The 69,983-nt window shown below is 45.8% G+C and overlaps 5 protein-coding genes across 8 annotated transcripts in view; 2 read left to right on the top strand and 3 right to left on the bottom strand.

Moving 5' to 3' along the window:
• The first annotated feature begins 218 nt into the window (after positions 1-218).
• lingo3a (leucine rich repeat and Ig domain containing 3a) lies at positions 219-30,259 on the top strand. The gene is made up of 2 exons (XM_076039506.1): positions 219-720; positions 28,156-30,259. Exon 2 carries the CDS (start codon positions 28,219-28,221, stop codon positions 30,049-30,051), a length of 1,833 nt encoding a protein of 610 aa, XP_075895621.1. The 5' UTR covers positions 219-720; positions 28,156-28,218; the 3' UTR covers positions 30,052-30,259.
• Positions 30,260-34,017: 3,758 nt separating this feature from the next.
• On the top strand, positions 34,018-61,777 carry atp8b3 (ATPase phospholipid transporting 8B3). Of its 4 annotated transcripts, none has more exons than XM_076039374.1 (31): positions 34,018-34,462; positions 47,468-47,658; positions 48,707-48,842; positions 48,909-48,978; positions 49,494-49,556; positions 49,803-49,894; positions 49,996-50,109; positions 50,343-50,441; positions 51,144-51,208; positions 51,857-51,929; positions 52,187-52,257; positions 52,937-53,028; positions 53,148-53,306; positions 54,531-54,619; positions 54,717-54,910; positions 55,011-55,219; positions 56,038-56,069; positions 56,487-56,643; positions 56,947-57,135; positions 57,280-57,392; positions 57,795-57,962; positions 58,347-58,458; positions 58,561-58,636; positions 58,707-58,833; positions 58,913-59,099; positions 59,204-59,427; positions 59,518-59,601; positions 59,960-60,184; positions 60,598-60,736; positions 60,990-61,120; positions 61,319-61,777. In XM_076039374.1, exons 5-31 carry the CDS (start codon positions 49,532-49,534, stop codon positions 61,517-61,519), a joined length of 3,447 nt encoding a protein of 1,148 aa, XP_075895489.1. In that variant the 5' UTR covers positions 34,018-34,462; positions 47,468-47,658; positions 48,707-48,842; positions 48,909-48,978; positions 49,494-49,531; the 3' UTR covers positions 61,520-61,777. The 4 variants fall into 4 exon arrangements, with proteins under 4 accessions (XP_075895489.1, XP_075895490.1, XP_075895488.1 ...); XM_076039375.1 differs by having other exon boundaries at positions 48,906-48,978; XM_076039373.1 differs by lacking the exon at positions 48,909-48,978.
• LOC142897226 (uncharacterized) lies at positions 34,354-39,991 on the bottom strand. Its single transcript, XM_076039377.1, has 3 exons — positions 39,418-39,991; positions 38,854-39,007; positions 34,354-35,667 (listed from the first exon to the last, which is right to left on the bottom strand). Exon 3 carries the CDS (start codon positions 35,631-35,633, stop codon positions 34,902-34,904), a length of 732 nt encoding a protein of 243 aa, XP_075895492.1. The 5' UTR covers positions 35,634-35,667; positions 38,854-39,007; positions 39,418-39,991; the 3' UTR covers positions 34,354-34,901.
• On the bottom strand, positions 40,224-43,141 carry LOC142897187 (uncharacterized). Its single transcript, XM_076039313.1, has 2 exons — positions 42,940-43,141; positions 40,224-42,747 (listed from the first exon to the last, which is right to left on the bottom strand). The coding sequence occupies exon 2, from the start codon at positions 42,741-42,743 to the stop codon at positions 41,760-41,762; it is 984 nt and encodes a 327-aa protein (XP_075895428.1). The 5' UTR covers positions 42,744-42,747; positions 42,940-43,141; the 3' UTR covers positions 40,224-41,759.
• A 5,669-nt stretch (positions 61,778-67,446) lies between the features above and the next one.
• Positions 67,447-69,983, bottom strand: part of onecut3a (one cut homeobox 3a) — a 17,186-nt gene continuing 14,649 nt past the window's right edge. The window contains exon 2 of the mRNA XM_076039385.1: positions 67,447-69,704. Within this exon, the coding sequence (XP_075895500.1) occupies positions 69,412-69,704 (293 nt within the window). The 3' untranslated portion in view covers positions 67,447-69,411. The remainder of the gene's footprint in view (positions 69,705-69,983) is intronic.

Raw genomic sequence — 69,983 nt, 5'->3', positions numbered from 1 at the left:
AACCTGTACAGAGATGAATTTTTAAGCAGACTACTCCTATTCCAGTTTTCCCCGCAGGACTTGAATGCAGCACAACCCAAGCATAGATAGAGAGAGAGAGAGAGAGAGAGAGAGAGAGAGAGAGAGAGAGAGAGAGCAGCGCAGATGAGCCCCAATGAGCAGCAGCCGAGTCCTCTTACACACACACACACACACACACACACACACACACACACACAAATGCCAGGGCACTCGTGCAGTCCAGAAAGCAGCGCACCGTCAGTCCCGCAAACATCAGCGCCTCTCCGAGACGCGGAGCTTGGAGCCCTCAGGAGGACGCTGCCGCTGCCGCTGCTACTGCCCGCACAGCACCGCACAGAGCGGGAGGGGGAGGAGGAGGAGCAGGAGGAGCAGGAGCAGGAGCAGGCGAAGAGGAGCGGCGAGACTCCCTGTAGGAGGCGATAACACAACGCAACCCAGCAGAGAGGAGAGAAGAGGAGAGGAGGAGGTGAATGAATGCGTTGTAGTCCACCTGCTGTTGCTGCTTCTGGAGGAAGAACAGGGGAAGGAGAAGAAGGAGGAAGAAGAGGAGGAGGAGGAGGAGGAGGAGGTGGGAGCTCCGCGTGTGAGGACGTCTGAGGAGCAACATCATCCTGCACAGACCGAGCTGGAGCAGCAGTGATTAGAGCGGCGGCGAGGCTGGCAAATGTGGAAGGGACGCTGTGCAAGTTCCAGTCCTGGGTGAGCCAACTTCCAGCCACACACACACACACACACACACACACACACACACACACACACACACACACACACACACACACACACTCCAGCAGAAGAGGGATCGTGCACATTATCTTTTTAATACACTGCCCCCTACCAACCTCCCCCCCTGGCTCGCGATGGCAGATGATGTGATGGGATTCACCCGGTGATCCACGACGATGCTCCGGTGAATCGATCGCACTCACTCAGCATCACCCACGCTGGCCGCATCTCCTGTTTGGCTCCTCCACATAGTGTGCACGGACAGTGTGTGGGTGTGTGTGTGTCCACAGGAGCGTGGCCGATCCCTCTGTGTTGTTGTTGTTGCTGTTGTGTGTGTGGGCGCGCGGCGTTCGATTGTGTTTCTTTTGGTTGCGGCTCTCCCTCTTGCGTGGCGGCTGCTGCTGGACAGCCGGGACGGCAGCCTTTTGATCGATCCCTGCAGTCGTCCCAGTGTGAAGGGGGCTCAGCGCCTGTCGCCGGGGCTGACACTCGCGCGACCCTCCCACTCCCCCTCAGCCTCAGCACGCTTCCAGGATCCCCCGTCACAGCGGAATCCATTTCTGCTCATTGCCTCTTTTTTTCTTTTTCTTTTTTGCAAATTCAAAGCTGCAAATTCTAAATGGGATTGCACGACAGCGCCTTTGTCTTCCAAGAGCAGCGTTGAATCATATTCTTGTCTGTTCTTCGGCGCGTCGCTGTGTGCGAGTGAGTGTGCACGGCAGCCCACGGGGGAGGAGGAGAGGGAGGAAGGGACCGGGGGAGGATGAGAGCGATGGGGAGAGACGTGCAACAAATGTCCCTGGCAGCACTTAAAACAACAGGGATTCATCCCCGCCCCCCTACGGTTCTGAATTAGTGTGATTCTGCCACTGGTCCACTTGCAAGTGGACTGGAGTCATTTTGTTCTTCTTCTTCTTTTGTTCAACTAGCAGCACAGACGCTCGAGGTGCACAACCCGGTGAATGTTGGGTCTTTCATTTTTTTTAAAAGTCTGCACGTCTGTCTGCGACTCTGTGAAATGTTTAGCAGCAATCAGCCTAGTTGAGTGTGTTTCCGTTGAGTTGCCCTCCAGCCACTGAATCCCACACTGTTGACGTTGGCCAGAGACGTCCGACATCGGCGTCCAACTGCGGGGTCGGTCGCGCAAATCAGAGCAGTGAAGCGGAAGGGATGAAGGACACAAGTGCATGCAAACAAGGTTTAAAGGGAGGATGGAACGCCTGCGATAAGGCCAAAATTTTCTGGCATGGTTGGGGAAGTGTTAGAAAAAAAATCAAAAAATGAAGCAATGGCCACGTCTGGTTGATTGCAGCAGATTCATGAGGCGAAAAGTGATGGAAGCGGCAGCGAACACGTTGACTTCCAGGTCGCCTTATTGCAACACTCTGGAGCCTGGAGCTCTTGATCTACGTGAATTCTGAGTGACCGCGTCCGTCTCTTTGGTGGACGTATGAAGTCCTGCGATGCTGCTGAGAGAACAAAGCAAAAACTCTGGACGCCGACCCGGCGCTGGAGCGAGCGCAATTATGCAACAGGACTAAATGGTACCCAAGGTGCCACTTCAGCCTCCCGCTTCGCAGGATTGATGTGTCAGTAATGAAATGGCCCAACGCTGACAAGTGGACGTGGCCCTCGGAGGGCGCCGTTCAGCCGCCGGGCCCTGTCCATTACTACTAACACTTACCCCCTCGTTCCGATCCGCTCCGCCGCGCGTAAAGCTGTCAGCCGCGCTCGACGCTGACGTTAGCCGAGCTAGCTTTTTTTTTTTTTCACGCAAATTTATGAAGCTGAGTGGGAGAGAGAGGCGACGCGTCAGCTGTCAGCCAGACGAGACGGTCGAGGGAGGATTTAGACGTCGGGAGAATGAAAAAAGTAGCAGAGTGCACCTGTGAGCGGCCGTCAGATACCTGCCGGCACGCCGAGGGGGTCGGCTGTCACGCTGAAGGGATCACGCGGCTCCGCGTGGGCCGTCCATCCGTCCGTCCATCCGTCCGTCCGTCCACTAGCTCAGCGCTCGTAACGCTGTTTGAGATCCTCATGAGTGGCGGCGGCGGCGAGCCAAAAGAGCATCGAGGCTGATGGGTTTGTTCACAAACATCATCGCTTCCCTCAGGAGACGTCGCCGCTTGTGTCCTCGCGCGGATATATCGGATTCCGATCCAGTCATAATTCACTCATGGGATGGTGTGGAGGGAGGTGGTCGGGGGGTAACAGATGTCACCGATCGTCACGCTTCCAGATTCCTCAGTCTGATGTTTTTATAGCCCAGGCAGGAACTCCGGCGGGGCCGCTAGCAGAGCGCGGTGCCAGAGATACGCATACTTTAACAAGCGCAGGGCTGGGAAGTTATGAAGACACCCGATCCTGCAGAGGTTTAAAAAAGCAAGTTTGAATAAATTAATAGAAGTTTAAGTGGAGCAAAGGAGGAGTGCCTCATTACTGAGGAACAGAAGAAGAAGAAGAAGAAGAAGAAGAAGAAGAAGAAGAAGAAGAAGAAGAAGAAGAAGAAGAAGAAGAACTGGGGCCATTTGTTGCACAGTGAATAAAGATTATTGGAGAGTAAAAGAACGAATTGGCAACAAGGCTCAGCGGATGGATGGAACCAACACCTAGCTGTGCTGTGCTGTGCTGTCCATAGAGAGTTACCTCTTTCCAGATTTCCAGAGCTTTGTGTTTTGGCAGACGCCTCGTGTGTGCTGTTGAGTTGAGTTGAGTTGGGCCTTTCCGGTATCTGGAGGAGAAAAACATTGTCAAAGTGAATTTCGCTCAAAGTGAAACCATTTTATATATTATTCAGTCTGTGGATTTTTTTTTTTTCCTTTTTGTAGGATGTGAAGCAAAATTCAGACGTCTGTGTCCTCAGGCTCAAAGAAGAGGCCGAATTTAATTATACTGGAGGCAGAGCTGGTTTCTAATAAATTTCAAAGGCAGCATAGTGTCACACCATAGTTTGTCATCACAAAGTCATTTATTTAGACCGTAATGAAACCAATTGTGACTATAGAGTTTAAATGATTGCATTATTTTTGTTTTGTTTTATTAGGCGAGGCCAAAGACTGGCATCACTGTTGAGTAATTCATGTTGCTCCGCTGTGGGAGTCGTCACTACATCTTCACCGTCTTTGATGATGTAATGATGCACTCAGAGTCCCACGGTCTATTTCGGTCTGTAATTTAGAACTACATTAGCTTCCTCGGATTTGAAGTTTGCCGCTGATGGTGAGGCGGAGAACTTACCTCCGCTTGTCTTCTGAATGTGTCACTGATGTTCCTCGCTGCCCCCACCCAACCCTGTGTAGAACCCCAGCACCAGCACCGGAGCGGCCCTTTTAACCTGCTGATTGGCCCTCCTTGGCGTTTGTGGGGCGAGTTGGGTCCAGACCGGAGCTGCGGCTGAGTGGCTGAGACACACTCGGGCACTAAGTAGATGGAAAGACGAGCGGGGGGGAGATTTTTTTTCCTTTGCCTCGTCCTTTGAATGCTGCATATTTCATGTTTTTCGCCGGATGAAAGAATGTGTGATGAGACGACGGCGGTGGCAGCAGCGGCTGCGTTACATAAGCACTGAGAGGGAAGCCAAGGAACCTATTGAGTGGAGGTGGGCAGCGCTTCCACGCTCAGAGGGGAAATTCGGGGGCTTTGAATTGACCAGTGCACTTTGGGGAAAAGTCACATTTTGACATTTCGATGTTTTTTGTTTTTTTTTTGGTCTTGGCCAGTAAATCAGCAATTAGAGCCTCTGCTGTTATTTCCGAAGCTGAATGTCTTCGGCAAACAAAGCACCCGGCAGCTGAATCATGCGCTGAAGTGGGAGCTATTTGCGGATTTGATGCACTTGTCGGTCTCTCCGGCTCATTTCACTTAATGCATTTCTGTTGCCTCTGCCAGGCGTCCTGCCAGCCATATAACAATATGCCCACCCCAGTATGGATCGACCATTGGCGCCGCACCGGTTGCTGCGAGAAAATGGAGTTTTAAGATCCCTGCGTGCGCTCCAGAGAGGCAAGCCGCCCCTGCGGATCGCATTAAACTCAGGAAGCTAAAGCATAATGCACCGCCGCTGAGTAATGTCTGAAAAAGTGATTTTGACTGTTTCTGTTCAATTCCTCCCTTCAACCTGCAGACAGTGAATCAGTCGTCCGCACTCTGGGCTTGTTTGTGTCAGACGAGCGAGTTGAAACTGCTGCACGGTGCAGAGAAAATGTTTTGTTCATAAGTGTCACGTGCAAAAACAATGAAGCATCCAAGAGATCATGAATAATAGATTTTAGAGACTCCAACTGTTTACTTTTTTTGGTTGACATCTACTTTAGAATGCGTTGGTCTGATATGTTTAGCTTCGCTGCCAGAGGCAACCCCTTCAAATGTAAATCACATTTGAGGCTCTGTGGAGATTTGGAGTGGAGTTGATTTCTTTTTTTTTTTGGTTTGGGCTTCAAACTTAAAGGTGCCATCCATTAAATTAAAGTGTTCTGTTCTTACATAAAACTGCACAGCGGACACACTCATATATTTTACTTATATAAATTTACTCATAATAAATAACTGCTGAGCTTTTATTTTCTAAGAATAAAGTTTTGTAGTCCCATAAAGAGAAGGGACACTTTTAAGGAGGCGGCCATATTGTTCCACCATCTCTCTGTCGACGGTTCATCTGTTGAGGGTCAATGTTTTTAATTTAGATGATGACATCACAGCTGGTTAGGGGAAGAGGAGGGATCAAGTGGGACATTGGAGGAGCAGGAACAACAGTTTGTTCTTGGCCTTTCTTCAGATGAATAGATTCAAATGATTGCGAAGTCTTGCTGTAATCACCTGATCGCTGCAGGATTGGTCATTTAGCCTGCAAGTCTCTAGCAAATTAGCATTTGATAGCCGTATGCTACAAGACTTAGCAGCTTATAAGGTTATGGGCATAATGCTATACATAGGTATTAGAGTTTCTGCAGTATGCTTTTTCACCACTAGATGCCAGTGACCTGTACTCACTGGACCTTCAAATGCATGTTGCGTCTGACTCTTAAAGGGTTCAACAGGATAAACAACATGAGCCATGACGTCACTATACTAAATATTAAATCAAAATGACTGTAAGCAAAACATCTGTCCTCCTGGGTTTTGCCTGAACTGTTGGAAAATATTTATTGTGCAACCAAAAATTTCCATTCTTTCATTAGTTCCCCCTGAATAGTTCCCTCTGTCCTCTGTAAGCTGGACCACAAACATTATTATGTGCCAGGGAACTTTTTTAATTACTGCAAGCAGTGTTTCTGCTTACTCAAAAAAAAAAAAAAAAAAATCATTAATGAAAACACTCATACATCAATACTGCACTCAGAAAAGTATTTACCTGCGCAGCTGTCCCTGCTCTACGTCGCTTTAATTGGAAAGGGTAATTTAGAGCGCTGTCCGTGTTGGAAAAAAAGAAGAAGAAGCAAACGACGAGGAACAAATTGCTTGAAGTGCGTGCGTGAATGCAGAGAATTGCTCATGTTGCTTTGAGGCTTACACCCAGTGGGCATGTTTGTAGGCAAATTAAACACCAGTGTGGAGCTGCGTCTCCTGCTCATGTTCCTCTTTTTTTTTTCATTTGTGTTTCGGCTGTGAACGCTTCTGTGATACAGCTTTTTAAGAGGTGCAGCTTCACTTTGTGCATGCAGAGAAAAACGTTTGTGTCTTTATTGGAATTCAGTGTGCAAGGAGGGATAAGGGTGTTTAGCCGTAACACAAAATACTGTGTATTTAGTATTTAGCCCTCTGTTTACTGCTCGGTTTTAGCTTCCTGCTAAAACTGATGCTATGTTGGAGGTTCCACATTTTTGGGGAGAGATTACAACAAGGCAACTCCAAGATCTCTGTGGGGTGCAACATCACTAAGGCCGAAATGGTTTCAGTGCTCTTTGTGACATCACTAAGGGTTGACTTCCAGTTTTAGCAAACTGAAAGACAAATTTCTTTCTTATTTCACTGACAGGAAAGAGACACATTGTTTTTAGAATCATATCGGATTCTCTAGTGTTTTCCTTTACGTTTACACTGCAGAATTTAATACTTAAGTACATTTCAGTAATTCTCTGTGTAATCAGAACTTTTCAAAATGAAGCCATTGAAAACCCTCATCGTCTAAAACTGCATTTTTTTTCAAAATGGTACTTTTTTCCAGAAGTTAAGTCCTTTGGTTGGGTCTCAGACCCAAGAGGATCCTGATGACAGGCCTTTGCAGCATTACGTGGCATCAGTATCTGATTATGCGGTGAACTGCAATGTACAGGAGACTCATATCTGGAGTAAAGGGCAGCCGTACTGCAGTACATCTGCATGCAGTCTATCGGCGCAGGTCACCCCTGCAGCATCCAGCATCGTCTTCACCGGTGCAGCGTTGGAAACCAAACCGCGTGGCGTTCTCTGATAATAAAAGCACCGTATCTGGAAGATATGACCTACACGTCACCTCCAACCAGCATCTGCACGTTTGTCCCTAAACCCGCATTTCACATTTTTGCCCGACTTGTTTCAACGCTGCCAGCGTGCGTCCCTAAATTGCTGTTGTGATCCAGGTATTTATGTAAAACTCAAACGGCGGAGAGGTGAGTTTTCAAGTTTTTGTGCCCGTTGTCAGTCCTCTCTGCTCGACAGTTAATCACATTTGTCGCAGCAGCTGTGCCGGCTCCACGCGGCTTGCTGCGCCTCAAACGGCTCTGCGGAAACCAGCTGTGTCCCGCGTGTCGGGTGGAGCTGCTGCACACATCTCCCCCCCGCCGTCGCTCCTCGGGGCGGACGCTGGAAATTTCTCCGCAATCAGGTCTCTTCAATTTTATTAAATTGTAATATTAAGGTTGACACATGATAGGCTGCGTCACTGCCATGAAATATTCTGTGACTGAACCACGGCAGCTAATTATGCTTTCTTGCCTGTAGCGGCGCACATCTGCGAACATTCATCATGTACACGCTGTCGTCTAATTGATTTTTAAATGCTTAACGATCAGAGTAAGACCCCCCCCAACCCCACCCCCCAACCCATCCACTTAGTCTCCTCAGTCCTGATCCCGACCCCGGTGAGAACTTCCTGCCTATTTTGTGGGTCAGATGCACTTAACTCAACGTGAAGAGCAAGCGGATTAATCACTGGATTAATTAATCATTCTTTGGAGGGCTCCTGTTATCCACAGTGAGTGAACGGTGTGTTCGAAACAGCTGAGCTCTGGAGCTCACGCAATGATGATGATGATGATGATGATGATGCATTTATTTGTGTATTAAAGACGTGTGCACATCTGTTCGACGTTTGTGTTTTGTCTTGTGGAAATGGTCAGCGCACTGTAAGGATTCACTCTAAATGTCCCTGAAATATTTGTTTTTCCTATTAAACCACAAGCCTGAAACACAAACAGACACCCACTTGGTCAAAATGCTTCCTCAGTCAGAGGTTAATCAAAGATGCTGGTGGTGCTTTTGCTTTAGTTTGTTTCTGTTGCTACTGTTTGCACTTTTGAACTTCACATATTTTAGCTGCTCGGTTCTGTCACTTGAAATGAAGTTGGGGGGAATGCGAGCGGTCCGGATTTGACACGGAGACCAAGTCGCTTCATAAAAGGCAGAGGAGAAGAAGCAGAGCAGCAAGGCGAAGAAGCTGGTATTGAGTGGCAAACAATGGCTGCAGCTAAAGAGATTAGCGTGGGTGCTGCAGCCGTGGCAGTTTTATCTCCACTGGATGGCATTTTCACATAAAGAGGATGGCAAACAAAAGAAATGGAACTGCAGGCTTTTCTTGCCGGACAGCATTGTTTTGTTTCACTCTCAGCTGGCCTCGGCCAGAGTTTAGCTTAACGCTGCAGCGCAGAGTGGCTAGCGAATGTGGCTAATTTAAAACCTCTTGTCACAAATCGTTTGATCGATTGGTGTGTTTAAGTGTGATAGGCATGTACACGGTTCAGTTCACTTTCTGACTTTTGTTTCCCGAGTCCAGAATGCTTTGATCTATGCTATGGGCCCTTTTGACATCAAAATATTTAGGAAAATACATTTTGAATGGTAATTTTCATTTGGAATTTAAATATTTCTTAAAGGTTTTAGGAAACAAAGCATGGTGTTGTTGGTAAATTACTTGTTAAACATAGATGTTACTGAATCCTCATAGTGAAATGACACATTAAGGGGCCCTTTAACTCTACAAAAGTGTCTCCCTTTGGTAGAGCTCCTGCATAACAAACGCAAGCTAGCTCCTCGTCATATCGAAGTTGAGCGCACGAAAAATCTTTCTCAGTTTTACAGCAGAAGTCTTTGTCATTGCTGTAGCTTCCAGTTTGCCTGGTAGCCCATCTGTCCTGATTCTGTCCAAGAACAACAACACGGAAATCTCTCCCTCCGTCCCTTCGATTTGCTCACAATGTTCCGACCACTGTTGCTTGCCGTTATCTCCGCCCTCCCTGACACCAGCTGACAGGCCGACACAAAGCAGTCCGGGTCGGCTGCGACCCGCTGAATATGCGCCGGGGATTATTTGCTTCATCATTTCAGATTCTGATCACTAGAGGGATTAGGTTTTCATCCTCGGCCGCTGCACGTCTTGATAAGACGGAGGAGGTCGCCCCGAGGTCAGCAGTGTCCCGTCGCCGTCTCCTGACTGGGTTCATTAGTGCTGTTCAGCGTGTAGCCGCGAGGCGCTAAGACCATCTGCCCGCTGACAAAAAGTGTTACACGTTACTTCATTATGGGAGATGTTAATCTGATCTTTTTTTTTTTTTTTTGCAATTTTCAAGCGACCTTTCAGCCTGATGAGAAAAGCCTCTTCGCTCTGGACGCGTTGCAGTTGTGTAAAATATGTAAATGATGTTGGGCCCGAAATTTCATTTCCCCACAAGTCGGGCAGTTTCACGAGGCCGATTATGGTTTTGCGATATAAAATCAGATTTTCTGATATATGTATTTTTGTGTGTGTCCGTGTGTGTGCGTTTCACTTTGTCTCCTTGCAAAGCCACTAAAAGAAGGGACAAGACGTTTTGAGGGTGCGAGGCTTTACTCTTCATCCCACTCTTGTTAAGAGCAACATGAAGGCTTGAAAGAGAGATTTCAGTTTGGCTCCGACGAGAGCGTCTCCAACTGTTTGTGTTCATATATAACTGTGACAGATGGGTGTCATGGAAAGCGACTCGACACTTTCGTCTAACTCTCTCGCATTTTTGTGCGTCTCGGGAACACACAGCTTCGGTTTTGCCCGTCAGAGGAGTGTGATGCAGAATTGTACTGAGAATCTTTTCACTTTGAGCGGACTCACGTCAATGATCTGATTCTGTTCAACCGACTGGGCCGTCGCAGGGGCCCAATCGCTGTCATGGTGATGACCTGCCAGGGGAGGGGCTCCGCCTGCTCCGTCCAATCGCGGCACTGGGAAGGTGCGATGCCGCGACCGAGGAGCAGAAAGTTCTGATTGTCGGCCTAGATCTCAATCTGTGGATGCACTTGTCTGAGTTCTGTACGTGTGTGTGTGTGTGTGTGTGTGCCTCAGTTTGTTGCCCTCCTGACAGAATCTCTCTGCACAGAAGTGTCGCATCCCCTGTTTAGTGCCGCATTTCTTGCGTTCTCCAAGTTCTTTGGTTTTTAATTAGTGGCACAAAAATCTATGAAAGCATTGACGGGAGACTCATCAGAGATTGCATTAATCTGTGCAGACAGTCAGCCGGCGCGCCGTCAGAACCCCGTCTGCCTTCTTTTCTCTTTGGCCGGATATCTCCACCGAGAGCTCTCAGAAAATCCTCTCTTTGCCCACTCGTCGCCTCTTTCTTCCTCTTTCATTTTGTTTTGGTTTTTCCTCCCCCCCGACAATCTTGGAGAAGACGGCGGCCCTGCATGTGGAGTAAACACTTACAAAAGAGCTTGTGCAGAGTTTGTACGTTGTCGGGGTGTAGCTGCGGTTGTGTCTCTTTCCCCGCAGCCCCGACTTGTTGTGGTGCCTTGTGTGTGTGTGTGTGTGTGTGTGTGTGTGTGTGTGTGTGTGTGTGTGTGTGTGTGTGTGTGTGTGTGTGTGTGTTTCTGACTCCATCCAGCATGCCGTTTTATCTCTGCACATCCCATGCCGAGCGCCGGCGCCGTGTCAGAACACATCTATGTTTAACATGCGAGCGGGGCCCAATTACTCAGCGGCAGTCGTCCTACCTAGCGATGCTAGTTAGAGCGTCCACTCTGTCGTGATCCGCCTCGGATGTGGTCAGATGGCGTGGCACTGCCGGGGCCTCCCAGGCCACTTACTGCTCATCTGCTGCTCTGCCGTCACGGACGTTTGTTGTTGGCCCTGAAGTCATTTTTTTTTCCTTTTTTTTTTTTTATTTCTAAAGCTCCTGTCTTGGGTTTTCGCTCTAATTTTAGTTTATTTCGGAGGCTGGAAAAAAAATAACTGAGATGAGCCTCAGCTGCCCTCTACTTCTTCTCCTTCTTCTTCTCTGGTGCCTCCTTATCTCTCTTGTCCTGCTCTTCCTCCTGGAGGCCTTGTGGGAGAGCAGCTGAGTCACCATCTCCTCCTTCCTTTCATCCTCAATCTGCTGCTGCTGCTGCTGCTGCTGCTCCTCCTTCCTCGACCTGCTAAACTTCTCCACAGAAAGTGACAACCTGTGTTCCGGGGGCTCACAGTCACTTCCAATTCCCTCACGTGAGAGACTTGGAACATGTGTCACTTTTCGCTTTATTTATTTATTTATTTATTTATTCCTACCGCCGCTCGCATTAAGCAGCATTTGTGCGTGCATGTTTGTGCGGATTTCTTTCTTCCTGTCAGCAAGCATCTCCTCCGTTACTCCCCCATCAGCCCCCCCGCCTCCCCCATTAGTCAAGCTCATAGCACGGACAGCAGCAGCAGCAGCAGCAGCAGCAGCAGCAGCAGCAGCGGTGCATTCATTGATAGAATTTCCCCCTGGGGTTGAGATTTATGTCTAAAAGAGGGTAGCGTGGCATGCACACGCACTCACACACACACACACACACACACACACACACACACGGATGCAGTCGTCAGTGTTCCTCTGATGTGTCTCACGTTTGACAAATCCATTTCTAATGCTCTCCTCCTTTTGCGGCTGTCAAAAACTCAGCTCTTACATCACCTTCCCTAAGCCACCTCGCTCTTCCTCCGCCCGTCTCCGCCCGTCATTCCTGCTTCCTGCTCCTGCTTTTCCATTTTCCTTTTCATGTCGCGTCTGATAGACCTTTGAAGCCTTCTTTGTTGTCTCTGCGCCCATTTTTTTGTTTACCCCTTTTTTTTATCCCCCGTCCACCCTCCCACCCTCCCGCCTCCCCTTCCACATGGTCAGCACCCTGCACGTGCACGTGCCTCCGTCAAAGGCCTTCAGGAATTCGCTGATCTCTCTGCAGACGTGTCACGGATATGGATCTGCTGCTTCTCCTACTCGGTCTTGCAGCTGTAAACAGGCTTGTGCGCGCTTCCCCGACGAGCATCCCTGCAAGAGAGAGAGACAGAGAGAGAGAGCGCAATAGACAGAGGGAGAGAGAAAGAAGAATGTGTTCTTTTTAAAAACTACAAATGAATTCTTGTCTCCAAAAAGTTCTACACAGCCGTGTCGGTGCATACAGAGCACCGGCGACGCTTTTGATGTCTGTAGATTAATCAGCTATTATCTGCCTCAATGTGCCGTGAGACTCTTTGTGTGCGCGAGCAGTCGGAGCCGTCTCGGTGCCAGCCGGGTCACTCCAGCTCCTGTAATTGCCTCGGAATTCTTTCTGTAATTAACTCTCTTGGATAATTAGGCAAGAATCCCAGACCTCTCCATTCTATCATTATCGCGCGGACACGAACGGCGTGGTGTCGGGGCCGCCCGGCACCAGATTAGAGGATTTTTTGATTATTATTTTTTTAATTCGATGTGTTCACTGATGTGAAGGTTGTAATATTTAGCTGGAAAAGAATCGAAGACATTCTGTCTCAGAGTTTCTATTCTTTCCCTGGAAGGTTGTTCTTTTTTTGGGCATGGCTCTTTCCGAGGGTCGCCTGGCCCTGATTGGCTGAGCTCGCCATCTTTGGATGCGACGGGAGGTGCAGCGGGCGATGCGGCTGTTCCCAGCGGTGTGGGATTAGAGGGTGGGACGCTGAAGTAGGCCATACAAACAGGCTGCGCTGAGATATGGACAACAGGCCGGAACGTAGACACGGGTCCAGGGCATTTCATCAGCCAGCCGGGCATTATGTTGTAATCCCGGGGCCGGACGCTTCATTGGCTGCATGTGTGTCAGACAGGGATGGGTTTTGGTCCGGGGAGCTCGGGGGTTTTCCTCTTTTCACTTTGACACACAAGTCCAAGACTTGGCTCACAGATCTGCCCTATTTTGTCCATCGTTGTGGTGCAAGACTGCAGTACCTCAGGGATGATGTGTGAAAAATTATCTCAGTTCTTCCGGATGTGAGGAAGATTCCATTCATGTATTTGTTGTTTTTTTTGTTTTTTGTTTTTTATTTTTTTTACCTTTTGGACTTTCCTCTTCGTGGTTTGTGGGTCAGTGAAAATGAACCTCGTGCAAAACTCCCTCTCGGGGACGTTTGGGGTTGATGTGTAGACAGAAGAAGTCGAGTTTCTGTCTTGCATCTTCAGAGTGTTCGCCTTTATCTGCTTTGTTTGATGTCGAACTGCGCCTGAAGCTGTTTTTTTCATCAGCAAGGAATTCTGGGTTCACCCATTGTTCTTTCTTTTTCTTTTTTCTTTTTTTTCTTTTTCCATGCCTTTGGTGTTTCCGAGTGTTTCTGTGGATTCCTCACTGGTTTTGCCAAATTTTCGATTTCGTCAGCAGCATTTTTTTTTTTTTTTTTTTTTGCGGCTTTCCTGGTTGTTTTTTGTTGCTGTTCTTTCACACAGTGCAAAATAAGTGCAAAAATAATCTAGCACCATTAATCTGATTAATTTATCATGAAACAACAAGCTAATTGGCCACATGTGGTTGCGGAACTGCTCATTAACAGCCTCGTTTTTAGCCCCTGACAAAGGAAGTGTATTAATAAAGAATGGCTGCAGTCAGTGATGAAATGATCATGCAGCGTTTCTGTTGAACCCTTTGAGGGCTGTTTGGATTTCACACTGATTGCTCCATTTAGGAGCACTAAACTTATGGTGCAGCTAGATTAAAGAAATAAATGGTGCGTTGCATCTTGGACAGCAACGCAACCTCTGCTCTTGAAGGTTTCATCAGAAATAAATGTGCATCGGACAACTGTAGCAGGGACACCAGCGACTCTGGATTAATTTTCAACTTTCTCTGCCTTTTCTCTCCTGCCACTGGGCGAGAAATCTCCTGGGAAAACGAAGGCTGATGACCAATTCAGAGCCAATTCCTTTCTGTCCGCTTTCATATAGTCCCTGGTAGACAGGATGAATGAGTGAGTTCACGCTGTTCTGTGCAGTCCTTTGTCGAAATCTGAGAAAAAACAGGATACAATTTTGTCGCCTTTGCCTCAGCACAGACAGCAATCATTCTGCTTGGAAATGTCGTTTCTACTCCCCAGGTTAAAGTAATAATGGTAGGACGCCCCCTTTTTTGTAGCTTTGTGCGTTAGCTCCTCTCTGCTACTTGCTACCAGACAGAGTTTAGATGGTGGTGTCCCAGGTCTTTGTCAGATACAGTTTGTGTTGTTTCCATGCAAACATCCTGCTCCAGTCTTTGGTGGTTTTTGGAACATTTGATTTTGAAAATCAAACTTCCCTCAGACTGTTTCCGTGTCTGAAGAGTTCTCTCCTTTTTGCAAACCCGTCTTAACTTTGTTGGCTTCTGTCGATTCGGGCACCGCGAATGTGGATCGTGAGATGTCTGTCTGTCATCCTCAATTGTCTCCGATGACGAGCTGTCCTCCAAATCCGTCACGTCAACCCGCCAAAGGCATCTCCGCGTTGTCAGCTGTGGTTACGCTCATGCTTCACACGGGATTTTGAAGAGGGAGGCGATGGAATCAATTTGTTCCTTTGAATATGTCACGGCGAGTCTTAACAAGAGAGACATTATGGGGGCAACTCGTAATGTCCACTTGTTGCGGCGAGAAATGCGGCAGACAATCATGAAACAGATGAGATACACAGCATCCACATGGACAGTTTTTTTTTTAGCATTTAGCAACATCATCCATACGAATTTAAGACCTTATAATCTGTCCGGTTGGGGCTAAAGAGAAAAACAAGTTGTTTGCAACCAAGTCAATACGTTGGATTCTCCCCCAAGTGGTCCAAAACCTCCACTGCAGGTGTAGGCTTAAGGTCCTTTATGATACTTCCACTGTTTTCCACGTGTCAGCATTTTATCTATTTTTAATCCCCCTGAGGTCAAACGCAGTAGGGAAACAAAATGATGTGTCAGTTTAAAAAGTCTTTGCTAGCAAATACTCCCACACTTTCCAATTAGTCTCCGGAGCTTCAGCCTCTCTCCTCTGATCATTATAAATGGCCACAGTCCGATCCAGCCACGAGGAACGCAGGCCCTCGCCCTTCCGCTCCATCCGTCTTTTGCGACGTGTAACAAGTGCCCATCCTCGAGTTGGGACCGGCATGGAAGCCAATCTGGCCCTTTTTTGTTTGCGCCGCCCCGCTCGGCTTCATTACCGGGACAAAACTTACTTCCTTCGCCTCGCTGCTGTCGAGCGATGAATTATGAATAGATGTGAGTCGAGCAGCGGGAGTGGCCGAGGTGGCGACGGCGGCCGGGGCCGCAGAGGATTACTTTCAATTTGCACACTCGCGGACTCGCACCGCTGGTCAAACCTCTTTCTCAAAGGACCACACAGGGGCTGTATTAGATTGCCGGCTGACACTCGAACCCCTCCGATCACGCTTAAATGTTTGAGAAAATGAATGTCGGGAGAAGATGAATGCATAGTGTTGGGTAACACGAGGAGCCCTCCACTGTCTTCGGGCCCCTGCACATCGTCTCTTAAGCGCAGATGAGCTGTCCTACTTTCCTTTACGGGGAGAACGTGTGCCCGTACAAGTCTCTCTCTCTCTCTCTCACTCTCTATCAGATACGTGCTGACTCCAGATCACTTGTTGAAATCGGCCCTCAGCTGATGAGCAGCAGGCAGCAGGCGGTGAAAGGGAAACGGAGAGGACAGAGATCCTTTTAAGGAAGCCAAGGAGAAGGACACCGAGATCCTGCAGGCTTCAGCAGGGATTAGAACAGGCTGCGGCAGATTTAAGCTTGTGATGCTTCAACCTTGAGGACCTGAAACGGGATGGGGTCATTTTGGGCCACAGACTGAATGTAAAAGTGGAGTTATACATACTTTACAGTATTTTAATCTCATTTTTTTTTTTTTTAATTTTGAGGCATTTTTCGATCGAATGAGTCTGATCTGCTCAGCTAATTGGGCATGAGTAACACACAATGTGATGCATCATGTTTGCATGTTGCATGTGTGCAAAAAACCCTTTATTATCATTATTTTTCTTGTGCTTTTCCTGCTGCAAACAAATGCGTCAACCAAGTACCATCAGTACCCTCTCAAAACCGGCACAGAGATTACATGAACCTCCTCGGATTTCCTCAAATAAACTGAAGCTTTGTTGGATGTTGGCGCCCCAAACTTCTTGTTTTTTTCTTGTAAACTGAGATAAAAGATTTTTTTTTCTTGTTTAGTTGTCGCAGCCTCTTCTCACGGTCAGTGTGATGAGTTATGAACATCCAAATATTCTGCTTTTTTTATTGCCTTGTTTATTGGTTAGTCATCCGTTGTGTAAAGACCATGCACACCTTCACCTTTAGCTCTGTGTTCACAGCTGTAGGTAAAAAAAATATATATATATATATGTATATATATTTATTTTTTTTCAGGACTTTTGTCCCCAAGGCGCAGAATGTGCACATATTTCTATGGAGATTGGGAATAACGGCGTTTCCTTTGTGTCCCAGAGCATTCATCCACTTTCGTGTGTAAATCTGCGTTCGTGTGTGTTCTGATGACGATGCGAAGCGTGTGATGTGCGATGCCAGCCTGCTACGAGACGTGGCACGCAGCCCGAGAGTGACGGCGGCTCACGCCAATTGTCATGGAGGCGAGCCGCGGCTGGAGTGATGGCTGGTGGCGCGGCGTGGAGAGCAGCCAGAAAGAAAAAATAACAACTAAAAAAAGATTCCGGAAGAGATACTGGTCACGCTCTCCTCCAACTATTGATCACTTTGGCTGTCTGGCTCTCAGTGCCAGCAATCGAAGTTAAAACTGCTTCGGTTGTGTGTTTTTGGGGGGATGGATTGGCTCAAATTAAGGCTCTCATTTGTATTCCGGACACCACTGGGGCAACTCAAGTTAAATGTCTAAAGTCGTTTTGGCCTCCGAGATAATTTTGTTTCACCTTTCATGTAAGGTTGCATTTAAAATTGAGAACAGAGAACCCTTCCACTTTGGGATAATTTGTCGTTCTTCTGCTCTGGACTGTGACTGTGTTAGCAAAGAGGTACAACAGTTGCATTCTTTGGTAACTTTTCTCCAGTTTCCTGCATCACAGAATGACCGGACTGTCACATGTTGAACAGGTGCCAGGCGTGCCGCAGCGATCAAAGCGGAGGACTTGACAAGCAGCCATTTGCTTCGAGAGTCGCACTGTAATGGATGTTTCCAAGTCATTACACCCAGTGTTTGATTGGGCTGCTTCTGAGCATGCAAGTCTCAGGGTTTAATGGCCCTTGATACCTTCAAACTGTGCTCTTTTACTCCTTTTTTTTTGTTTTTGTTTTTTGTTTTTTCAAAATAAACTTAGCACACATACCACCACGGAGCCCCCGTCCAATTACAAACTCTCTCCATTTATTATAGTTAATTTGAATAAAACTCCGAAATGATCTTGGGCGGCATCGTCATCGTCTGTTCAACCAGTTCCACCAATTAGCGCGTCTCTTTCCTGGTCGTCCGTCACTCTTCATTCGTGCTGAAGTCATGTGACACGTAGCCCGGGACGCTGCCTGCAGGGGCGAGGGAGGTCAGAGGGTGGAGGAGTGAAGGCTGACTGGCATAAAGAAAAGATGGCCATTTAATAAGCCGGACGCCAGAAGCCGTCTGCCCTCATTGAAGAGACAGATGCACGTGCTGACCAGTGGCAAGCAGCAGAACGGCTGGAAATGAAGTGTTGCACATGAACCGGAATTATTGTTTTTGTCCACATTCGGTGCATTGAGACGACTGGAGTGACATATATAGGGCATTGGATGGATAGTCATGAATCATTGACGGCTGAAAATGGAATAAAAGGCATGTAAAAGATGCATTAAGCATATGTTATTGCAACTTGTTTTAGTTACATTTCTGTCAGTGTTCTTAGATACTCTACTCTTTAGCACAGTACACATATTATGTGCAATCATTTCTGCATGGTTTGTGCTGACCCAGACTTACAGGGCTGTTCTGCGCTCACAGGAAGTGACAACGATATTTTGAATGTCACTAATTTGTCACTTTCTGCTGTTTCATTAGTGGTGAATTGCAAACAGACAGCATCTCATCACACATAAAGCAAACACTTACTGCTACAATACTACAGTCCACCTTTTTGAATGTGTTAACGGGTTCATTCTGAAGACTCTCAGTGTAAGGGCATTTTCTCACTGGTGCACTTAAACTATTAAGGATTTACAAAAAACAGCAATTGAAGCACACCAGTTATTTTCTAATGGATACTTTCATCCTTACATCTGGATCTCCTCTGGATTTCAGAAGATACTAGAATTCTACATGTTTATTGACCTGTCTGGGTGTTAAATAATTATGTGAAAATGAGCCACGCTGAGACTAGCCTTTGGAAACAGCCTTTACCTCCAGGCCGTGTGGTTGTTTTTGACTGTGCGACTGCATTTTGAACTGATGTGATGTGATTTGGCTTCACTACTCATATAAAGCAGGCCATGTTAAAATTCAAAGGAAATGTTCCTAATAATTCAAGGAGCAGAGTTGGATTAGTGGGAAATTATTTTGGAATCCAGGATTAGATGAAGTTTATCATTAAACTACTACTACACTTTTACCTCACTTCTGTAATGTCCCATTAAATACATTTTTTTTTTACAAAATTACGAACATAACACCATTTTCTAAAATTCAGTAGTGCTTAAAAATCGAATAAGTAAGTCAGCCAGTCGTGTGGTAGGTCTAGATTAATAATGAATTATTATTCCAGAACTTTGCCAATTAAAATGTTTTTGTGACGATACTTTGAAAAAGTGCATGGGAGCCTCGGAGCCTCGACTCGTGCTGTCTGTGTTTATATATGTGACCGGGGGAGGAAGTGTCACCCTGCATTACAGTGACGAGGGCTGGCCCCTCAAAGAGTGGCATCAAACTTAATGTTCTTTTGAGCCTCCAATCTTTCTGCATCAGCTCAAACTGAGTGTGTTTGGAGAGAGTGTGTGACTTCAGAAACAAAAAAGAGAGAGGTAAAGAGTGTGGCAGACTTTTCACATTTCAAGGGAGTTGATTTTCTGGTTGGAGACACAAAATATTGTAAGAAGGCATTGATAGAGGGAACTTTATATGATGTGTGGCCATTAAAGTTAAACTATACCACAGGGATTTTAAAAAATGAAATGAAAAAAAAAACACCTGTTTCGCTTTCAACCACAGCCATTTGTCATCTAAATACAACATATCGATCTGTATCTCCACACATCAGGTGAACTGCAGGTTGTTGTTTTTCTCTCGCCGAGCCTAAACGGGCTTTAATTGACCGTTAAAAGTTTTGGGAATGGGTTCAAACTTTGAGCTCTAATTGGGCCTTGCAGGAGTTTCCTGGGGGGGATGAGCGCGACACCAAATTGTGGCGGGAGCAGAGGCTCGTCAAAGGTTTTTTTTTTTCAAACCCTTCTCCAGAGAGAAAAGCCTGCAGAAACATCCTGCAAAAACAAACAGAACAGTTTATATTGCACATTGATTTGGTGGGAGACGGTTTTTCCACAAAACTGTGCCTGATGATGTAAGATCGTGCATTTGAGTTAGAGTTCCAAATGAGCCGCGCTGTTGTTGTGATTTATTGTGTTTCTGTGCTGCAGTTCCAGGGGAGCCGTACCACCACAGTACCACACACACACACACACACACACACACACACACACGTTTCCAACGACTCATTGGAATCGAGAAAAAGTAACTTGACATTTTCTGTCTTCCTCTATAATTTGATCGTGAACACAAAGCTCAAATAGCACAGCTAACCCTGTTTCCCACTGGGGGATGCACAGACAGGAAATATGTATTGACTTTGCAATTCCCATTCATTAGTGTGATTTATGGGCTCATTAGCATATAAGCTATTCTTAGAGCGTTATGGACATCCTTTACCTGCTTTTGGTTTTTATTTTGTCAGCTGTTTGTCCTTTCTAACGGACACGAAGCCACGAGCAACAAGCACTTTGCCAGGTCAGTGTACATGCACAATGATCCTGCGCAGCTTTTAGCTGCAGTTGCAAAGGCGAAACTTCTCTGGTTTAGCCGCCAGCTCGAGTGGAACGCCTGCCGGCCGACTCATTGTTTAACCGACGGCCCGTCAGTCTTGTCGCGGGTAACGGGAGTCCGGCGTGTTTTGCCGCTGCAGCTCCGGCTACGGTCAAAGTCTCTGTGTCAGTAGGACATGGCCATGTGGCATGACGTCTTCAATTATTCAGCTGCTGTTCATAGAAGCCTTTAACCTTCATAAGCCCTGGGACAATTCTACTCTCGTAAAACATTCATGGCACATGGCAGGACACATTCTTAATCACCCCTTTTGTGTAGTTGGTTTCACTGCTGGCTGCTTTTTAGAATGACATTTAGTGAGTTTCCATCAAGACTTTTAAAGCCTTTCAAAGTTGTTGTTTTTTTTGTTGGGTTTTTCAAAATAGCTAAAAGCACAAAATATGTTTTATATATTTTTTTCATCTCAGTCTAACAGCAGTGCTCCTTATGGCCATTGCTCACTGACTAACAAGAATAATTATTCTTTGCCTAATTGACAGTAATTCCTGAAATCCCCTCCATCCTTCCTGATGTTGGTCACAGCTAAAAAGACTGTCTGGTTGGTTGCTCACCGCTAACCTCTCGTCTAGACGTGAGCACCATCTTGCGCGTCAACCGGCTGTATGCAGCAAAGGAGCAGCCAAATGCATTTCCTCATTGCCAGTCTGTTTACACTGATGCGTAAGGGGATTGATCATTTTTCACTAAACCAGATGGCGAGGTAGATTATTTGTGTGTTTTAGCCCTACAAATGTTCATTTACAGCCCCGCTTATCATAGTACCATCCCTAAGATAGGCTCATTTCATTCCTAGTTTCTAGATCAATAGATAGATAGAGAATTAGAGAGATAGATAGGTGCATGAGTGTGTGAAACAGGAGAAGCGAAAGTGTGAATGTAGTGATGCAGTCAGCTGCAAGATATTAAAATGAGAGCGGCGAAGTGAGAAAATAAACAAAACAAAAGCACACGACTGACAGGACCCCAGTCTAGAAACTGGGTTCAACCCACTAAGACTAAGGCATTCAGACTGGCAGGACTCCAGAGACTGTAGACTGCTCCCACAAGGCTAAAGGGACACACACAGTGTGCAGGTGTCCACGCTTGCATTCCAGCACGCCCCTGTCAGTCTGTTCTCCGTGCAGCGTCTGGGTGTCCTTGCCTGCAGGTGGGCGAGCCTGAACCTGTCAGTCACTGACCTCCATCCATCAGCAGGCGGCACCGTTCGAACTTACAGGGTCGTTAAAGGGAACAAGCGACTCTGTCGCTCTTTGTTTTTCATCCTCACTTTCTCTCCCCCACTAGGTCAGTGCATGTATGTGTGTGTGTGTCTGTGTAATGGCCTGTGTGGGTATGTGTGTGTTTCCTGCACCGTGTACCGCTAGGGGAGCTTCAGGGTCTCCCAACACAGATTGATAGACACTGACGATGGCTTCCCTCGGTGTAAATGAGTAATGTGTTTTCTCTCCAGTGGACACACACCCACCCACACACTCACACACACAGACACACACGCAAAGGGGGCTGACGACGTGCTTATGTAAAGTACAGCGAGTGGGCATGGTGGAATCGAGCGTGAACGCAGCCATTTGAGGAGCTTTTATGGATGATGTGTGTGTGTGTGTGTGTGTGTGTGTGTGTGTGTGTGTTGTGTGTGTTAAGTCTTTTTTTTTTCCCTCTCTCTCGTCTCTTTTCCAGAGAACGCTCGGGTACACCTACACATTCTCAAATGCGCTTCCTGCCCGTTTGTCAGCTGTGTCCTGCACCTGCAGCTGGCTCACCATTTTCTCTGTTGCTGTTGGTTACTTTGACTGCCGTAGCTAAGAGACTCACCAGGAGATCCACAGTGTTTGAAAAACCCCGTTGCCCACACATGTGGGTGTATTCCGAAAAAAAAGTCTCTTTTTACGTTTCAATTTAAATGTCACGTTCATTTATAGTTCCCATTTCTTGCCAAAGCTTGACAACCCATGCAAGACCTCATAGCATTGTGCTAGCACGTAGCCTCTGCCATTGACACACGTATGGGTGTGCTGTGATGACTTCCCTCTGTCTGCTCAGGAACTGAGAAGGTATTATCTTGTGCCGTCAGGTCAATATGACCTTTCAGTTTGTCGCCTACGGCCTTTGATTTCACTTCTCTCGTCGAAAATCTGGAAAAACACCGCTGACTTTAAGCAGAGGAACTCATCGCCCGTGTCTAAGATCTGTAGTAAGGCAAACAGACTGTATCGGTTTTATTTGCATAGCGCAATACCATAATAAAGTTACTTCCAGGAAATAGAAGCAGGTCTAGAGCTGGCCAGTTGTTCCCACGTAGAGCTAACACAGAGGAAAAAAAACTGCTATTTCAGAAGGCAGAAAGCTTTCATGAATTCTGAGGTCATCTGGAGGAGGAGGTGATGAGCAAGAGCACAGAGGACAGAATAATAAGGAGCTATTGTCATGGCTAGCGTCATACCCGAGGCCTGGAACAGTTGATTCAGTGCATGTTATCAATCTTTGTCCATTTGAGTTTTTTTGCTCCCCTTCTTGTTGACATTGGAAGAAAAGTAAAAACTTGTAAACAAAACACTCTTCCTTTCTAGAAAATCCTTAAGCATTGGGTGATTGATAGCCAGTGTGTCACATGTGTATGACGTGGCAGAGCCAAGTACGCTCTTGACCTCGCGTCCTCGTGTTTTAACAAGAAATCGGGGCTCCCAAACTTATTATTCTGAAAAGCAGACAAGGGCAGCATTTGGGGTGAAGCCCATTAGCCTAATTTGCTCCCCTCCGAGCCGCAAACCGGCGCTGTTGAAACAAACCAAGGATGTTCCTGTGCAGGGGCTGAAGCTCAGAACGCCCAGAAATTAATGATGTAACCGTTTGTTACAGGAGGAGTCCGAGAGCCAGGAAGGGGGTGGGGGAAGGTGTCAGAACATCTCACCAAGGCCCTTTGCCCCTGCAGCTTCACAGCCCACTCTCGCCGTCTAAATATGGCTCTGTTGCTACCTAACCTGCACTTGCATTTTTCTCAGCATAAAAGTCACACATCCCACAGCAGCGCTTGGATGGTAATGGCACAGCGGTCAGAGAGTGCGTGACTAGTTGCGAGTCACCTCCCCCTTCCGCCATCGGGCTGAGCTCGGGCAGACCCTCAATAGTGAAGGCACCTGGCAACCCACTGGGAATTGGGTAACGGTCAGAGGGGAGCTCACCCAGCCAATTAAATCATTCAACTCAACCACTAATTAAAAAAAAGAAAAACAGACGTCAGCAAGTGTGCTCGAATGTCAATTCGATTCAATTTGTAAAATGCCACAAATTTCACTGATTGAGGTGACACAGTTAACCTGATTAATTTGTTTGTAGTTTTTAAGAAAATGGAGCCCTTGTTGTTGTCGGGACAAGTCCGCTATGATCAAGGTCTTCAGTGCTCAGGCTAAGGTTTTGTTTATTTCAAGATCTTAAAAAAAATAAAAAAATGAAAAATAAAAAAACTTCCTCATCATTCCAGTCTAACTGTGCCCTTTGGCCATCCAGCCATTATGTAAGACTTGATGCCAAAGTATATAAAACTGCCGTGACTCCAAACAATGCTGTAAATAGAGACATGAGACATTTTTTTTTTTTTTTTAAGTTTTGAATGAATTATTTCCTCGTGGGAAAGATCACAGCAGAATAGAACATCACTTTTGTAAATAAACATGTATTTAAAAAGGATCCAATGGCCCTAAAGCTACTGGATCTGTGCTGCACAGGCTATACAGACAGCGATTTCATGTATAACCAATCTCTTCGACACTGAGATGACGTCTCCTTTTAATTCATCTGAATGCAGATGCCAGGCAGGAAGGATCAGTGAAAATAGGAGAACAGGTGATAAAACCCTAAAAAAAAAAAATAATACATTGAATGGCTGCAGCTCATCAGACCTCATTTCCTGCCGCAGCAGGTGTCAGACGAGTCGGACGACGTTCCGATGAGGCCGAGCTGATGGTGACGCTGCGACGTTCATCTGCATGTGGACGTTCAGACAAACACTGTGAAGCCGGCTGGCGAGAGGAGGAGTCGCGACTCTGTAGGCGTCGGCATGACAACACGACGCCCACACTGGAGCATTTTGCCTCCTATTAAAGCTGCGTATCGATTTGCCTGCGAGTCACAGATGATGATGTGGTGTTATTAATATTATTTTTTATTTATTTATTTATTTTTACATAACTGAGCCGAGCTGAGCACCACCCTGCAGCAACATTGTGTTGATTTTGTGTGTGTTTTTCCATGACTGTGAAAAAATGTAGTGACAGAAAAATAATAGACATTCATCCTACAGAGATATAGACAAACAGAACAACAACAAAAAAGGTAAAAGTTTAATATTTATATATTTTCTCAAATAAAAGATTAAAATTGCTTGGTGGCTAGTAGATCACTTTAAATCTATCATGCAGGGACTTTTACGAGTGTAGATGCACTTCTGGTAATAATCATCCAAATAAATATTAACACATGGATAAACCTCAAATATTCTCCACCCGGAGGAGTCTTCACGGAGGCGTCCGGAGCTGTGGTTTATCCTTGGTTTACCAAAGGATTATCCCTGGACCTCACTGTCAGACTTTGAAAATAAGCTGCACAGGGCTTCTTTTTTATCACAGCGGTTATTTCTGACTGCGGCTTACTATCAGGTAACAGCAGCGCGCTGCGGAGCCAGAAGGCACCGGCGGGGATCAGGCTGCATACAGTAGCTGTCCCTAAACCTGCCGTTGACCTGTGGTGTATTAGCTGGCCGGGGCCTCAGAGCTTATTAGTAAGTGACTGCCACCAGATATGGGTCTCCAAAAGCCTGGCCTTGTGACTGACATTTTAAAATGATGGGTGGAGGAAGTGTGTGGTTTTATATTTCAGTCATGGGGCACCTGCATTTTTTCCTGTCGAGGGGAAGAGGAAAAAACTTCTGCAGGCTCAGGTGAGCTTCTGCAGAACAGCTCCTGTTTTTTATTTATTTTTTTGTGCTGGATGAAAGAAAAAAAGTCTTACTGCGAGCTGAACAAAAGACAGCTAGTCCTTCAGAACAAGCACTGAGAGACGTTCAAAATGCAGCTCACACTTCCTGCTGTTGTCAACAAACATGGTGATCACTGAGGGTGTAGTGTAAAGCTCCCTTTCTCTCATGAGTCATTAAAGAGCACAGTTTGTGGTGGAAACGATCACTGGGAAAGAGCAAAACGACAACAGGAAATGGCACCGTGATCATGGGGAATCATAAGAAATATAAAATCAGCAAGAAATAACATGTACATTATGAAATCCCTTGAGAATTAGGGTTCAAAGCTGCCATTTCTGAATATACTGTTTCATAAATGTGCTCAAGGGCAAACCTACTCAGTGGGAAGTGAAAGACCACTCTGAAGTGTGGCCGCTGATGTGTGAGTTGCATCGAAAACAGTGGGAGTTATCAATCACACCATGGTGATCTAAGTGAAAATGTGGCGAGTGCGAAATGATCGCAGCATTATTCACAGCTCGCCTTGTACGGCACGTTTAGTTAGTCATAATGGAAGAGAAGTGAGCACGTCGCCTTCTGATGAAAGGCACAAGATCTGTAGCCTTTCGGAGACTGTGGCTACTGCGAGGGCCACATTTTATCAGGGAAAGGAGATAATTGAGGAAGTGTAATGATGAAGTAGAGGTGGACTTTAGTGTGTGTGTGTGTGTGTGTGTGTGTGTGTGTGTGTGTGTGTGTGCGTGCGCGCGCCTACTTTTTCCTCTGTATTAATCAGCCAGACCTTCACCCAAGGACTGCCTTTAGCCTTTTCAGACCACTTGTGACTTTGCGGTGGATGACACACAACTTGTGTGTGGGCTGCGATAGGCTATGTGTTAGACCACTGGCTCTGACGCACATGTGTAGGACGGTGTTATGCCCCCCCCCCTCACACACACACACACACACACCCCATATGTCCCAAATTATGTTTTGTTATGTCTCAAGTGTTGGGAAATGCTCTCTGCTAAAGTATTCCAAGATATTTAGGTCATTTCTGATCCTCCACATCAGAGGGTGATTGAATCGTTTTGACACTGTTTATCATCATGCGCAGCGAGATGCAAGTCAATGCGGTTGTCTGGAAAGTGCACGGCCGCTCGCACACACACACACCCTGACAGGGCGACACGGCGACGCGCACACAGGAGAAAACCGCGTTCTTTAAAGAGACGGATCTGCGAATGGATCCTTAGAAGATGTTTGTTAAGTGCAGGCAAATCTTGGAAGGTGATTGGACAATCCTGTCCATCACAGAACCAATCTGCAGCATATGCAACATACCTTTAGCAGCAGCTAGGTTCCTTGTGATTCATACCATTCACCTTCATCTGGGCCTTTTAGTGACAAGAAGTGAGCAAGTTGAATGAGTGAGACCTCCACAAATCAGCTGCTGTGCCTTATGAAAGGGTTCCTATGATGAAGAACTGACTTTTTCAGAACTTTAACATGTCTTTTTGCATAACTGACCTGCCAACTAACACACAAAGTAGGAAAAATCACACCTTGTTTGTAGATGTCCTGTCTTTTTCCTAGTTACTGTGCTGAAATGAGCCGTTTTCTACATCACAAGTCACTGCATGAGAGCCAGTAATCTTCTTGCCCACGGCCTACCACTAGCAATGGGCCTCTGGCCAATCAGAGGACAGAAACAAAAACTTCGAGTTTCTGACCAAACAAACCTTGTTTATTGTTGGAAATAGAGCCACAAAATGTATTTATTCATTAAGTTAAATGGTCATAACAGGGCCCCTTTAATGCTTTTAGTGCCATATAACAGATTTAAAAATAGACAGACACGTGATTCAGGTTGTGTAAAAGTGTTGCAGGAGTGGTGGCTCTTCACTGTGTTCCTGCACTCTGTCGGCCTCCTCTCCCCCTCTCTGCCTCTCAAGTGCTCTGATATTATGGATCATGTTCGCTCCTGCTGCTGTGCCCGTCCCACCGCTCGCTGTCTCGCAGTGGGTTTATGAAACAACAACCACTGGGATGCCGACATCCAATAGCAGATGGGGAATTAGCTTTGTGTGTGCGTGTCTGAAAGAAGGAGGAAATCTGCATGAGTGTGTCATATGAAACCCTATGGGCAGGTCAGGCTCCTCTTATGATAACCATCATGCTTTAGATGGGGTGACTCAGTCACTCTGCGCTGGGGAAAGACCTCAAAGGTTGTTCACCTTCGAAGTTCGAGGTCCTCCACGACGATCCACACAGCGGGTGCTCGATGGCACAGCATTCGGGTTGTTGTCTTTCGACTCAGCCTGTGTTTGTTTTGTTTTTTCATCTCCCCCATTGGGCAGAGGAGTTTGATAGTCTTCTGCCTATGAATTGATAATTCCACAGCGTTAGGTTCCACTCAGGGGCTTTATGAGAGCCTGTGCTGTTTTCCTTTTCAATGCATTTTAAGATGTCTCACAAGGGGTCTTATGAAAACAATAGAAAGCCAATTTCCTCCCTTTTTGCTGTTTTTCATTTGCAATGCGTGAAATTGCCAGAGAGCTAAACAATCATAGGATCGAAAAGAGACTCAGAGCTATTAGGGAGGATATTTCTTTTTCCTTTTATTTGGAGGGAGGGTGGGTAGTGGGGGGTCTCTTGGCATCTGAACTGCAAAACCTGATTGCTTTGAAAGACACAGGTGGCTGCTGTAAATTAAACACTTTGAGCCAAACACTGTCCCGGACCCTGGGGGATTATCTTGCAGCGCAAAGCATTAGTTCCATTACTGTGCAGGGTCACTTAGTCTTTGGAATAATAACTCATCTCATTTGGAGTGTTTGATTGCTGCTGTGGAGTGGGAATTCAGTCTAATTAATTTGTCTCACTGTCTGTCTCTTTGTCTCTCTTCCCTTCCCCTCATCCTTTCTCATCCTCTGTCCCACCACTCTTGCTGCTCCATCCTTCCAACACTTTCTCTCTCTCTCAGCTGCGTGGCACCGTGATACCAACCCCCGACAGAAGCAGGAGGAAGCGGTAGAGAAGGAGGGTCATGGGTTCGAAGCTGGGCCAGGACGTTGGCTGGCTCCTACCCTTCCTGTTCCTGCTGCTGATGATCGCAGTGTCGGCCTCCCAGGGTCAAGCGTGCCCCCAGCGATGTGAGTGTATTGCAAAACTCAAGACCGTGTCCTGTTTTGGCAAGCGCCTATCCGCGCTGCCAGACGGCATCCCGGCGGACACCAAAATCCTGGACCTGAGCGGCAACAAGCTCCGCTGGGTCGAGCAGGGCGACCTGCTGGCGTACCATCTCCTGGAGAAGCTGGACCTGAGCGACAACATGATCAGCGTGCTTGAACCAAATGCCTTCTCTGGTCTCCAGAATCTGCAGTCGCTCTCAGTGAGAGGCAACCAGTTGAAACTGGTTCCCATGGGGGCCTTCTCACGCCTCTCCAACCTCACGTCGCTGGACCTCAGTGGGAATAAGATTGTGATTTTATTAGACTTCACTTTCCAAGATTTGAGAAGTCTAAGAAAACTAGAAGTGGGAGACAACGATTTGGTTTACATCTCCAACAAGGCCTTCATGGGTCTGGTGAGCCTGAGGGACTTAACCATCGAGAGGTGCAATCTGACCTCCATCTCCAGCCAGTCTCTGTCTTACCTGCACAACCTGGTGACCCTGCGGCTCCGCTACCTCAGCATCTCCACCTTGGAGGACCAGAACTTCCGCAAGCTGGGGAACCTGAGGGGCCTGGAGATTGACCACTGGCCCTTCCTGGAGTACATTTCCCCCCACAGCCTGCAGGGTTTGAACCTGTCCTGGCTGTCTATAACGCACACCAACATCACCTCCGTGCCCACCACGGCCCTGCGCAGCCTGGCTCACCTCACCAGCCTCAACCTTTCCTACAACCCCATCTCGGTGCTGGAGTCCTGGGCGCTGCGGGACATGGTCAGGCTGAAGGAGCTGCATCTGGTCAACACCAACCTGGCAGTGGTGCAGCCTTACGCGCTGGGCGGCCTGAGGCAGATCCGCCTTCTCAACTTGTCCACCAACAGCCTGGTCACGCTGGAAGAGGGCGCCTTCCAGTCTGTTAACACCCTGGAGACGCTGCGTGTGGACGGGAACCCGCTGGCCTGCGACTGCCGCCTGCTGTGGATCCTCCAGCGCCGGAAGACGCTCAACTTCGATGGCGCCTCCCCCGTGTGCATGACGCCCGTGGAGGTGCAAGGGCGGGCGCTGACCGCCTTCTCAGATTCAGCTCTCTTTGATCACTTCACGTGTCAGAAGCCCAAAATCCGCAACAGGAAGCTGCAGCAGGTGTCCGCTCGCGAGGGGCAGGTGGTGTCGTTCGTTTGCAAAGCCGAAGGGGAGCCGACGCCGGTGATATTCTGGATTTCGCCGCAGCGCCGCCGCATCACCACCAAGAGCAGCGGCCGCGTCACCGTGCTGCCCGAGGGCACGTTGGAAATCCGGTACGCGCAGGTGACAGACAGCGGGACCTACATCTGCATCGCCAGCAACGCTGGGGGGAACGACACCTACTTCGCCACGCTGACGGTCAGCGGGCTGCCGCTGGACGCAGCCCTGATGGCCAATCGCACGTACTACGCCGGTGACCTTAATGACACAAACCTGAACGACACCAGAGTCTTTTTGAAATTCACACTGGACCTCAAGACCATCCTCATATCCACGGCCATGGGCTGTATCATGTTCCTGGGGGTGGTCCTCTTCTGTTTCATCCTGCTGTTTGTGTGGAGTCGAGGCAGGGGGCAGCACAAGAACAACTTCTCCGTGGAATACTCCTTTAGAAAGGTGGACGGACCCGCCGCCAGCGGAGGGCAGGGTGGCGCGCGCAAGTTCAACATGAAAATGATTTGATTATTTTCCTGTTTATGAACAGGTCTACGGGACATTAAACACAACAATTTATAGAACATTTTATTAAGATAAGGTTTTGTTATATAAACCGCTGTACATATGGGAAAAGTGTATAGATTTTATATATTTCTATTGCTTTGTTGTGTGTTGATGTAATTCTGCATAAGAGAACTGGACGATATATTATTGGATGGACAAAAAAAAGAAACACTCACTAGTGACCCGGGCCAGTCTTTAACCTTTACAGCACTCTGGCCAACTTTGTCCACTTTCCCGACGTGGAGCCGTGGCCGCTTTATATCCAAGGGATTTCACTCTCTCTGCTCTGTACACGAAATACAAGCTCACACTCTCTCTCTCTTCCTATCGCTCTCTCTAAACTCATGAATACATTACAACTAGCTGGTGCTCGAGGAATGCCGAGGACCTGCAAATATGTCTTTGAGTCGCTCCGCTTTCCAATAAATATTTAGAGTTGTTTATGATCAGCACTTTTTTTTTCAGCGCGAGATGACTCCATAAATATAAATGCACCACATCTTTTGCTGGGGGCAAATTTGCACAGAATACATTAGGAATAAGCTTTGGTAACTTTTCCAATTTGACCATGATACACACTATATTATCAGTAACGTTGCCATGCCAGGAGCAATTTATTCAGAGGAAGTTGTTCTTTCTCTTCGTGACTGAACTTGGACTGTATTGCTGAGGCAGCAGTTACGTTTTTGCGGTTACATGATTGATACATCCTGTCCCAATTTTTTTTAGTTTTTTGTTTTTTTGTTTTTAATTCATATTGTTGTCTAACAAACACAATACAAGAGTCCTTGACTGTGGAAAAAAATGTATATACATATAAAAGATGAATGCATGTTTAGAAATGGATTCGTACTTAAATAATGTGTTCCATTTGTAAATTCAAACATTCTTCGGGGAGCACCGATTCTCAATTTAGCTTTAGAATACTGTGTATCTGGGAGGTGTACTTTATAAGCTCTATTTGTTGTCATTGACACTGCGATCATTGTTGTTTTGAACAGTCCTGTTGAGTAAGTTGCTGCTTTGTGTCTGTTTCAGATGAGTGAGATAATCTGCAAAAGTTTTACCGCAGCCACCTGAGTCAAGACAACGATCGTGAAAGGGGAGTTAATGTTAGGTTTCAGGTCACTCGCCTATTTTGGGCTGACAGTGTGGGGTGGCTTGGTCAACCAGCAAATGGAGGGAGGGAAGTGGGCTGTTTGAAGCATGCAGGGAGAAATGCTAATGCGATAGTGTAGTGCGGCTGACTGAAACAAAGGTTACAATAAAAGCGAGTCAGAGGTGTTCTGCAATTATTTTATCAGGAGCTCTAAAAACAAATATATATGTCTTTTTCATGAGTGCCATTGATCAATTCAAAGTTTCTAAGTTTTGGGCACAACTGATTTCTAGTATCAAATAAGCAAGTAGTGGAGTTGAAGGGCATAAATGTTTACAGTCTCCTTTAAAATGTGTATTTGGATATTATTGAACAAAGAGATGTGTTCTTGCTTGAATTTTCTCTCAAAAATGTCTGTCGATGGTCCTATATGAAAGTAACTTGTTTTTTAAAACTTTATTCATATGCTGAATGGATGAAGTCTCAAGATACACAAGTGAGCGTCAGATTTAACAGGCAGTTTTTGAAAGAGGAGAGACTTGTCCTCGAGACTGAGAAGAATGAGAATTTCTTTTAACCACAGAGAATTTCACAGAAAATCAGTAGCATTTCTCACACTTAAAAATACCATCAATGCAAATTTGTGAAAAGTCGGTGTAGATTTGAAGTCATTCAGCTGTGTCTAGAGATTGATGATAGATTGACAAAACGAGCCCAGAGCACTGACAACAGAAAAATAAAGTTGTTGTTCAATCAGCTCGTAATTCAGCTTTTTCCTCCTTTTAAAAGTCGACAGCTGCGGTTTTAACAGTGTTACTTTGCTGCCCTCTGTTGGATAACATCAGACAAGCGCGTATTTAAATGAAAAATTTAAATGAAGTCCAACAACTTGTGAACTCACAGTGAATCTGTTTCTGTGTGAAAGTTGTGTAGGACTGTTTTGTATTGGACTGTTTTATATTAAAAAAAAAAATAATAATAACCTGTTTGTTTATAAAGCATGCTATATTATCTGCTATGTAGTGTCTTGTCCCCTATCACACACACCCTTTTTTAAATAAATAAAATAAAATAAAATAAATTGTGACCATTGGGATAAATCATAAAGATTCTTCAATAAATATGTGAGCTCAATGCTTTTTTCATTTTCCTGAAGACTTTCCATGTTTTGAATTGAATTAGCGCTGGTAGATCAGGTAGCCACCGTGTTTACACACTTACATAGAGGTGCCACATTTCTCATATCATATAATCTCTTGTTTCCTTTGCCAATTTTAGTACAAGGTACAAGAAGGGATCTTTAGAAGATGTATTGACGCAAATTTTATTTTAAAAACGCACATGTATGTTTGTAATGGACTAAATGTTCCTTGTTTTGATTTGCTATTTGTATACCTTTACAGCATATGTATATAAAGAGCAACCCTGAAAAGGCATTCTTAAGAATGTGACACATTTGATCGTAACAGTCCTCCTCACCACACAACATACCAGAGAAAATGTTTGTTTTTTTCTATTAATCACATCTTGTTTCAAAGTGAGTCATGTAGTTGTATTACAAAAACAAATTCATCAACAGCCATCTTAAAACACTACTATATATCAAAAGAATATTCCATCCAGTTGTTGATGTAGTGTTTGGTTTTCAGAATTGTTTTCTTTTGGTAGCAGTTTTCAAACTTAAAAAATGCTTAAGACACCCCCCTTCATTTGGACCTTGTGACTCTGCCACCTTTGCATGACATCAATCATCCGGACTCCACTAGAAGGATTACTCACTATCATAAAAAGATGACTGACTCACGAGACTGTGAGATTACATCATATGGCATTTAGATGACTATTTGTTATAATTCAGACATATCATAGGAGCATTGTAATGTCAAAAATCCAACATCTGTAAACTTATTTTTATTTTTTATTCACACCCCTCCCCTCCACTGCTTGTGTGTGTGTGTGTGTGTGTGTGTGTGTGTGTGTGTGTGTGTGTGTGTTTTGAAACACTGCAGTGTTGGCGGTGAACGCGTCTTCTCACAAGTGCATAATCTGTAAGCATGTAAGCACAAAAATGTACACACACCAAAATACACCACAGCTTCTTGTGTGGAGCTAATACATACACACAATAAAGATTGTTTGATAATGGGTTTCAATCCTCAAAGTCTGATGTTACCTTTCAAAATTAAAGGTTTTTGTTGCGTCACTGGTTTCACAAGTTTGATGGCTGTGGACTCCAGTCATCGTATATATGTGCGTACGTATGTATGTATGGGAAAGGAAAATTACTTGAACATCATTGACAAAGGTTAGCTTTGGTTTCTCAGTTGAGAATTTGAGCGTTCATCTCGTGTTTTCAGCCTCCTTAGCGACTCCTACTGTCTATTTGGGTTACTGTGTTTTGTTTTGTTTTGTTTTGTTTGTTTTGTTTTTTTAATAGGATGATCAACACGACAAAGATAGCGAGATGACGGATATAGGGCTATATTTGGCTTTTTGCGAAAGGGGGTTATTCATCAGAATTTAATGTAGATGGTAGGCTGCGCTGCTGCACACTCCAGTCCAGAAGGTGGCGGTAATGTACCTAACAGTTGTCGACCAAAATGAAAATAAATAATCGAAGAAGAAGAGCGGCGCTGTTTGAAAAGGATCAACGAAGATGGAGCCGTATGAGACTGGAAAAACAAAGATGGCGACTCCATAAAACCATTAACCATAAAATTAACTTTAAAAAAAAAAGAAAAAGAAAAAAGAAAAAGTGGCGTGTATAAGTGCCAGTCCCACTTCCTGACAAACCTCACAGGATGTCCTGAGAGCATTTTTTTTTTTTTTTTTACTGCGCTGACTGCTGTTTTGGCTCGTTAGCCACAGTCTGATGCCAGTATCCTAAATGGTCATACCAGCTGATCTCTACAGCAACTGCCGCTATGTGTATGTTTGTTGGCTCTCTCCGTCTGTTACTGAGACAGCAGTGTTGACAGGTAACATGTCGCTTTCGACTTACAACTGTCAAAAAAATAAATAAATAATAGAACTGTAGGCCCAATTATACTTTTCAAATGACATTGTTGATATTGTTTAGTTAGTATTAAAGTTAGTTCGCACAGTCAACAGAAGCTGACATCTTTATGCCCAATTTGCAAGACAACAGGCAAAAAATAATAGTCTTTTGTTCAGTTATTTATTTACAGACACAATGACATGGTGAAAAAAACTCAACGTTAATATGGTCGCATGTGGAGGATTGCTGCATTTTCTTCTACTGGCATTGCAAAGGTAAGGTATGTCTGCTATCTTAGCACCATAATGTGTTCAATGTGAGCTTCCATTTATTTCAACTGCATTTATTCAACTGGTTGAGTACACAACTGCTAAAGGACATCAAACAACACAAAGTAATGAGTGTCAAGGGACATATCAGGTTTTGTTACAGTCATAGACCACGATAAAGAAAAATTTAGGTTTTCTTTCTTAAGGAAATGCCTGTGACATAAAGTAGCTGCTGCTGCTGTCTTAACTACGTCCTACTGTTAAACCAAAGCTACGCTGAATACACACAATGCATTCCTGCACATTTCAACGGTTCTTCTGTGGGTGTGATATGTACAAAAATTCACATTTCCAGTAAAAATGTTTGTCAGTACATTGGGAGAACAGAAACAGCTCTTATTTGAGTGTGCACATTCAGTAAATGTACTGTTTATCCATGGTAATATCATTTGGACATGTACTGTCTGGGCAGAGAGCCCTTTCTATCTGCTCTGGTGGTGTTTTTATAATGTCGGGCAGCGCTGGACATGGACAAGACCCCTGGCACCTTCTGCTCTTCCTCCTCATCTGAGATCGCCCTCTTTGGTGTTGGTTTTACTAAAGGAGCTCCTGGGTGCGATGAAGGGATCAGATTTTGAGGGATAACAAAGGGTGTAAGGAGGCCAGAGTAAGCAGGTGTGTTTAAGTAAGGAAATCCCCGCATGGCATGGAGACCATATGCAGGGATGAAAACAGGATTTGGCTGTTGTTGACCCTGCAAAGCAGACTCTCTGCTCCGCCAGTAATTTTCCCTCTGGTGGAACGGGTGGTGCATAGTGGTGGCTGTGGTGCCTTGGACATAGTGTTGCAGATGATTGGGCGGGGGTACTGAGTAGGCTGTCGGGTGAGCCAAGCCAAATTGAAGCTTCATGGCCATTAATTCAGTACTGAGCCTGGAATTTTCTTCTTTCAGGGCCACTAAATGACTCTCCAGCACGTAGTCGTTTATCCTTCTCTTCTCCCGTGAACGCTTGGCTGCTTCATTGTTCTTGCGACGTTTCTCCCAGTAGAGGGCATCCTTCTTCTCTTCGGGTATGAACTCTCTTTTGCGGCGGGACCCCCGATGTATTGGGTCATTGTCGGTGTTTGCGGTGCGGCTGTCGTGGTGTGCGTGAAAAGGTGACTGCAGGGACTCCATGAAAGAAGTTAATGGTGTACCACCAACAAAAGGGCTGAAAGAAAGAAATGGGTAGACAGAGAGTGTTGTTTTGGTTGGTTAGTGAAACGGTTGCTTCCCTCTTGTATAATGGAGACCTTATCTTACTCTGGTTTGAACTTGTCTTATCTTGGTTTGCCTTAACAAACCACTGTCCCATTTAGGATTACAGGGATGTCAAAAAGTTGTTCTCATGATGAGAAGTTCTCGATTACTATCTTAGTTTGAGACACACAAACTCGCACTGATCCTGCTCCAAGCCTCTGCCATGGCAGACCACACTTTGATGCATGTGGTCAATAAACAAAGTGTAGATTTGATCTTGTTTGAATTCTGGAGGTTACTCAGGTTTGAGAAGCACTATGGGGCTCTCTCTGATTCACACAGTGACAATCTCAGTCACCTTTGAGCACAAAATGTCAGTTTATTGATTTTTTTATGATTGCTAAACCTAGACCACCTTCTAACTGATCTATGCTTCGATAACTTAAATTTGAACATTGGACATTGGACTAGCTTTGAGAAGGTGTCAACACTTCTCATGAGCTGAATTTTTAAAACATGTAGCGAAAAAAAAGGGGAATTCTGTTCAGTTCCTAATGTATTCCGTGGTAAAAATCTGAGTACATTAAAGTCTTTTATATCAATAACCTGTATAGCTTGGACTATGCCGACTATAGGTTTATAGTTTTAAATGCTCCTGGGGTTACCACAGTACACTTACACCCACCTCGCTCTTGCATGCTGAACCACTCCAAAGCCTCCCCGCACCCTTCCTGCCAATGCCTCACCTCCCTCCCCCAAAGACCACATGAGAAATTGTGACGGGAAACATCGAGTAGACAAAAGCAGAAAGTGGACTTGTGTTTTTATTGTAAATGTGCTGTTGCCGTTACCCTTTGGGGTGGTTGTGGCCCACTGATCGTATCCATTGGCACATATCTGACAAAAGCAAGCATGCATTCATTTTCAAGAGCATGCTTGGGGCAGTTGCTGTTGTGGTATTTTAGACATATTGATTTGCATGTGTTTTCTGTGTCGTGAGGAAGTTGCTTTTTACGCCAGCATGTGATTTTAGGTGCCAAAGTGATTGCGCCAAATTTATTTCGTCTCAACCGACAGAATTTGGCCTGATAATTCTGTTTGACCTCATCTCTCCCGCTGTAATGGCACTTTACAACACACTTTACACTTTGTGCCCTTGATTCTTTTACACTTTGGGGGAAAAGGTAAACCAATAAATATATAGACTTTTTTTTGCATTGCAGTGGTGCCCAAGCACTTCCTTGTTTGGTTGTCGCTGTTGTTTTTGAATGTCTCTTGTTGACACCATTGGTCCCCTTTTCCTCTCATTACCTGAGTGTGCGGTTATGTTTCGACACGCAGGCTGAGATGGAGGCTTCAAACAAAGCCTTGAGAGGGACCTTGCACCTCGTCTGCCAGCATATACGAGGTGGCGCATTGGGCTAAAAATACACAGACTTGTGGCCAGGACGAAGGCAGACTCTGTGTCTGCTTTTGTTGGTCTGTGGAAGCACGCACACCTGTGTGTGTGTGTGTGTGTGTGTGTGTGTGTGTGTGTGTGTGTGTGTGTGTGTGTGTGTGTGTGTGTGTGTGTGTGTGTGTGTGTGTGTGTGTGCGTCACACACAAAGGGTATGTTTTCTATTCAATGTGACAATCGGCCTTTAAGCAAAAGCTGCTGCAGGAAGAGAGAAAAAAAATTCAATGGAGAATTTTCTCTTCAGCCAAAGTTTGCACTCTGCACTTGCTGCACCTGTTTCTTAAAAACTAATTATAGCCAGCCTGCTTTTCAGTAAGAAGCTGTCCAACTTCTGCTTTTTTTTTCTCGCGTCTATCTGTTTTCCCATACATCTGCCAATTTGTTGCTGTGTGCGATGATAGCCACTGTTAAAATAACTACCGTATCTCTGTGGAAGATAATGTTGGTCAGTCAGTATTTTGTGGTTTGTTTCACCTCAATATACTGTGTGCGTCACTCTTATAAACTGCCATTGGAGAAATAAGCACATATGAAATCCCTCTCAAGAGAATTAAAAAAAAAAAAGTTGACCACAGTGCCTGACCTGAATTTTCAGTTAACGCATAAATTCCTTGAAGATGAGTGCATTGCACTATAGCGCCATCATATCTGGTGTTCTTTTCGTTACCATATATAATGGGAAGTTTATTTATAAATTTTATACAATTGAAAATATCAAGTGTTCTTTTTTCACATGGGATGATACATCTTTAACTGCAGTGAAATGTAACTTTAATGTGAGTATTGGCAAACGAATACGCAGATAAAATAGTTTCAGTCTGCACTGACTATATGTTGTCAGTGGAACATTATTTAAATGGTCCACCGTCTTAAACCCAGTTACCCAAAGTTTCAATGTCTACCATGTTTTCCATTAAGTATACGGAACATGTTTGCAATGATCATTAAATCGTTTGCCCCTAAAAACTATACATGAATTATGAATTTTCAGAGGCGTGGTGGTTGATGAAGCCAGTGCAAGATTAAGAAGAATATAATAAGAATAGAAAAACGCACCGCCCCGGCCATCATCTTAGAACTCAATGGGAGTTTTTCTGGTGTGTTTAGCAGAGGCAAGACTAAACTTTTTAACCTGCAAATGTTTGCTTGTGTGATTTCTAGATTGAATAAATGCCCTTGTTTTTTTATTAATTAGTCACGTTTCACAACAAAATTCACAACAAATTTTAAAATCCTAGTTGCAAAAATACCGTGCAAATTTGTATTTTAGCCCGTGCATGCTTTTTCACCAATATTGGATGAAATGATCTTGTAGTATCCACACTTGTCGTATCCACAACTTCATTTTATGATTTTTAAAAAAATGGATTTGTTTCACACCAAATTTAAGTATCATTATTTTTCCTTCCTCACCACCTCTGCAGTCCCAGTCGATTACACATTAAAACCATCTTCTCTCTTTTTGTGAGTTTACAAAATTAATTTCTTCAAGTTTAAAGACAGATCTGCTAATGTGATAGCTCGACTCTGTGGTGGTGTGCTTTCAGATTTGACTCAGATTTTGATGCTCCTTACTGATTCATCCTATGCGGCGTTCACAACATTTCGGAACCGTTTACTTTGGTCGCCGCTACGGCTTCCATGCATGTGAAATGATGCAAAATGTTACATGTTATGTGAAAATGATTTCAAGTCCTTACCTTCAGACTGAGTCGTCAGTGGGCTGTTGCTCTTGCCCTCGAATGATAGACAACTGTGAGTGAGAAACTCTCCTCTCCCCAAATTAGCGGTGGGTGGCTGATGATGTCTTGTTGATGTTCACTCCTGTCCTCTCACCTCCCTCCTCCTTTCTTCCTGTTCAGATGTCATCTTCCTGTCTTAACATCGGACCATCCGCCCCTCTGTCTTGTGGAAATTGTATAACAGCAGCCCCTGAACTTTGTGGTGTTGTGTCACAAGTGACCACGCGCCACATGCCCACACTGCCGCATTGCACGCTAGCCGTTGTTTTTTACAGTTACGCAGTTACCCGCCTTTCAGTCGTCCGCATTCACGCTCTGTGTTTTTGTCTCTGCAAGATGTTGCCGTTTGTCACGGCAGGTGCTGCATGTTGACTTTAATGCGATTAGATGCAGTAGCAGCGACTGCTTACTTCATGGCTGTAGCAGTAGCGTGAGTGTGAAGGACTAAGCCACAGTAAGTGAGATCGGCGGCCTGATATGATAGCGTATTTATTTGGAAGTGTGGTTTAAATCTTTTTTCACCTCTGATTCTCAGAAAAAGAAGTGCTTATACTTCTCATCGTAGATGTGTCGCTGTGTCCTCAGTCAGTCATTCGTCTTGTGTATTAATCTTATTTAAAAAAAAAATAAAATAAAAAAGAGTTCCTTTAGACGACCATTAAAATTTTGAATTGGAATTTTAATTCATGCCTTTTGTCACAGACATTCGACGTGGTTTTTGAGTTTTAATGTTAAGATGAAGTGCAATTCAGTTCATGGTATTTCAAGAGCCATGTTTACTTATGGAACCGTGACCTTTTGCAGAGCACGAAAAGCTAATTAGAATTCAAAACAAAAGTGAAAATGATCTGTCATTAAACAGAAATGACAGTAACGGTTAACTCTGAGGCCAACTGTTATTGATTTAATTGTCTGACATTTTGTAAGCAGCCGTCTTAGCCGACATTTGTGCGGCATCAATTCCAAATAATAAAAAAAAAACCCAAGTGTGCAAAATCTTCTGACAATTAAAGAATCTAATTATATAAAGAATAATTAATTTGTGTGGAAACAATTAACAGAATTACTTACTTGATTTATGTTTTACCCCTCAGAACTCTTGGGCCTACCACTGGTTTGAGGCGAACTGGTTTGAGGCGAACTCCTTACTTCGCTCAGGTCAACGTTTTAATATAGTATTGTACTGTTGCTCCGGCCCTGCGATGAACTGGCGACTTGTGCAGGGTGTCCCCTGCCTTCGACCTAAGACAGCTGGGATAGGCTCCAGCAGACCCCGTGACCCTGACCTCGGGACTAAGCGGGTATGGAAAATGGATGGATGGGTACTGTTGCTCCCTCTGCTGGTGGAATCTGCCATGGACGATCTACCGCAGTGTTTTTCAACCTTTTTTGTGCCACGGCACATTTATTTATACATTGAAAATAATCCCATAACACCACCAACCAAAACTATGAAAAATCACACTTTATAGCCTAATAACAGCAATATAGTTTCTTCATTTGTTTGTACTCAGTCAGTGTGGAACCTGTGAAACCGGTTTAGATGCACACAAAGCTGATATCCTGGGAGGAAACGCCGGCTCACGTTCCCTTTAAAGCACAGCACTCCACATTAGAATGCCATTATTCTTTTTTTTTTTTTTTTCCCACCAATCAGGTAATATTGGATAAACTGTCACGGCACACCTGACATGATCTCACCGTACACTAGTGTGCCTTGGCACAGTGGTTGAAAAACACTGATTCACCTCACTATTATAATTTTTTTGTCTGTTTTTTTGTTAAAATGAATAGAGTGACAAAACAGAAAAACAACGCTGCATTTATTAAAAGCAATTGGAATAGTCAGTATAGGAATACTGACGTAGAAGAGGTTTCTTTTAAAGACTTTTCCCCCTCTCAAACAGTCTTGTGTGGTCAGTGAGACTATTATATTGAGGCTTGTTTGACAACACCAATGAAAAGTTTTGTCAGTGTGATTTTGTTATTGGATTCTTATTGGAAATTACATTGAGAAAGAAAGAAAGAAAGAGCCCCTCTCCTTTCGGTCCTGACTGCTTGTCAGTTAACTTTTTTGTACTATTCCCCATGTAACTTTACATAACCCTGTAACTAACTAAATACACATCACATATTGTAACGTTTCTGGTATTTGTCTCTTGTTGTCACCATTTAAGTTTTCCTTTTATTAGCTATGCATTGTTCCAATGTGTTTTTGCTTTGAAGACTGAAAATAGAGAAATATAAATTGACTCTTCCAACTAGACGTTAAAAAAAATACTGCTGAGGTTACACTTATTAGACCTGGTTTGGTTTTATTTGGGGGAAAAAAAGCTTTTTATACAAATAATAAAAATCCAACTAAAACTGGTGAGAATCTAGAGGGTATTTTCTATGTCCACAACTAATTCAATGTGGTATTGATTTAGATCCACATTAATGAAAAGTTCAAAGTAAGCGTCAAATAAAAAGTATAATACAAATCTGAGGACTTATCTGAAATTAATTCCAAATGTTTTTCTTTTGCATGGTCACGGAGCAAGAGAATAACGTGACCAGCTTTCCCGCGGCGGAAGTCAGTTAAACGGTTGGATTTCCACTGAATGAAAATGTGCCCGCAACGACAATCAGAGGAAATTACCGAATCAGTTTCACAGGCTCAGCTGCCGAGTTTTCAACCAGTGATCAGCGAGTTAAAAGTGCAGCAGCAAACATACTCCCCTCCCAGTGACGCGTTCAGCTGGGCTATTTCTAAAGAAAAAAACAATCAAAAATATTGCCTTTTATTGCATGATTGTCTATTTTTAAGCACCTGCGCATCACCCGAAGTACCCTGCACTAACTAGGTTTTATCTTACGCTGCTCTAGACGCCGGGACCGAGCTTCATGTCCAGGTGGGACAGGTGACTTTGCGCATCCACGCCGAGACGCTGATCGGGTCTCTCCCGCAAGTGAGGAGGCGGGCAGGTGTGCGGTAGCGGCGGGACCATGTGTGGAGGCTGCCAGGGCAGCAGCAGGGGGTTCCTCAGCAGGGCCGGGCGGTGGGGCGTCAGCCAAGCCTGGGACAGCGGCGTCGGGAAGAGGGGCCCGTCCGCAGGGCTCAGGAACGCTCTGACGGAGGGGTCGGAGTGGATACCCGACACTGGATAGTGCTCAGGGTCCAGCCGCCTCCCTCCATCAAACATGGCCGTGTGCGAGTGGATGTGGGCCCCTGGCGGCGATGGCGGGAAGGCGCGCTGGGCGCCGCACATGTGGGAATTCTTTGGATCACTGACGCTTTTGCTCGGGCCAAAACATGGAAACTGCGCGCCGAACGGGTAGGTGTCGTGCTGGCTCACAGCCAGGACGGAGCCTTGGTGGCTCCCGCCGTCACCCACCACCCTCGGCCTCTGGAAGAGGAAGGCGGAGGGAGACAGAGCCGAGACAGAGCCTTGGCTCCCACCGGCGCTCAGACCGCTGCGGTACTGCAGGCTGAGCACACGAGCGCGCAGCCGCGCGTTCTCGTCGCTCAGCGCCAGCAGCTGACCTTCCCTCATCAGGTCGCTGAACCTCCGCTTCTCCCTGGACCTCTTGGCGGCCTCGTTGTTCTTGAGCCTCTTATCCCGGTACTTGGCGTCCTTCTTGTCGCTGGGGGTCATCTCCCGCTTGCGGCGCGTGATGCCGCCCAAGCTGCGCCCGGCGCGCAGACGTAGGAGACGCTGAGCCATGAGTGGGTTGCGCGTCACCGGGTAGGGGATCGTGGGGATCCATGGATCCGGTTTGATGAAGCTCTCAGCTGGGAAGGGGGCGGAGGAGGGCACGTACAGAGCAGCCGGCTCGGGGCTACCAGGCCTCCTCAGTGTTGACATCGTTCTACACATGCAATCAAATCGAGCAATGGAAAAAACAGTTAACTTTCAACAATATCTGTGCCTTTGTGCCATTAAGTCTCTGAGTTAAATGAATGAGGAATTAAGAGCGGGCGAAATATTTGATATTGCACATTGGTTATTTTTGCAGCGATACTTTGGCAACCCTGGGGATGAGACGGCGAGCCGCACTGACCTGTATGAATGGACGACACCTGTCCGTTGTTGTGACGCTCTAGCGGCGGCAGCAGCCTGCGGAGGGGACCGATGTTGAATTGATGCGATCGGCTCAGCCTGCGTATACGGGGCCTGTGGTGTTTGCGTGCGTGTGCGCGCCGCCGGAGAGAGGCAACTTTCGGGGCAGCGCCGAAGAGCATGCAGCCAATCAGGGTGGGAGGTCTTGCACCTCCGCGCGGAAAGCGTGCAGGCAACGTCAAAAGCTGTTGAGCGGAGAGTGCGGTCGAGTTCAAACCAACAGGTGATACCGGAATGAGTCACATTTGCACCGCGCGCCCTACTTACAGAGACTGACGTGAACCTTGAGTCATTAATGTGTGATCATCTGCAGAGCGACCAGAAGCGTTAATATAACGGTTGTATTAACATAATATGCAGCCATGAGGGCTGCATATTATGTTAATACAACCGAATAGACCAGAAGTGAGAGGAAACTAATTTACAGTAAACGACACCGACGATATCAAGCTCAACAATACAGTAAAGTTAAACTACCAATTTAACAACTTATTCATATACAAAGTTGTCAGTTGTGCAACAGAATGGTTGCCCAGCATCCTTGATTCCGTTCACTTTTCCTTAAATTAAATGAAGAATGCTGAAAAATCAGACCCAATAAATAATAGTGCAAAACAATTGACCTTGTATCGTGTACAACCTCATTTGTCCTGCGGATGACAGGTCTGACTGCAGTAAAGGATCGTATCATATTTGTCATTTTACCATCATCTCGACTTTTTTTAAATTTTATTTTAATGTTAATTTGATTAGAAATTTGTAAAAAAAAAAAAAAAAAAAAAAAAAAAACTAGTTTGATCAACCATGCATGAACATGTAATTGTGTTCTGGGCCACTGCAGTGAACCTTTTGGTTGAGTTGCTGTCTCTCCTTTTATTTAATGAACAAGTAGCGTAAAAAAAAAAAAAAAAAAATCAATGTTCTTACAGAGCAGTGATTGTGTGTCTAGTGAAACTATCACCATCTTTCCTTCAAAATGTCTAATTCAGTGTCTTTGGGCCCTCCACTGCTTCCACTACTCTAGCATTGTTTATCAAACATAAGGCAAACAGAATGGTTTCCTTTTCTTCTGTTTCAAGAGATTGCATCATCCCCATGTTATTGATGACAGTTATCGTTTTGGAATTAGCACTGCAGAAGAAACCCCTTTCAGATTGTGTGGGGATCCCCCTAAAACGCACCAGAGTGCGCAAACTTGGAGGAAAAAAAAAAAGCTTCCAAACCAGCAACCAAGGCTACACTGATGGTAACTTTATTGACGAGTTGCACTGCAGTTTGCACAGTGTGGGGGCTGTCCAGCTCAGAAGGGGAATGTCTTCTGAGCATGCCACACTTCTTGAAAATTCTTCAAGGTTTTTCTGTCTGACTCATTTTATGTAACCACCGCCAGCCATGTTTTTGCAGTTGGTAAAGAGAGCTTCCTTACATTTATTAAAAAAAAAAAAAAAAAGAAAGAAAGAAAAAAAGAGACAGTACCAGCTTATGTTGTCTTTTGCCTGATTAAAACACCATCATATATATATCAAAATACAAAGCAAAGTGCATGGACAACATAGTGGCAAGATGGGTTGCAATTATAAATATCCCACTGTGTAAAAGTACAATATTTATAGCGGGCTGTTAGCCGTTATACTTGATTCTTTTAAAGCAGATTTTAACTGTCGTTGCTCTTGATCAAAGAATGCACAGTGCACACAGGTGGGTCTGTGTTTTTTTTTTTTTTTCATCACTGCTACTTTCTCATTGAGCAGAGTGGTCTACCCCACATCCTGACTTCATGTTGCACAACCTCTGAGTGCAGGTATATTCCCACCAGTTTGTACAGAAGACCTAAAAACATTATTATTATCATTATAATTATAATGATAATAATAATAATAATAATTATTATTATTATTATTATTATTATTATTATTATTATTATTATTATCATTATTATTATTATTGACATCATGGTTATTGTTCTGCTGAATAGATGACCCAACTATTAGGGACTCATCCATCTGGACAGATGTTAAAAACATCTGGTGAATAGCAAAACGGTTTGTTTGTTGTATTGGTGTAATCAGGGTTTGCACAACGCACAATGCTTTTAGCCCCTTTAGCTTTGTTATGACATCTTAAACAGCTGCGTCAAGTTGTAATTCTTGTGTTCGCTGACCCATCAGACCAAAGAACTTTTTGTGCACCATGTTACAAGGGGAAAACATACCATAGCGTGCATCTCCCACTCGTATCCTGTACCAGCGTCATTCATTTGCTATGAACGTGCTGTCCCATTCTTTTGTTTTTGAAAAAGGAAAGAATGACTCGGTAAAGTCACCCGTTTCATGCTTTTCCATCGACATTGTCATGGAAAATACTGCTATGCTCTGTGCCACTTCTGAATCATCCTCCTAAAGAATGTTTCACTTTGAGTTTTATTAGGTGGGGCGAGAGGCCTTCGCTGCACTGACAATTTTCCAGTCTTATTAAGTCATCAGACTGAAGGGTAGGAAGCTTGAAATGTCACCTGTGAATATATAAAACGTGTGTGCATTGGGAGCACCAGAGCTGTCTTCCCTCCTTCGGATTGAGTTCCTTGGCTCTGCAAGTGATTTAAGCCAGCACGTTTGCTCTTTCACTGGGCTGATAGAGTCAAGACTTCTAACAAGCGCTGCTGCCACCCGGAGATACCCCCTCAGTGCTGTCAGTTGAAGCAGGGAAGCCTCTTCATGTTGCCTTTCAGGGGGTCTCCAAGACCGAGATTTATAAACAAGTTCTTCTAGGGCAGTTAGACATTTTGAAGCGTCCTGATCTCTCAGTTCTTCCTTTTCTTCGACACCATAAATGCATCGTGCTCGTCTCGCAGTGAAAAATATGGTTGTGTCTTTCATTTAATTTGTGTGTGCTTTGGTCTGCCTACACATTCCACTGAATGCTGTGGAACATTGTTGTTTTGGGTGAAAGTCGAGAGTTGACTCATCAGTGGGGGTTAAGTCTAATCATCTAGTTCCCGTAAGCTTTGATTTGGTTATGTAACGCACCTTCGCTCCTCACCCAGAGTGCACTCTCACTCTAACTGCATGGAAAGTCCTCTCTCGTGGAGGCCTGACCAGCAGCCTGCCTCGGCTTTTGCTAGCAGCCTAGTCAAAGTTTATAAGGGGAGCGCTGTTGCTGTTGAGGTTAACACTTACTGACCTGATTCCCAGTTCGAGCGAGCTGTCAACCACCATGTGCAGGAAGTTAGGCCTCAGCAAGCGCCTAGAGCATCATCTCTGCTGCAGTGTGATTCACAAGGGGGACCACATTAAAACATTAAGAGTAGTGGCAGAGGTCTCGACGAGCCTCCCACGCCTGATTCACACCGGTGCTGTGAAGTCAGTGTCAGGCCAGGGTTGTACCACAGTTACAGCCAGGTGAAGGTTCATTGTGCTGTGAGCAGTTTGGCCTCTGTGTGTTTGGGTTGCAAAGGTTTTGTGATAGATCCTCCATTGACCCTTGTCAACTGTGGCGGTAACTTTGAGACAAAATGAAGGAACCTTAATCTGTCTTTTCATTATGCATGAGTTGACCGCTTTAGGGAGGGTTACTTTAACAGGATTTTGAAAAAAATATTTGAATTGCAGGAGGTAGTGTGCTGCTTACTTCAATTCACAATCGCAGAGGTTAGTTGCACTTTCTCCCCTCGGACAAATTTTTCTTGGCAATGAAGATTAAGTCTGCAAAAAAAAAATAAAACAGTTCCTGGTCCAATATACATCTGCATATCCTCTTAGACATTCGACGACACCATTTTTTACAGTCCCTAAGATTCATAGAGAAACGTGTCGCAGGTAGTTCAAATACAAAGCTCCATCAACTTTTTTTAATCTTCAGATCAAATTTATTTTCCCACTTAAGCTGTTGTGTTTTGTTTTATTATTATCGTTTGGTATTATTCAAAAATGTAATGGTACTTGGATGCTCCTCATATTGTATTGTATTGCCTTGTAATAGGGATGTGTGAATGTATCAATGTATGTGCATATTCATACAGTGTATATTGCATTGTTCCTGGTTTTCTTCCTCTGACTGTAACCTATTATTTGAGAGCTTGTGATTAGGTGGGTGAGGGCTTGGGGGCCTTGGGGGCTGTGGAGGTCGGAGAGCAATATGTTTTGTGTCTTTTGTTTATTATTCTAATGTGTGTTTTGTATTGGGACCCCCTTGAAAATGAGATGCTGCATCTCAAGGGGCTGTCCTAAATAAATTGAAATTGAAATTGAAAAAATAAGAACTTTTATGTTTCAATTCTGCTAACTTTGGCGGCTCAACGGTCATCTGTTTAGGGTGATGGTAGTTTTCAACTTAAATTCCACTGACTGCGTCCTCCACCATCTGAAATCTTAACAGCAAATAAATAAATCTGTCTATCACCTGATCTATTTTTTGATTTCATCTCTATTTCAAACATGTAACACAATTTCTGTTATTTTAATGACTTACAGGGGCCAAATGTGAGACGAGGCAGCTGGCTGGGGAGTGGAAGCGCACTCCCACGTGCCTACCGTCATGGGCTTTGACAGCTCTTTGGGTGTCAGTTAGACTGCGGTGGAGGAGCGGACGGTCGTTGTGGATGGAGCGCCAATGTCAGGCTACCTCGCCATCCCGCTAACCGTTGTGCTCTAACAGCCCAGCTGTAAGAACAGATAGGAGAGATCGCCCCAGATATGCACTAGCGCTCGTGTACATAAATAACGCAATAGATGCAAAGCGTGGTATGTGGCATTTGTGGGCAACACCCTCCCCATATAGGAAATAGGTATGAGACTAAGTCATTTTAAACCACAAAGAACACATTTAACTGACACTGAGAGATTTTTTTTTGGTAGACTATTGTTGTCAAATCCACATCTCCTGACCTTTCTGCACGCCAGACTGCAGTTGGTTCTTAATTCCACTAGGTGGCATCAGAATGATAAGAAAACAAAAAAACAAGGCGTTTGATAAACTCATTCTGTCTTTGAGATAAAACTACTACTACTGCTGCTGCTGCTGGTGCTACTGATAATAATAATAATAGAAATAATAATAATAATAATAATACATTGAAAAAAAACAATTCCTATTTTTCCCTCATAGGTAAACTATGTGTTTTGGAAAGCATGCCATCATCCCCTCAGTGGTATTTGTCTTTCTACTAATGCTGATTGTTGTATTAGTAATAATGAACAATTGGTTTACAAGTCCCTGAGGCCCAATTTACTGGAGGCAAGACTTTAAATTAAAACTAAAAACCCTACCAAATAGATCTCAGCACACCTCAGGACTGGCCAGTTGGGTGAACTGCAGGAAAAACTGCTGGGCATGCAACTCAAGTTTTGTAGTCCTACAACAAAAAAAAGTGTCTCTTGTACAAGCTCACAGACGTCCTTTCAGTCACATTTCAGACCTGTTCAAAGCTTTGTCTGAGACGTTAACAAATAACTTATATTGAAGAGTGAGGAAAAAAAAGATAACGCAAAGCAGTCCTGCCACTGTTGTAAAGCAACATAGTCGTGCTGATTAGACTTTCTGGGGCACGGAAACCCCTCAGCAAAGTGTGATAGTTTGTTCCCATCGGCTGAAAGGTGTGTGTGTGTGTCTGTGTCTTTGTGTTTGTGCATGTGTGCATGTGTACACAGAATGATAGCTACAGAAAACAAAGCAATACAATGACATAATGTGTGTTTTCGCCCCTCCTCCAGTCTTTCACCTGCCAGGTGCACAGGGAGCAGCACAGTCTGTAAAACCTCCACCTGGGAGCGGGAAGCAAGGCGGGGCTGCATTATGTCAAACCAGGTTAAAGGTACAGGGAAGCCAAGAAGGAAATGAGCCAAATAGGTAAGTTTGACCTGTAAAGATTCAAGATAAGAAGAGAAAAGACAAATGTCTGATTGTGGTCAGTAGGGTGTTGCCCTGCCGCGTGATTTCTTTCACTCTGTTGGATGATCAGGACGAGTGCAAGCTGGGCAAACGGGTAAATAAGACTTTGTTGCTTCATTTTTGCCGCGAGGTGTTGGCTGGTTGGTTTTTTGTTTGCAGCTTGTCCTTTGAAATCAAATCAGGAAATAATCTCACCTTGTTTTAATTGTATGTATAGATAAAAACAAACGCCTCCTCGCTCACATTTGCCAAGTGACACTCAAGAGAGTATAGCGTGACGGTCATGAGGTTTGCTTTATTATGTTCAGTCATCCCAGCAGGTCTTCAGCTCTCGGTCATGAGCTTAATCAGAATTTTACCGTATGGAAAATCTAGCCCAAATTTGCCTCTGAATTTTATCAGTGCTGTTTCGTTGGTGCCAATCAAGGAGGGTCAGCTGATCGGGGCGGAAATTTTTTCCAGCCGGCAGTACTGGTTTTCAATATTCCCTCTCTTGCACTGTGGCGAGCGTGGGCATGGAAACATTGTTTAATAAGTAACAAGAACGATGCATGACAGTGGAAATGGGAGCACTGGCAGGCAGGTATTTATGACGCCTCTTTCACACAGCATGACCAGGAATTGCACTCGGCAGTCCACTCAGCATCATGGCCGGGAAAACTCTGGAATCTGGTGTGTAACCTTTCAGATTTTTTTGTCTTCATTTACTTTACTGACCTTGACGATAATTGAATTTCTATTAAACTCTCTATGAAATCTATCGAAGTATTTTCTTCAAATGAGGAACATGAACAAAAACGTGCTCGTAATCTTTCGCCTCGATGAAGAATACGCGTCGGCATGTCTCGTTGGATTGAGTTTTTCCAAACTGGGTTTTTGAATGTGCAAATTTACGCAAACAAGCCTTGTGTCCCACAGGCCTCACGTGGAAAGTGAGGGCCAAAAACCGTCAGTACCACCAGCACAAGCAGAATAAATCCTTTCTGTGCTTCCAGCGGGGGCAACAAGCGGTGAGTCTTCCTCCCCCAGGAAGGCGTGAAGCCGTTTAGTCTGTTTAATGTTTCTCCTGAGACTCTCTCCCTCTGCGTTCATCTCCTTTTTCGGTTGCCAGGACAATTTGGTGCGCAGCCACAAGTACTCCGCCCTGACTTTCCTTCCCATGACGCTGTTCGAGCAGTTCCACCGAGTGGCCAACATCTACTTCCTCCTAATGGTGGTGTTGCAGGTCAGATGAAGGTTTCGGCGGCCTCCATCGTGCTTATGAGTCAGTGATGCACCTATTGTCACACTGGATACACTTATTATCTTCCGATATCTAATAAAGCGACACTTGGGGAAAATGAATCTGTTTGAATTAATCGGATTAATTGCCTCAACTTTGCTCCAATAGCAGAGAGACATTTTGAGCTTCCGTCAGCGCTGAACATGTTTCCTTTGTGCTTGTGTCCGGCGCTGCAGTCCGTCCCCTTGATCTCATCCATACCGTGGTACATCAGCATGATCCCTCTCATCCTGGTTCTCAGCGTCCGAGGCCTGAAAGATCTGGCCACTGACTTGGTAAGGAGTCTCGTCTCTGGCCTGGGATGGCTCCCCTCAGAGTGAAGCACACGAATTAGCATGGACACAAATACGCTAGCATACTGATACTGTGCGCGTGTGTGTGCACGTACAGTATGGACTGGCCCCCCTGCCCCTTTTTCTCCTTCCTTGTCCTCATTGACTCTTTGTCCTGTCCTCGCCGCCTCGTCTTGCAGCTCTTCTCGCAGTGACATTAATTCTCCCTCCTATTATTAAAGCTTTTCCCCCTTTAAACGCAGGCGCGGCGTTTTGCATGGAGGATTCTCTGGTTAAGTGCATGGCTGAGTTACGGTCATTAACAGCTCTGGGTGAAATGCTTGCTTGACCCCTCTCTATTGACTAATCATTTAGTGGAGGGTGTAAATCTCCCCGCTGGTGTCACTGCGCAGCCCCGTAATGGCGTTTCTCCTCCCTCCGTTCTCCCGTTCAACCTTTCATGGCCACCCTCACTACCCACGCCCAACCCCCTCCGACACCCCTCACCCCCTCCCCCAACCACCAACCACCAACCCAGCCACCCGTACGAGCAGGCACGGCCTGCCCATCACTCTTCCCCTGCCACGCTCCGTGTCGCCTTCCTCTCACGTGTTTATCCTCTCTCTCTCTCTCTCTTTCTCTCTCCCTCTCTCTCTCTCTCTCCCTCACTCCCTCTCACTCTCTCTCACTCTCTCTCTCTCCCAGGCCAGGAGACGCAGCGACTCCCAGATTAACTCCCGGCTGTGCGACGTGCTGACGGCCTCCCAGAGGTGAGGACAAAAGACGGACTCGCTTTCTCGCTCGCTCGCTCTCCGAGGACTCGGTCGCGGCTCCAGTTTGAAACAGCCCCCTAATGACGCTCAAATGAAGTGTGAATGGCCGAATCACTCGATGGGCCCCCTGTGCATTAGAGCAGGGCAAATGCACGGCGTGGCCACCGCCGATCGAAAGAAGAGATACGACCAGAGTCTTTGCCAGATTTTTCATAAAGTTCTTCAGAGTTTCCTGCGTGTTGCACCAGACTTCCTACATTTACACTGTTCTTTACACTAACAGTTGAGGCAGCTCACTATTGTTAGTGTTGCATTAACATTTCTAGAAAGTACATTTTTCTATAGGAAGGAAATAGTTTGTGAAAATTATTAAAAGTTCAATTAGTCAGTTAGTTAAATTATAACATTTGTTTTAAAATTTAGAAGCTTTGTTTGAGGTTTTGTTTGTAAATGCAGCAGTGGAGTTTCTCTTTTTACATTGAAGATGCCTTGAAAATCCAATGCACTTAATTACTTCTGCACTTTAAATTTGTTTTTGCTAGTTGAGGATCATGCGGCAAACAGATTTGTCGAAATTTCGACACATCAAAATCCCCCTTTCAGCTTTGTGTTTTTCTCTGTGCGCTCTCCTGTCCTCTCTCGTAGTTTCACCAATGCGGAGTGGAAGGATGTAATGGTCGGGGATGTGCTGCGGATTCACAAAGACCAAGTTATTCCTGTGAGATGGGATGGATGGATGTATGGTTGGACAGAGACAGACACACAGAGAAATTGTGATCGCTGTTTGCAACGATTGTTTTATACACAGGAGAAGCCGTGCAAGTGTGAAATACTAAAAATGTGCTGCAGCTGCTTGTGTGTGTGTGTGTGTGTGTGTGTGTGTGTGTGTGTGTGTGTGTGTGTGTGTGTGTGTGTCAGGTAACCTTCAGCTCAGACTCGCCTCCTTTCTTTTGCTCTCTCCGTCTCTCCACCCAGGCTGACCTTCTCCTCCTCTGTAGCTCCGAGCCCCACAGTCTGTGCTACGTGGAGACAGCTGATATCGATGGGTAAGGGAGAACAGCCTCACTTCGTTTAAGAGTTCAGTTAAATTTATAGGCAGTTGCAGAATCCTTAAAGTGATTCATCCTTTGGAGCATCGTAAACAACCCGCGGATTGAATTCATGAGGATGATAGTTGGGCCGGCGCATTAAATCCACTATATTAAAACAAGTCGGAGTCTAATATATGGCCGTAAACACGCGCATGGTCCAGAAAAGGATTGTGTTCTGAGTGTAGAGTCGTAACAAATAATCAGTCAGCCAATGAATCAGACCTGGTTTTAACTTTTTTGCAACGTTCCATCATCGGCCACCAGCTGCACTCACAAACAGAAATAGAAAGTTAATAAATCAGCATTGATAGAAATGTGACACTAACTGTGACTTGTATTTTGTATTGATGTATTTTACAAGTTAAGAGTTTTTCAGCTTATTGCTTATTGATAAAAATTGTATTTGAAACAATAGAGAGCAGAGTGCTTTTCTTTTAATTTTTCTTTGTCCTATAAAGGCTCATTAATGATCGGAAATTTGTTCTCGCTTGTTGGTATTATTTAATTGGGTGTGATCAGAAATACAATTATCATACCAAAGAAAAATAAATGAAATATTAGTTTTAAAAAAATGTCAGTCAACCAGAAGTTTGGTGCAGATGAAGAACAGTGGCTGTGATGTTGCCTCGCTCAGGGAGACCAACCTCAAGTATCGACAGGCGCTTCCTGCCACGCACGACGCGCTGACTTCCCACCCCACAGAGGAGGCTCTCGCCGCTTTCAACGGTAAAAACGCAAAATATAAGTGCCTGCTGAACTTCTTGTGCATGCCATGGCCAAACTGAAACACACACACACACACACACACAGCCGGTGACCTTCCGTCCGTCCCTCCGTTCTTGCAGGTTTGGTTCTCTGCGAGGAGCCCAACAATCAGCTGTACACCTTCCACGGCCAGCTGCACTGGAGGGGCCAGTGTCTCCTGCTGGACCATCAGCACATCCTCCTGAGGGGAACAGTCCTACGCAACACGCAGTTTGCCTATGGACTGGTCGTGTACGCCGGTACGCGCGGCCACTTTTCCACACTTTAGAAAAACATTAGATACTGACATTGATTTCCGCCGACTTCCGATTGCCGCGAGACGTTGTTGGCGAGGGCCGTATAGTTTTTCGTGCAAAGTAAAGTGGCTCCTCACTAACCTCTAACTGCCTTTTTTTATAAAAAATAAAAAAAGAAGGAAGAAGACGACTGCAGCATTTATAAAAAAAAAAATTAAAAAAAGAAGGAAGAAGACGACTGTAGCATTTAAGAAAAAAAAAAAAGGAAGGAAGAAGACTGCAGCTGAATGCAGATGATCTTTCATAGGCTGCCTTAAATTGCAGAAGTAAGATGATTTTGTATTTGGTTAATACTGAATATTTACGTGTTGACCTCGCCTCACTTCACCTTCTCCTGCAGCCTCCACTTGGTTTCTTTTTTTTTTTTTGTTCAATGACAAATTTTATTATGTGGAATGCATTATGCTCTTCATTACGGACAGTACTTAACTCTGGCCACCGCGTCCTAAATGTGGACTCCGTTAACCGTCGGGCAGATTACGGGCTCCTCCTGTCTTTTAAGTGATCATTGATCGGATATTACTGGACCAGGCGGAGGTGTCATGGATCTCGCTGCTTTTGACCCTTTCAGTTCTGGTAACGCCCGATCAATAGATCAAATTCTTCTGGAGATGGGTTTTATACCGTTCATCAGGGACTGTCTATTGGTTTGACCGCAGTTCAGCCTGATTATAACTCCAGCCCCGCTGTCATGCACTTGACAGCGGCCCGCTTTCACTCATGCGCCCATCAAGGTTGACTTGTTGTTGTTGTCGGCAGCGGTGGCGGTGGAGTGGTTGGAAGTAAGTTCTCGCCTCTGTGGAAGGCTTCGAAGATTTGACGCTGACTCTCAGCGACTCTGAGATGTTTGGGTTTGTTTTTTTGTTTTTTTTATCAAGCAGCTCTCGTCTAGTAGTGAGTGTGAAAAAAAAAGAAGGAGACATCAACACTGGACAAGATGATCTGTACTCTATTGATCCCTGTAGACTCTCTCTGCCCACTGACCCCCTGGCAGCGGGGTCAGACACCCACTGAGCGGAGGGGGATCCAGCATCTTGCTCGGGGGAACGGCAGCAGCTACTCCGTGACACGCGGGCCCTGATCCATCACCCTGCTGGCCGCCGGGCTGGGCTCCCAAGTTTCTGCTGCACTTTGCTTTTTAACCGCCACGTTTCTTCTCCGGGCCAGGCGCCGACACCAAGATCCTGCGGAACTGCGGCAAGCTGAGAACGAAGAGGACGCGGATGGAGAAAGTTTTCAACCGAATTGTGATCGCGGTGAGTTGGCGAAGGGCAGGAGAAGAGCGATGGCAGAGGACTTCTGGTCCCCACAAAGTGTCACTAATGCTAGGTTTTTTTTTTCTCTGACCTGCAGATTATCTTGTTCCTGCTGCTGGCGGCCCTGCTGCTTGCCGTCGGCTGCGGCTTCTTTTCCAGTTGGGTCGTGAAAACTCGAGGCCCTCTGGCTCCCTTGGTGGTGAACGCCGACCCCGTCTACATGGCCTTCCTGATCTTCTGGGGCTACATCATTCTCCTGAGCCCCGCCATGCCCATTGCCCTCTACATCACGTTAGTCTCCAACTCTTTTGTTTTTTTTCTTTCCCCCCACCGCTTATGCCAGCCAAGATGGATGGATGCGTGTTAATACACGCGTGTGCACCCTGCACAGGTTCGAGATCATCCACACGGTCCACAGCCTGTTTATTGGCTGGGATTTGGAAATGTATTGGCAGGAGACTGACTCGCCGGCGCAGGCCAGGAGCACCTCGCTGAGCGAGGAGCTCGGCCAAGTGGGCTACCTGCTCACCGACAAGACGGGAACCCTCACCCAGAACCGCCTGCTCTTCCGGCAGTGCTGCATCGCCGGGGAGATCTACGGTAATTGTTGCCCGCCGGCGCCTGGCGGCTCTCGGCGCGACCTGCTCATTTCAAAGATCTGAAAGTTTAAATTCCATGTGATATATCTTTCTTTTTTTTAAATTCCCAGAAGAAAATCTGATCCAGACCCCTTTGATTAATTTTAAAACATGCTATCGTTACTTGACCCCATGCTGAGCCAGAAGCTGGAAATTAACATTCATACTGCTCACAGAACTGAAAGAGAGAGAATTCTTTCCTTTTCTCCTTTTTCATTATTTAAGTCTCGCCATTCTCTTTACTTGTAGTGATGAAGGGAGAATCCGCAACCTGGATCTCTGCTAAAAAACAAAACAAAAGAAAAACAGTTCATTAGTGCTGATATTAGGTTTAATTCTGAGGCAAATAGGTCAAAAGTGTAGCAATTCTCAAACTTATTGCTTAAGCACTGCCCTTAATGGGAGAGAGTGATAGGAGTCTGATTTGATAGTGCTTAATTCTCCAACAGTTTGGGAAAATTGCTTGGAAAACCAGCATCTTTTAATTCCACACAGCTCACTCTCGCAGACTCTAATCAGCCGTTTATATAAACTATTGCTTTTTGCAGCATTGCTTTGATACGGGCTGGGCGTGAGTGTTTCTCGGGGGCCTCCCGGGAGTTGGCTTCTCATAAACCTTGAACCACATAACGGCAGACAATTAACATGTTCATATCTAACGCCCAGCAGCCCAGCTGCTAAATATTTAACACCGACTCCTGCCTGCTGAGTCGAAACCCTCTTATGATCCCATCGACCATATGTCACATGTCTGACCCACTTCCTCTCTTCACTTTTCAGGTGATGTGTCGGTCAGGGCGGAGGACACCGAGGTGGATGTTCTCACATTTCTTTCTTTGAAAAACCTGCTTCCCTGCGTCACTTCTGTCTTTTCAGCATAATAATTTACACTCATTTTAATTCATAAATTGAATCAACGTCATCCTTAAAGCTTCCATGTTATACCGATTTTAGGCCTTTCGCTTTTATATATTTTTTGACTCCAGTAGAACATCATAACAAGGTTATATATATCATAACCAGCAGACAGCTTACTACCCTCCGTTTGCAGCTTTCGTGAAAAGTGCTCACTTTTAAAGAATGAACTTTTCCCATCACTGTGAAATTCATATACATTCATATTATTGAACTGAAACACAATCATTTCATGCATGCGTGCAGTTTTTATTTCTGAATCCATATCGTGAGTGAACTGTGATGTCTAAATGTGCATTTCTTCATTTTTGCAGCCCATGGACTTGAGCTGGAATCCGTACTCGTGCGGTCGCCTGTTCATGTCGGCCCCTCGCCTAGTGGAGAAGATCAGGAGCCGGCAGTGTCCCGTCAGCGCTCAGTTCCTCACTGCGCTGTCCCTGTGTCACAACGTCATGGCCGAGTGGAAAAATGGTTGTGCCTTCGTCTCTTTTCATAATTCATATTAAGTTGTTGATTTATTCTTTTTTTTTGTCATGAACCCAACCGCGGCATGTGACTCGTGTTTCCACTGGGTTCTGGGTTTCATCCATATGACATCCAATGACAATGTTTGTAGAATTTCAGAATTTTCTTTTTTTGTCCAAACTCAACACAACCTTTGGATCATATGTATTTTGTTCCAGCTCTAACTGCCAGTTTTTTGTAATTGTTTCCTCCCATTGACTGCGTGTTTACCTCTTCCTCCCACCTCCTGTCTTGATCTCGCCCCGCCAGAGGCTCCAGTCTACCAGGCCGCGTCCCCGGATGAGGAGGCCCTGGTTGGTGCAGCCCGGGAGCTGGGCTGGGTTTTCCTCTCCAGGACGAGAGACTCTGTCGTGGTGTCTGAGCTCGGCATCCCCCGCCAGTACCAGCTGCTGGCCCTGCTGGATTTCACCAGCCAGAGACGACGCATGTCTGTGCTGGGTCAGAGCCGCTACCCCAGACTCGCGTTAATGAGCAAAATATTGAAACTTCATTTTTTTTTGCAGTCATTTGCATTTATTTCAGGTGTTCTCCAGGCCTGTGTGGATAAACGATCCAGTTAGACTGCTTTGTCTTCCCTCACAGTTCGGGAGCCAGAGGGCGGATTGAAATTGTACTGTAAAGGGGCGGACCTCGTCATTATGGAGAGGCTGCAGAGAGGCTATGCAAATCAGGAGAGGATTGAAGCAGCCTTGGAGGTGTAAAGTCACGTCTTCTTATTTTATGCTTCTCTGATGTCTCGTAATGCAGAGTGGTTGAGTTATACACAGTCCTTTCCATTTTCATATGAAAATATAACGCTATTCTTAGGTGAAGTAAACCCTTGGCCAGTTCACTTGCACAGTGGTAGGGAAAGAAGTTAGATACGTTTCCCCCACGTCCTTAAAAATGAACTTCTTCCACTGTTTTTATTATTGTGTTTTTAGTCTATTTCTATATCATCAAACTTTTTTCTTTTTTTTTCATAAATACATCGAATGGAGACTTTTTGACTATTACGTTTAAGAGACATCCATACTGCCCAGGAAAGGTCAGGCAAACTACCAGTTTGTCCAAACTATGCCGCCTGTAGAATAATGTGTAAACTTATGTGCCTTCAGTCTTTCGCCCAGGCATGTTTGAGGACTTTGTGTGTTGCCGTTCGATCCGTTCCCGAGGCGCTGTGGCGGCAATGGAGTGAAACTCTGGCCGAGTCTGCTGCCATGGAGACCCACGAGTGCGATGCACTGCTGGAAAAGCTATACGATCAAATGGAGAGAGAGATGCAGGTGAACTTCTCTCCTAATTCGGAAAAAAAAAATCTGTTTTGTTTCATGTTCTCTTTTCGTATTTTCTGGGGTCAACGTCCTCCTGTAGTTACTCTGCTCTAACAAGCTGCGCTTAGAGCTTGAAAATTAATCTACAATTTAAATTTTTCATTTTCCTTGTTAATTCTCTGATTCCAGTATAGCAGCCTGACAGTTAATTATCCAGAAAATGCTTCAAATCCCCAGAAAACATATTTCACAAAGCCTACAGCCTGCTCCCAAAAAATGCTTAGCTTTCACTTTCTGCTAACACGGTTGGTTGGTTTGTTTGTTTGTTTGTTTTTGCTGATGTTTTTCTATTCTTCAGGGATGTTGAAAGTAAAGGCCCGTGCGCTTGTGTTGCAGCTCCTGGGAGTGACGGCCATCGAGGACCGACTTCAGGACGAAGTTCCTGAGACAATAACTCTGCTGCAGCGAGCTGGCCTGAAGGTCTGGGTGCTCACTGGGGACAAAAAAGGTGATTCTGAACCTGATGAACTGCAGCAACACACGCAGATAACAAGTGATGATCTCCCAGTTTCTCTCTGTTTTCCTCATTTTTTTCCCATCGCCCTCTCAGAAACGGCCGTGAACATCGGTTACTCCTGCAAGCTGTTGGATCCTGACACCAGGTTACTGGAGTGGCAGGAATTGAGGTGACCAGTGGTACAAGAATAAACACGCACACTCACATTCTGTAAATGACCTTTTAATCTGCCTCTGCAGACAGATACTCCAGTCGCCGGACCCAGCCATCAGGTCCCTGAAAGGAGCGCAGCCGCACATGTGGGCCGTGGACAGGACGGCAAGGCCCGGCGCAAAGACATCCGTCGTCCTTACCGGACCCGAGCTGGTAAGAGCGATGGACAGGCAGGAAATGTGCACCCAGTTTTCAAACAGGTCCAGGCCAAAAGCTTTGACGTTTCCTCCAGGCAGAGTTGGAGCGGAGGCCAGAGTGGGGCGCCGCCTTCATGGGCCTGGCCCAACAGTGTCAGTCGGTGCTGTGCTGCCGCGTCACCCCGGGACAGAAGGCCGATGTCGTCAAGCTGGTGAGGAAACACACCGACTCTCTCACCATGTGCATCGGCGACGGCGCCAACGATGTCAACATGATCAAAAGTAAGTTGAGTCCAATGAAAAGCGCTGCAGGAGGAAGCTGCTGTTTTTCCGGCCTGCCAAAGTGTTTCCTGACTCGATGTTTCTCGTCCGTTTCTCGACGTCAGCGGCTCACATCGGCGTCGGGATGGCCGGGGTGGAGGGAGGTCAGGCGGTGCAGAACGCAGATTTCGCCCTGTCGCAGTTCCGCTTCCTGCAGAGGCTGCTGCTGGTGCACGGCCGCTGGTCCTACCGCCGCATGTCGTTCTTCCTGCGCTACTTCCTCTTCAAGACGGCCAGCTTCGCCCTCACGCAGATTTGGTTCGGCTTCTTCACCGGCTTCAGCGCTCAGGTCAGAGTCGCGACGGTGACTCGGTCCTGACACGGCGTGCGTGTGCGTGCGTGTGCGTGTGGGGATTGACTTGAGTTCCCTGTGTTGCAGTCTGTTTACGAGACGTGGTTCATCGCCTTTTACACCATGTTCTACACATCAGTGCCAATCGTGCTCGTGGCCTACCTTGAACAGGTGATCCAATTAAACACAAGGAAGTTTTGTGGCCTTTTTTGAAAAAAAATGAAAAAGAAGAAAGTTTCATTTTAAAATTTTTGGTGCAGATTTATTTTTCCGGCATGATCATATTTATAATCGAAATTGTTTATGTGGAGCATGATTATTATATAATTAAGAGGGTATGAGTGAATATGTACTTGCTTCCTCCTACTCCTTTTTGAACACCTTTGAGGAGATCAATGCTTTTTTTTTTCTTTTTTTTTTCTTTTTCATTAATTGTGTTATTTTGTTTTGTTTTTTTTTTAAGTTGAAAATCAAGATTTTCATTCATTCATCTACACTGGTTTCCCCCCCTTGATGCTCTGTCCTGCAGGACGTGAGTGCGGAGAGCAGCCTGAAGTGGCCGGAGCTGTACAGGTCAGGGCAGAGGCAGGAGCTCTCCAGCCCCCTGGTGCTGCTGGCGTCCTTCCTCCACGCCATCTACGCCTCGCTCGCTTACTTCTTCATCCCGTACGGGGTCTTTTACGACTCGGCGCTGGCCTACCAGACCATGGCGGTCACCGTCTCATTGTCAGCCTTGTTTACGGCAACCACAGAGGTCAGCAGCGCTGCTTACAGCCATTTTCTGTGCTGCACTTCAGGCTAATGGAGTCTGTTCGCTTCCATACGTTTACATTCCCTTCTGTTTTAAAATCTGTTGTTTTTGTTTTTTTGTCGTCCATCCATAACACAACAGGGTTTTTTTAAGTAATTACTGTGTTGTTACTCATAGCGCCATTTCTGTGTAAAGCCTATAGACCGCTCCATCAATACACCGCAGACCGCATTACATGCCGTCTAATTCTTATTGATTTGACATAAAGGAGAAGATCCACTCTGTATTAAACATATACAAAACATTGACTATTACAGAGCTTCATCATTATTATCAAAAATGATTGTTTCTGTGTGTATGTATCAGACATCAGATGTGCTTTCCCCCCTGATAATGTGTTGTTTTTGTTTTTCCAGGTCGTGCTGGTCACTCAATACTGGACCAAGTATAATTTAGCCTCCATTTTTGCCTCGGTGGGGTTTTACTTCTTGTGCGCCAAGATCACCCAAAGCCCCGTCTTGTTCCGCCGCTTTCCCGCCGACTATCCTTTCATTGGTACTGACCTGCTCATCTGTGCTATTGCTTATGGATGCCGTGGTTTTTCCATAAGGGCTGAAATTCATTTTCAAACTCGGCATTAAAAACCCTGTAAATGTCAAAACAAATGTTGACCAAACACAGTGTCTGTTTTTTAAAGACGATTCAATGTTTCTCTGTCTGATGTGTCATAATCACCGTGAACAGATCTGCTCCCTTTTGTGTGATTTTTTTTTTGTTTGTTTGTTTGTTTGTTTGTTTTGATCGTCAGGTGTGTTTGAAAATGCCTTCGGCCACCCGATGGTGTGGCTCACGGCACTGCTCACGGCTTGCGTTGCCGTTTTACCATCCATGGCAGCACGCGCTCTTAATGTCGTGCTCAAGGTCCATGACAAGCACAAGGTGAGACTTGTATAAAATCAAAACTATATGGGAGAATGTGAATTCTTTCATTCATTTTTCTCAGTTGTGTGCGTCCTCTGTCCTCCAGCAGGGGCGCTACCTTGACTAGTCACCTGATCCAAATAAAACCCTGAGTGCTTGATTGGTTGATTTTGATTTCCTGACCTGCTCCCTCACTCTCACCTGGCTGTGATGCAGATCCACACCTCGTCCCTCGTGCCGGTGGAGGTCTTGTCCAATCGCAGCCGGGGATCGTCTCTGCGCCGGTCCTCCTACGCCCTCTCTCAGGGGGCGGGGCCCCAACGCCTCATCTCCCCGGGACGCGGCCTGCGCAGCACGGTGCCGTCGGTGGACGAGAAAGTGACCATTGGCTACACGGCCACTGAATCGCACAGCTGAGTTTGTGCAGTGGGCAGAAGAGTCCTCCTCTAGCATACATATGAACTATGACTTAGACATTTTCAGTATGTATATAGACTGTGATTATATCATGTAACTAACTAAATTCGTTTTTTAATGGAATTTCACTGTACGCATGCATCGCTTTAATACTATTTATTCACTTTGGTAATTATCTAAGATACAACATCCATGAGAATCTGATTCCTTTTAACAAAGCATCTGCAATCACTCACCGTTTTAGTCTGAGGCTTTTGTATAGTTTTTGTAGACTGGAAATGCACAGAACTCATTTTCCTTTGAATGATCAAACCAAACGAAATAAAGCGCTGCTCATGACATGGTTTGTTTTACAATTGTTTTTATTTGTTAATTTATTTCAAAACACGCAATTTTTTTACCCATATTATCCTTTTTAAGATTTTTATTTTTCTGTAACAGTTATTACTCAGATTTTTTTCCATCTCAAAAGTCTCAACTAGAGTGAAACTAAAAGTCCTCCACAGGCTCTCCGGCTTCTGCAGTGGGAGGCAGGAAAAGAGGCTTTCCGAGCGGACGCAGAGAGCGGCTTCATCCCCCCCCCTCGGTCTTTACTCTCGAAATGGTTTTGCTCTGTGAAAGGTGAGACGGAGGGGAAGGGCGTTGGCGGCGGCGACGGTGGTGGGTGGGTGGCGGGGAATGAGAGAGGGGTTGTGTCTGTGTTCTGAAGTGAGGTTTCATTCAGTGCAAGAGGTGGAACGTCCACACGGCCGGTTTACAATCGCAGCCCACAGAGCTGAACATTTTCTCCCAGGGGTTTGGTTTGGTAGCCAGATTGTCGTACCTCTGATTTCATCTTTGGTTTCAGCAAACGCTCTCAATAGGCAGACTCACCTTCACCGTCATGTGCCTGTGTCTGTCTGTCTGTGTGTCTGTTAAATGTGTCTGTACGAGTGCAATATAAGCCACCATCTCCAGACGACTTTTTGTAAACTTAGCTTGGTACAATGTGAACGTCTTTGCGTTGATTGTGGCCCTTCCTTGGCGCTGGGGGGGTCGGGGTCGGGGGGGTTGGAAGCAAAGACGGACAAACATTGTAGTTGCAACAGAGCCACGATCAGGGAGGGTCAGCGTCGCAAACATCATCGTGGACTCTGTTGAAGGGGGGGGGGTTGTCAGTGGCAGTTTGTAGTGGTGGAGGAGTGGGTGATGGGCGTGGAAATGGTCGTATGAGTCGGGGAGGGAGGACGAGGAGGTGGAGGGTGTTACACTCTGACCCAGCAGCAACGATTAAGATTGGGGGGGTCAGGTGTTTGCATAGTTCTCTGTGCAAAGAGCCACCAGCCGGAGCCGTTTTTTCCTCCTTCTCTGTCTGTTGCTCTTGTGTTTTTTTTTAATTTTCCTTTTCTTTTTTTTTCTTTTTTTTTGAATTCCTCGCAGCTGGTCGCATCGTCTTTAGATTAGCGGGAAACTGTGGTGAGAGGGGAGAATGTGTGTGTTTTTGTGTGTGTGTGTGTGTGTGTGTGTGTGTGTGTGTGTGTGTGTGTCCTTTATTTTCCTACAGGGGTTGTGTATATTTCTGCTCTTGGTTGGTGACAGGCTTGTTTGTGGTGAAACATGATGACTGAGGGCTGATGGAGGGGGAGAATTGACAATGTGCTGTGGTTGACTGGGGTGATTCGGGTGATTCGGGGGGTTTGATGGCATTTGGCAGTCAGACACTGGAGCTCGCCGCCGCCGCCGCCCAGAGAGCCTCTTTTCCCAAGATTTTCTTTTTTTTTTGTTCTTCCGCCCCCACCTCCCCGCTCCCTTGCCGTCTCTCGCCTCCTCCCTCCCCACTGGCCTGCCCTCTCTCTACCTTTTTATTCCTTGTTTTGAAACTGATTGTCTTCTACCATCACAAAGACACTTGGTTCTGATTGATTAACAGGTAACAGAAGAGGGAGAGCACAGTGTGACTGGGGGGTCGTGTCCACGCCGGCCCCGTCGGCGACCTCCGACCCCGCCGCCCCCCCACACACGGCGAAATGACACACAGTCGCGCGCTGTTTGACAGTCAATGCCGACGGCATTTCAGGGGAGGGGGCAGGGCCCTCGGTCGCCGCGCGGTGCCGCGGTCGATTGGTCAGCCAGTCAGTAAGAAATGTTTTTTTTTTTCCCTTTTTTTTTTTTCCTCAAATTTTGGCATGGCAAATATTGCAACCCATGATGAAGGAACATAACAAAAAGACACACTTTTCGTCTTCCAAATAGATACAAATGAGCACACGAGGAAGGAAAGCGTGTAAGAAAGACGGACAGAATAGTTGGAGGCCGCCCGGCGCCCCCCTGTGGTGTGTCCCTCTGATTAACTCCAAGAAAGCAGCCCATCTTTGGAAAAGCAAGACACATTTCACGACCCGAGCGACAGCCACAAGCTGAGGAATGAAGATTGAACGTTATTGATTGGGAGGAGAGGAGTTTGACCTCCCCCCAGCGCACACTGCCCCCTACTGTCTGGATTTATATACATCAAAGAAACATGGGGAGGAGGGGCGCGGGAGGGGGAGGGGGTTGCAACAACACATGCACACAACCAGTGAATCCAACAGTGACGGAAATTCTAAAAACAAGGACCCCCCTCCCCACCCTTTAAAACCTAAACCCCTCCCCCGACCGACCCCTTCCCTCTTTTTTTGTTTTGTTTTAATAACCAAAAATATTCCCCGCTCCCCCCTTCTTCGTCCCTTCGAGTGTTTCCATCCTTTTCCTACCCCCCTCCCCCGGCCCCCACAAAATCACAGGTCATTCCTGTTGGTTTCTATACAGTTATACAATATCCATGCACAAAAAAACAAAACAAAACAAAACAAACAAAAAAAAAGCGCACCTTGCTTTCAATAGGAGGTGCGGGACTTTAATATTCTATGAACATCAGGAGCACTTGAAACACACCCAGGAACCTTCAAAAAGTAACCGTCAAAGTATTTGTTTTTTTTTTCTTCCTCTTCAGAGAAAAGACAACTTAAAGGCAGACGAAAGCTAACAATGAAGAAAGGTCATCCCTCCTTTGGTTTAACATCACATTTTTGGTTTGGAATTCAGCCCAAATAGCGTTTTTGTACTCCCCCCCGCCCCCCCTCCCCACAACCCCCCAACCCTCCCGTCTTTTATGCTTTAAATATACTCGCCACAGAGCACCTGCAGCGAGCAGCTCTCGCCCCGCGCTCTCCGGTTTAGCCTAGCCGTCTCTTCTGCCTCCTCTGTCTAACGTAACTCTCCACAGGAACATTCACAATGTCTTTTTTTTTCCTTTATGAAAACAGTTAGTACATGCCGTAGCAAAAGAAACGGAACAGGAAAACGAAAAAGAAAAACCCCAAACAAACGAGAGAACGTACGAGAGAAATGAGCAAACAAAAAACAAAAAAAAGGAATTTAACAGTATAAAGCTTCAAGTCACAAGTTCCAAAACTAACTATCATAGTATCATAGTTTCTTAATCATCGTTATCATTAGCAGTATTATTTTCAGTCTAAATTACATAAAGTTTACATGAAAGGTTTTTGAGGTATTTCAGAATTAATTGTCAACACACGCCTACCGAGTCCTAGCACTAGCCGGGGGGAGTGGTCAGTGGGACGGACGGGGTGGAGTTCTGGGTGGAGGGGGGGTTTGATTTGTGTCTTGTGCAGCCTCTGTGCTTGCACTCAGTGGAGAGAGAGAAAGAGAGAGACATTCAGTGGCACACAAATGTTTTTTTTGTTTGTTTTTTTTTTGCTTTTTCTTTTTCTTTTTTACAACTCCAGCCCTCAGAGCGCTTGCAGCCTCAGCCTTTGTAGTCCCCTTGTTCTCTGTTACACAAAAATATCTCTGATGTGAGAGGGAGTACAGAGGCTGCGGATTCAGGCGCGCCGGGCTCGGAGAGGGAAGGGCCAAAACAAACAAACAAACAAACAAACTGGGGGGGAAAAAGGGAAGGCTAACGTCACAAAGGGCTGTAAGCTACTGGGAGATCAACGCTGCAGTAACAAAGACTGACAGTTTCAAGGGGTCAACATATAATTTTCCTTCAAATAAATAGTGTATAGAAAAGTGTTTTATAGACTTTCTACATGATAAAGTGCTTGCATTCCAGTGTATCAAGATGGAAAGTCAATATGGGAGAAAATGCTGACACAGCCCCCGACTCTGTGTCCCTCTCTCTTCTCCCCCCCCCTCCTCCTCCTCGCCCTTCTGTCCATCCAATTATGGGTGCATTGTCTGAATGGGAGTGCGCGTTTGTAAATGGGCGTGCATCTCTTGTGTACGCATGCACCTGCACGGTTCCTTGTGTCGTGAGTGTGCGCGTGTGTGACTGTGTGTGTGTGTGTGTGTGTGTGTGTGTGTGTGTGTGTGTGTGTGTGTGTGTGTGTGTGTGTGTGTGTGTCTAGTGCAGTCCCACCCGTGGTTGAAGGGAAAAGGCACTCAACTCTGTCCGCAAGGCAGCCACCTCCAACTATGTGGCGCTTTGCAGTCCGACTGCACTGTAACAACGTGTGTGTGTGTGTGTATTTGTTTGTGTGTGTGTGTTTCATTGTGTCTTTTTTTTCCTTCTTTTTTTTTGACTGTGTGTGCCCCCCCAGGCAGTTTTGGGACCGGTAGGCTGCAGTATCTTTGGTATTAGTGGCGGTTTCACAAACCACTCAGCTTAGTGAGGTAGCCACATTGGTTCTCACTACAAACAAAATGTCCTTTTTGTCAGCCTCACATACCTGGAGCTGAATCTAGCCATTCAACAGATGCTCACTGAACTGTATGCCGCCAATCTGCTTCTTGTTGTCGTCGTCTTTTTCTTTTTTTTCCTTTCTTTTTTTAAGCTCATCATCCCCCTCTCGGCGACGTCCGTTCACTGCTCACAGCAATCGTGAAGTTCGGCCGGCGCCTCTCGATCGGCTCCTCCTCCGTCCGTTCGTCTGCACCAATAATCTGACTACATTGTTGGAAATGCTACAGTTGCATCTTAAGACCATACAGATGACTACTGAATGCCGAGCCCTCACCCCTCCCCGCCCCGCCCGCCAATAAAACACATGGAATCAGCCCAGAGGGTCCCCCCCACCCCCTTTTGGGAGGGTGGGGGGGGGTCATGTTTTGCACCCCCCAACCCCCTCCGCTCCATTTGGCCCCGTACTCTGATCTCAGCTTTCGAAGAGGGCTGAGAGCGCCACAGTCCTGACATGAGATGCCAAAAGAGAGAGTTTGAGTCCGACGTGTAATTTGTCTCTTCAGCAGCTCCCTGTATTTCTTCTCTTTCTCTCTCGCGCTCTCTTTCTCACGGTCAATGTCTCATCAGAGTCTCTATTCACAAAGAATGAAAAAAAGAGAAAAAAAATACATCCTTCGTTGGCCTCGGTCCTTGCATCCCTTCCTTTTTTTTCCTTTTTTAAAAAGTCCTTCCTTTTTTTGTTTTTTTGATTTATCAACAAGGTGCCTTTCTTATGCACATCAGAGCACAATAGTAACAAGAAATAGAAACTTTGTGTCTATGGTACTAATTGAATACCCGCATCAATATAGAGAGAAGAGGAGGGAGGGGCAATGGGGTCAGAGGGATTAGAGGAGGTAGAGAACCAAAGACAGAATGAGAGGATTCTTTTGCTTTCGGCTTCCAAATGAGTCCCGGTGACGTGACGTGATGTTGTGTTTGGGTGCAACACACACTTTGCGTTTGGTTTTTTCCTTACGATTTGAGGTTTGGGGTTTTTGTACGCCTTAAATTCTGCTTCTTTCGTCACATTATAATACGTGGCAACAAAAAAAAGGACTTGAGTTCAGTGAAAAGCTGATTGTTGGTTGCCTCGGCACACACCGCAGTGAGCACAATCGTAGCTGCGTGTGAACCTCAGGACCGTATATTCGTTGATTAACATTAAGGCAGTAAGCATTGGCACTAATTGTTGTAGCGTTGGAGTCGCGGTTTGGCGCGTGGATTTGGTCTGGAGGAGCAGCTTCAGATGTCACAGGAGGATGACGGGAAGCCGGGAGTGAAGGAAGCTGCCCAGAGGAAACGATGCAGAATTCAAAGCACCTCCGCGAGCCTCTCCGTCGCATTTCCTCCCCTCGCTTGCACTTCTTCCGCGCCCGTCTAAGCGTGTAGTTTCTGCACTGGTATGCGGTGGACGCTCCGTGTCGGACTGGCCAAAATAAATCCCTGCTCTTGCTTAAATCCCTGCGTTTTCAGCGCTCGCTTCAACCCTCCCTCTCCCCTCCCGCGGCTTCAGCAGTGCCGCTCGGATGAGGAACAACAATAGGATAATGGTTCGCTATTGATCTGCCTTCAAAGAGCTGCGAGGGCCCGATGTGTTGTGCCATGACTTCTCCTGAGCATCTAGTGGCTCTTCCTCCTCCCTGCCCTCTCCTCTCTCTGCTCCTCCACTCCGCTGGATGCAGGTCTCTGCTCTGTGGGCAGCAGGGGGCACTGTTGCTCTGCCAACGCAGGCGGGGACAGGGGGAAGGTACAAGGATGCTGCTGCTGCTGCTGCTGCTGCTGCTGCTGCTGTTGTCACAAGGCCTTTGTGTCCCTATCTCCAGTAGGTTCTGTGTGCTCCTCTTACAATCTGCTTCATCTTCTTTTCTTTTCTTTTTTCTTCTTTTTTTTCTCATAAGCAGCTGTATTGTATTTGGCCGGTTGCCCAAGCATGTTGTTGTCGCTCAGTTCTCAGGTATTGATCAGAGGGGAAGGAGGGTGTGGGGTGGTGTGTGGGGTGGGAGCTCCCAGCAGAACAAAGAGCATGTCCAGACATCTCAGCCCGCCTCTCCCGTTGGTCAGAGAAACACGACGGACTCGCAGGGCGCACAGGCGAAGGGTAACAATGACGTGTCTCCCTACAGGCCTCCCAACATCAGTGCAAAAACAAAAAATATACATATATTCTATATATCTGGACGTGGGCCTGGAAGACCTGAGTATCTCTGCTGCAGAGCGTCTTGAGTTTCACCTTCAGGAAGGGTCAAGGCCCCGCTCTCTCTCTCTCTCTGTCTGTCTGCATCGATTCATTTTTCAATTCATTAGTTTGCCGTATGATCGGGCTGAGCTGCTCTCTGAAATGGCCGGCCGTCAGGGAATACCTTTGGCCGAGGAATGAAGGAGACCACGGAGGAGAGGGGGAGGTAGAGGCGGAGAGTTGGGAAGCCTTTTTTTTTTTAGTTGTTTGTTTTTGTAGCGTTTTTCTTTTTCTTCCAGAGGTTGTTTTCTTTATGATGGCCGTGTGAGTATGTGTGTGTGTGTGCAGGATGGGGGCTTGAATAATAAGGCTGTGCTGTTCTGTTTGTCAGATTTATTGCAGTTCCGTTCGCCCTTGTTGCTTCCCTGTGTGTCGGGGGTGTGAGAGAGACCAGAGAGGAGGTGAGTCGGAGAAGACGAAGAGGGAGAATCGGGTGGGTGGAGAAGTGGAGGGGGATAGGTGGGGGGGGGGGGCTACTTGGTTGACGGAGGAGGAGGCCAGCATTCGCCGCCCGGTGCCGCTCAACGAAAAACTTCAAATCTTTGGTGTCTCTTATACTTGGTCGGATGTAAAAATGATTTTTTTTTCTCTTTCTCAAAAAAGACAGACTCAAATGATTGTCCCTAATATGAGTAATGCCGAGTGGACCTGACTTTCACCATTCACCTTTAGATTATGCTTCTTTCAGGTGAGCGCTTGCAATTCTGACTGACAAAAAAGATGATTGCATGGCACAAAGGATTTTTTTCTTTTCGTTTTTTTTCTTTGGAGGCAGAGGACACTGTCGGAAGGTCCAGGGGCCAGGTGGGAAGTTGGGATGGGGGTGGTGGTGGTGGGTCGGTGGGGGAAAGGGGGGGCGGTCAGTAAAACCTGGTTTCAAAACCAATTTTCCACACCGCCCGGTGATTCTTCCTGGCTCCCTGGGCCTCTGAAGGTCCTCCCCTGGCCTCAGGCCTTGGAGAAGGTGGTGGCCGACGTGCCCGGCTGCCCGGGACTGCCGCTGTGGTCGTCGTGCCAGCGGTCCACGCATCGGCGCCGCGCGTTCATGAAGAAGTTGCTGACGGTGCTGAGCTCCAAGCCCAGCTGCTGGGAGATGGTGATCTGCATTTCCTTGGACGGACGCTTGTTCTCCTTGAAGATGGCGATGAGCGTGCGGCGCTGCAGGTCGGTGAAGACCAGCCGCTGCTTCTTGGGCGCCGTGTTGCGGTCCTTGTGTTGCTCTTGCTCCTTGCGCTTGCAGGCTTGGCGTGGATGGCAGCGGTCGGCGGAATGGGGATGAGAGTGAGAGGCAAAGGGGGGAGAAAAGAGAACACAAATCAAGGTAAATATACAAAAGTGCGAGGGATGCGCGCGGGCAAAACGCCGAGGCAAGGGTGGGGAGGGTGGAGGGAGGCAACAAAAACCCAGATATATCATTAGCCCGTAGTTAAACACATACAAAACCAGTTTATACAGCTGTAGAGATTCTCCTGCTCCATCTCTATTGCCATATTAAAGTTGATTTAAAGCTAATCCATGCC

Source organism: Nelusetta ayraudi, unplaced genomic scaffold, assembly GCF_046127955.1.
Source record: "Nelusetta ayraudi isolate G7.1 ecotype Tasmania unplaced genomic scaffold, CSIRO-AGI_Nayr_v1 ptg000059l, whole genome shotgun sequence".
Classification (NCBI taxonomy): domain Eukaryota; kingdom Metazoa; phylum Chordata; class Actinopteri; order Tetraodontiformes; family Monacanthidae; genus Nelusetta; species Nelusetta ayraudi.
The sequence above is the reverse complement of the archived record's forward strand: the minus strand, read 5'-3'. Positions and strand labels throughout refer to the sequence as shown.

Excerpts from the sequence above, each read along its gene's own strand:
- lingo3a (XM_076039506.1), top strand. The coding sequence starts at position 28,219 with ATGGGTTCGAAGCTGGGCCAGGACGTTGGCTGGCTCCTACCCTTCCTG.
- LOC142897226 (XM_076039377.1), bottom strand. The coding sequence starts at position 35,633 with ATGGAGTCCCTGCAGTCACCTTTTCACGCACACCACGACAGCCGCACC.
- LOC142897187 (XM_076039313.1), bottom strand. The coding sequence starts at position 42,743 with ATGTCAACACTGAGGAGGCCTGGTAGCCCCGAGCCGGCTGCTCTGTAC.
- atp8b3 (XM_076039373.1), top strand. The coding sequence starts at position 49,532 with ATGGCCGGGAAAACTCTGGAATCTG. Across the intron at positions 57,393-57,794 it reads GGATTGAAGCAGCCTTGGAG|TCTTTCGCCCAGGCATGTTT; the intron begins GTGTAAAGTCAC and ends ATGTGCCTTCAG. Across the intron at positions 61,121-61,318 it reads AGGTCCATGACAAGCACAAG|ATCCACACCTCGTCCCTCGT; the intron begins GTGAGACTTGTA and ends GCTGTGATGCAG.